The sequence below is a fragment of the Lichenostomus cassidix genome, chromosome 2, assembly GCF_008360975.1.
Source record: "Lichenostomus cassidix isolate B80296 chromosome 2, HeHo_3.0, whole genome shotgun sequence".
Lineage (NCBI taxonomy): Eukaryota > Metazoa > Chordata > Aves > Passeriformes > Meliphagidae > Lichenostomus > Lichenostomus cassidix.
In genome coordinates this window covers 77,202,899-77,274,987 of record NC_139482.1, presented here as the reverse complement: position 1 = coordinate 77,274,987, position 72,089 = coordinate 77,202,899, and the positions used below count along the sequence as shown (strand labels likewise).

Sequence of the window (72,089 nt, the reverse complement as noted above, 5' to 3'; positions counted from 1 at the left end):
TTGAAAGACAGGTGTCTGCCAAGAGAGGTTGAACCCTCCCTTAGAACAGAGAATGTGATTTTTTTTCCTTCCCTCCGAATTATTTAATTTCGTAAATCAAGGGCTTTCAGGCAAAGGTATGGGAAAAAGGAATATCAGTTCTTTACTAGTATCTATAAACAAACAATAACAATAATAGCAACCACAACTAGAACCAGAAAACCAATAGCAGATGACTTGTGAGCTGCCAAGCCTTTTCCCGTGTGGTGCAATCACGGTTGCAAGCAGGAGGGGCGCTGTTGAGCTCCCGGCCGGGCAGGGCAGGGTAGGTGCGATGACTCCCGAGCGGCTGCAGGTGGCGCTGTGGCGCAGGGTCAGGTCAGCGTCGGGGAGCTGCAAGGGCGGACAGGCTGAGAAACACGCAGGGCAGTGAAACAGCTCGGAGCAGTGAGAAAGCAGGGCAGCAGGGGCAGGCGCCAGCTCTCTCTCTCTCTCCCCGGCCAGCGAGGTAGCGAGGATTTCTGCAGTCACAGCAGACGCTGCGGTCTCGTGCAGTAGAGGGCAGGGGCAGGCAGCAGAGGCAGCCGGACTCTCCCGGCAGCAGCCGTGAGGAAACGCAGCCCGGGGGAAAACGTGCCCTTCCCCGTGGGGAGAAAGGTTGAATCAAAGCTCACCCAGCCAGGAGAAGAGAAAAAAACAGGGCACAGTTGGATTCCCTCTGGTCCCAGGTGAAGAGCAGAAAAGAGCAGCCTCTCCTCTCAGCGTCCGAACCAGGAGAGAGAGTTCCAAGGGCTGGCTCCACCCTTACCCTGCCCTGCCCAAGCCCAGCTTTTGTCTTTTACAAAAGACTTGATCACTCTAAACATCTAACTATTTGTTGCTTAGTAACAGGAATGGGAAAAAATTCTCAACCCCCGACATATGGTTACTGCTGACTTTAGGAAAAAAGGGAGAATTGTATCATTGAATTTGATTGACTCTGCGTTGGGCCTTCTGATCTTGAGGGGAAGATGTCTTAAAAATAATATTAGTTCCAGCTTAAATTACTCTTCTTAGAACAAATACCAATATGTATGCCCCAAGTTCCAAGTAGCTGGATCTTACTCTCACACATGGAATTACCAGGGCTTGTTAGCAGATTAAAAAATAATTTTCTTTAATGATTTTCATACATGAAATTGAAAAATGCTCCAAATCCTGCATGTGGGATTGTAGGAGGGAGTAAAGGCAAAGGCAGGTGCTGAGCACATGCCTCTCTGCAGACACTGTGCTCTTGTGGTTTCTTTCTCTGCCTCCTGACACAACATTGGCCACAATACTGGTACCCCCAGGCTGCAGAACAGATTTGTACCATCAGACTTAGGAGAACAGAGTAGATTTACTTTTTAATCCAATACAGGATCATATGATAATTCAGGCAGGGAGGATCTTGGGAGATCTGTATTTCCATCTTCGGTTACAAGCAGAGTCATCTGTGAGATCAGACCAAATTGTAAAGTCTTTATTCAGTGTGGTCCTGAAATTCTCCAGGGATGGAGAGAGACAGTATAGCCTCTCTGGGCAATCTGTTTCAGCTCTAGACAGTCCTTGAGAGACAGACCTTTGCCAGGTAGTGTCCTTGCCCCGTCTTCCCTTCAGACACTTTGTTTGGATGAACAAAGTTCAGTTGGAACAGAAGGCAGTGTGTTGCTTTGGGTTTCCCCTTTTAGCACAGTGGTAAACTTCCATCAAGCAGAGAGGAAACCTAAGTTATGCTGCTGTCAGCACAGACAGCACAGATGGAATGAAGCCCTTGTCTTGTGTGTCCACATGCACTTATGGGTAAAATGTCAGCGTGTGGCTGTAGAACTGGGGAAAAGTAGGAGATACGAGGCTGGATTGGGAAGCTGCTGCTGTACACAGGGTAACAAAATTTCCCATTCTAAACTTCCCCTTCTGAAAATATTTGAGAAATTTTCTTCAGTGACTTCTACAAATTATTAAAAAATAAAGGCTCTAAATTTTCACTCTGTTTATTTATATTTGGTCAGAGCAATTTGCAGTGGATTTTCACACTTGGATCACTCAAAAATGGCTCAACAGATTTTACTCAGATGTCCAACGTAATCATTTTTGGGCTGAAGTTGAGTGTGGAAAATTGAAGCCAAAAGGAATTTGAATTATGAGCAATGGGAAAAGGGTTAGGGAGGCAGGAGAGCAGCTGGATTTCGAACTACATCACAAAGAGCCTCACAGCTACAACTGCTTTCCTATTCTAATTCCACATGAATGGACACCACATATTTGTATAGTTAACATAAGAAGGCGTTTTCAAAGTTGCAAGTGAAAGCAGTCTGCAAACATCAAAATATCAGACAGTGTTTTGCTTGTGTGCAACCAATCACTGAGGAGGAGGGAAAGGGAAAATAAAATCTTCTGACCTGGTTGACTTAACAAGTGGATGTAGAAAGTTTATATTCTGAAAGTTTATATGATTAATGAGCTGGAGCAAGTGGTATCCTCTAGATAGCTGTATTTACCAAGGTCTGCTGAGAAACAACAGGGGCTGAGGGCTGAGGATGTGGTATGGCATGGATTACTTCAGTCCATGGAGCAGTGACATGGATGATACCACACTGAAATGAAAACTTACCCTACAAAATGCCAGATTGACTTTTGAGAAGGAATTACTAAGCGGGAAGGAAAGCAAACTTGTCTCTGAGTATTTCAGTGTAGGCTGAAGCATGCTACTTCAAAATAATCAGGATTCCCTGTGTGAAGAAAGATGGCTTGAACAGAGGTAACTGTGCCTAGTGACAGCAAAGCAAGCACTAATGTGCCTCTGTAAAAGCCACTGCTCCCTGTGCCTGTGGTGGTTTGTCTCTCTGCACCTAGCAGGCAAAACCTGGTCACATTCAAATTATATCTGATGACTAAAACCAGCTGCCTTCCCCTTCTGTCTCAGCAAATCTCAGACCTGCCATTGCTTAAAAAAGCTTCTTGGCAGCTGTTTGGATGAATTTGAAGGACAGCTTGGAAAGCTGAATTTGAGCATTTTCTGGAACAGCACTGACAGGCAGCCTCAGACAGCACCTCCGCTAAGTGTGATATGCTCAGTTTTGTGTTTGGGTCCCAGAGACAGGACAGACTGTATATTCCCACTGAACAAAGCAGGAGCCTGATCAATTCCACAGGAGTCTTTGGGAAGTTCATCTTTTCCACTAACACAGACCAAAACCCTCAACACTTTTATGCAGTGACACAAATGAAAACGATGTTAAAAATAAAAGCACAAGAACCTACTGACTTAATCCAGTGAGAGTGCTGAAGGAAGGTGCCATGTGCTAGCATTCAGTTAAACCCAGAGGGCTGCTTTTAGCAACAGGAGGGCAAGAACTTCAGTTTATTCAAGTACTACCTCCAAGGGGAGCAGTGAAAGCAGCACAAAAACCCAGGTCGGGAAAAAAGTCATGAAGTAAAAGATGTTGTTCTGTCCAAGCTCAGTGAAGTATGATCTAGTGCAGTGGTTCAGTCTTGAAGTGTGCTTATTCAAAAGTATGGATGACTAATTTAAAATGTGATCCAGGTAAAATTCAGATTTCCTGTAGACTAGACATTTAAATATATTTCTAAAGCAATGCAGTGAATTTTAATTAGCAACATTTTATGTAAGTTTTTCAATATAAATACACAGTAATGAAATGCATATGCACATAAACATAAAAAAATTAAACATCCTCTCTTCCAATAAAAGGCAAGTTTTCAAGCTCTAACAACCTGAAACATCTATTTCTGTTATGAAAAGAACATTTTATATTAAAAAAAAAAGGACAAAACCAACAGAGAGGAAGAAAATAAAACTATTCAACATTTTTCAGAGAAAATATATTTTCAAAAGTGCAGACAGGAATCAATGTCTATGAATGTCATGACTAATTTCTACTTCTGTGCACTTTGGGGCATTATTAAGAAAACAATGTGCCACATATAGAGAAAAAAAAGTAGAATTTGTCATGTTGAAACCAAGATGGTCCTAAAAAAGTGTCATTTCCAAAATTAGTTACACCTGCACCTTCTGAGGCTGCATTACGGATAGGGAAATCAGAGAAAAAGGTTGGACCTACTGGGTCTGCTCTGGTCCAAGCCAGCTGAATACTCAAGTGCCTGTCAATTTGGAATGGCCATGGCCCAGAAGCAGCTCTAATGCAACACAGCCAGAGAAGCTGTGTGGTCCTCTGCTCCCTCATTCCATAAGACTTGAGAAAATTCTCAGTGTATCAATGATAGTGTGTGTGAAAGCAATTAATGCTGCATTATTTACATAATTTTATTGTCTAGGCTGCCAGATTCCACTGTCAGATTACCAAATTTTAGCACAACACAAAGGTTATAATTTCTCCTCTTGTAATCTTCTTCTCTTGTTGAAAAGAGCTGAAGAACAACTTGACTGAAGGCCTAGCATGTTTTCAGTCATTGGGCTTGTGAAAGGTTTGAAGATATTATGTCAATCTCCCTGAAATGAGCATGGCTTACTACCTTTTGGATTAAGATTTCATGAATGCCAAGCTCCTTACAGCATATTTTTTCCATTGGAAGGAATTCAGGGTTCTAAAATGTCACCACCCATCTACAAATAGATCATACAGGACCTGCATTCACTTGTTACATTTCATCTTTATTCATTATTTCACATGAAATCATACTCTCCAAAGTAAATTTATCACTTCTTTGCTATCAAGGACAGTTCTTGAATATGTTTTACATACAAAAATCCAACACTTTTCCAAGAGTGAATACTTCCAAAGAAACATGGAATTTTCCCGGGTTAACAGTGACTGTCAAGGCCTGAAGCTTTGACTGATGTAAATAAGCAGAGCAGTAATAAATGAGGTTATGTCATCTACATCAGCTGAGATGTGTCTCGCCACACAGCCCTGAGAAATTTGCTGAAGACATACCCATTTTATGACCTTACTAATGGATCATGCAGTCTACTACTGATGTACTTTTTTATTCTTTCTTTTATGCATTTACTTGAAAGCTGTAGCATCTGTGGGCCACAAACAGAAGACCAAAAGACTGAAGCAGTTCTCTGTTAGCTGCTTTGTGATGATTAAAAGCCAGACCCAGAACACTTTTCAAGAAAAGTGCAATAAAATCATGAGGGTTTCTAACATGAAAAAAATGACATATTCAGGACTAAGACTCTTTCCAGAAACTGAACAGTAAGTTACAAAATAGGCTGGTTCTCAAACATTTTGGAATGACAACAGTTCAGGATTTTTGTGGTGAAACATAACCTTTGAAACTGTTATTTCACAAACAAATGGCAAGTTCTGTCCTTCTTCACACAAACAGAAGATTTGATTGCCTCTGTAAAACTGTTCCCAAAGCATTTCCTTTGGCTGGTGTGGAATGCTGACTATTCATTAAATCAGAAACAGAAAGAAAATTTTTTTGGCCCTTGTGAGCTTTTGAAGCTTTGGGGGCTAGCAGCTGCTTATCTTGTGAACAGAATTTCCTGTTAGCATCCTTCCAGCCTATTTGTTCACTAGAAGTGCAACAAATGTCAACAAAAATAACACTCTCTGTTCCAATTTTTAAATACAGTTGAGAAATCTCAGATATTTTACACTTCCCAAATAGACTTGTATACTATTAATGAATGTACTATTATGACCTTGCTCAGATCTTGTTTAGTTCTTGTGGCTTTTAGGAGGGTTGAAATTCTAAATATGTTGAGGGACTGACTATAAACACCATAGTGCTGTAACATAAAATGTACTTCCAATAGCTGTGCCAGCAATCATTTTAGGAAAGACGAATAATTTTAATTGATAAAAAATGGCCCTTTTCTTGCTCTGACAGTCTGATTCTTATTAAATCTGCTATTTCTGTAGAACTGAAGAATAAATTAAACATTCTACTCCTTCAAAAGTTCATTCAGATTGTAAATAGTTGAAATGAGTCTTTCCCCTCTGATCAAAACCAGCACTAAGAGGATTCTGCTTGATTTTTGTATTGGTAAATGTGCAGAAGCATGAAGCTTTCTCATAATTCCACTTCTGGCAATGCCTGCTGCATAGAATGGTGATGATCTACTCTCTCCAAGGGAACTTGTCACCATCATTAAATCCACTGGGTAGCTCCCCAGTTTCTAATGGAGCAGGACACACTAGTACAGCTAACAGTGTTGCTCTGCTTATTACCAGGGAGGCAGTCTGAAAGCTATGCCTGATTTTTCAAAGCAGGGACCAGACACATAACAAATATTTAATTTTGCTTTAGACACTACTGGAGAGGGTTCACACACTGCAGAAAGCCAAGAGTCTAGGAAGACCACCCACCATCCTGGACTTAGAACTACTACTTGCCTTGAACTCCTTTGACAGCAGTGGGTGATATTTGTAGCACACAAGTTTGTGGTGCTCTGTGATCCCTTCTAAAAAGCAGGAGCTGATTTAGAAGCTATGAGAATTATGCTCTACAGAGCTTCACATCATTTGAAGGAAGTGATCCTCCTGCTGGCCTTGCTAGATTTAAAGTATCAAGAGAAACAGCTTTGTGCAAGGAAACAAGGAACTCTGTGAGCAATTGAAGTTACTGTAACAAGCTGAAGTTTTCCAGATCCCTGTGGCTGATGTCCAGTGTCTACCACACACGTGTTGTGCTGCATGTGCACACTGCAACTGCAAAGCACGTGTGCAGTAAAATCAGACCATCCAACATCTGCACAGCACATCTGGTCTCGTTTATGAGATGCTGACTTGCTATGTACATGTGCCACAAGAGAAACGTTTTTAATGTGCCTTTAATAACTTTTTGCCTCCTAAGTCAATTCTCTGTCTAAAGATGTGTCCAAAGTTTTTCCTAAACCCAAGGCATTCAAGATGCTCATATCAATACCTTCTGATGTTCTTGAGATGCAAGTTGACATTTAAACCTTTCCCTAAAGTGGAGCAAAACTGGAGTCCCTCTAGAAACTAACACATGCAAGATTTTCATGTGAGATCTCTGCTGTCACTGTTGGATAAAACTGCCTGATAGATTCATAGTTGTGAAGGGGATGGGGGAAAGCAGTTTAGATTTTGCTTTTCTGTTTGCAAACATTTTATTTTCTGTACCTTTCTTCGTATAGATCATCAACAGCAGCAGCGTCAACACTGTTCTGTAACCTGGAGTCTAGAAAGCTCTTTGTCTTGTCAGCAAATAGCAAATGCAGAAAACATGAATTCACCACAATTGGTATTCACCCTAAGATTGAGACAATAAATCCAAAGTAATCAAAAATGGCTTTTCATTGACATTAGTGATTCTCAATGTTTCAGGGGGTATTGGCTTATTTACACATATATTTATACCTTCCCCATTAGGATGCTGCATTCCTTTGTCCATTGGTAAGGAAATTTGTTCAGCATCACAGATTCAAGAGACATACACAAGACACATACAGTCTTACTTACAGCTTATTACATGGACTGCAAGTATAATTTTTCTTATTTGTAGCTGAAGCATATTTTAAAATAGCTGCTTTATAAATAATCAGGCATATAATGAAATCCACAAGTACTAGAAGGCAGCTCTGGATTCTCACTCGAAAGTTCTACAGACCAAACCTCCACAGTGTTTCCCATGTGAAGGGGGACAGCCAGTGTTTCCTAAGGATGCTTTCCTTTTATTGAGCGCATGGCAGTGTTTTGGGGTATGAAGAATTGTTTCATTGTGTTCATTAGCATTTCAAAAGCATTTAGCTTGGCTGGAGCTCTATAAAAGATTGCTGTGAACTGTACTGCTGTATGTATATAGGCACTACTGAATACAATAGGAAATAGGATATATTTACATTTTTATGAGAGTTTCCTGAGTTAAAGGAATGTGCTGACTACTTTGAAGTTGAGAGCAAGTTCTCTTTCTTCTCTTCCTCAGCCTGAATGCTCTTCTGTGCAGCATAACTGTAGCATCACAGTGTAGGAAAAGTCGTTGTTATTTTAACCATTCTTGCATTTTCAAGGGTGCAAATGCAGGTGTGGGTAGGAAACTGAATCTGTGTGCTGGTGCTTGTCTGGTGACTCATTTCACACCTTGTCTGTGCTTGTGAGACATGTCACAGGGAAGAACTACGCTGCTCCCTTTCAGATCACAACTTCTACCCCTGATGGCAGAAGGGTGAGAGGGACAGGTCCTAGACTTCTATTCACTCCAAAATATGAAACATTTAACAAGTAGGTTTTACATAAATTGTGGAAGTTAACAGTAAGCTAGCTAGAAACAGGCTTCAAGGTTGGACAACTTGAATGAAGATCCTATATTTCCCCCTTGTATAGCTGGACAGTAACTGAAGGCCATGATCAGGCAGGAGTAGAAGCATGCCTTGTATGAAAGATGAGCAGGGAAAAAGAAGGGACAAACAAGGAAGAAAAGGAAGGCTTATGAAGAGTAAGACTGTCCAGTGTTCCAGGACAAAGCTGGAGGACATGCTTATTGAGCATGTCCCTCAGTGCACCAGGAGGAGGGTACACTGAGTCCATAGGAACTAACTGACCAAGAGGACATAGAAGATGAGATTTTCGACAATGACTAGTAAAGGTTTCTTGGTTTTATGCTCTCATCCTCATGTTTTTCAACCCTCTAGACACAACATGGCAATATTCCAGGAAAACCCTAAATTGCATTTGTGATAATTTCACAAAACAGAAACGTTAGAGGCTCAACCACAGGTTGAGTCCTACCAGACCTATTGCGCACAAACTGTGAAGAGCTAGTGGAAAATGCAGTCATGGTTGGCAGCTGGGGCTGCAGTAGCCACAGGATGATTGAGCTCAGGATCTGAAGGAGGGCTGGGAAGGAAAGCAGCAGGGTTAGGATTTTGTATTTCAGGAGAGCAGACTTGGGCTTATTTTTAGGGAATTGCTAGGCAGAGTGCCCTGGGAAGCAGCCATGAAGGGGAAAGATGCCCAGGAAAACTGGCTAATTTTTAAAGAAAACTTATTGAGAACTCAGGAACAAACCATCCTGTTGGACAGGAAGATTGGGAATTCTGGCAGAAGGCCTGTTTGGCTAAGTCAGGAGTTTCTCAATGAACTAAAACACACGAAAAGAAAGGAGTGTACAAGAAGTGGGAACAAAGAAAGGCAATGAAATAAAGGTGTAACAATATTACTGAGCAAAGCATTAGGACAAATGTTACAGAGACAAAATCAGGATGGTCAAAACAGAAGGTTTTGTCTGGGCAGAAAGGGCAAAATGAGATGTTACAGGAACATTATCTGGAAAAGGAAGCTCAGAGGAAAGATAAGTCAATAGATGTATGAGGAGATGGTCTAGCAACAAACACGGAAATTACTGAAAAAAAGTACTGAAGTACTGAAGTCATAAAACCCTTTTTTCTTCACAAACAAAACCTGTTCCCAGAGCCCTGTGTGTACTAGCAGATATTTGGAAAGAGGCGGTGAATAGGGAGGCACAACGCGTTGGAGGGAATATTCAGTTTGTGGGAAGAGGTGGCTGCTGACAGAGATGGCTGATGTGATTGTGGTGCCTCTGTCCATGGAAAATAATGACAACTGGGAGAGGTAGCTGAGGACTGTGTCCTCTGGACATTTCCAAACCCCCAAAGGACAAGAAGGTGAGACCTGGGGTTACAGATGTTACTTGGTGTGACAGTGGATGCCAAGCTGAACATGTGACAACTGTGTGCTCCCATCATGAATAAAGCAAATGGCTAAGGGTTACCTTAGGGGAGCATCACTAGCAGATCGAGGGAGGTTATTCCTTGATTTAAGCTGCTGCTTAGGAGGCCACAGCTGGACTAACATGCCTGGCTCTGGGACACACTTCAGGGGAGGTTAAAACCTGGAGATGGTCCTGCAGAAGGTTACCAAGATGGCCAGGGACACAGAACACATAAGCTGTGAAGTAAAGCTTGGGGAGCTGAGCTTGTTTAGTCTCATAAGGCAGAGAGTGCAGGGAGCTTGAACACCCCATGACCACACTAAGTAAAGTTATGAAGATGACAAAGTCAGACTTCTTTTTACAGTAGTACAAAACACAAAGCAGAGAAGAGTAAGGGACACATTTTTTGACTTGGGAGGTTCAAATAAGACATTAGGAAAACATTTTTCACCCAGATGGTAATACAGCACTGGAAACAACCATGAGAGATGCTGTAGAGTCTTGAACTTCATAGGTTTTCACGACTTCGCCAGAGGACACCATGACAGGCCTAATATAGCATTAATGATTGCTCTAATTTAAACAGAAAACTGAACTATATAACTCCTCAAAACAGCTCTTGTAATATGCTATAATGTGTCTTGTCTTGAAATCTGGCATTTCAAGTAGTTTAGTTTGGTCCTCTGCTGTGTATCAGGGAATGATATACAATTCAGATTGTCAGGGAAAATTTCTTGGTAAGGAAATAATTTCAGTTTATGGGCTTTTTCCCCCTTTATCTCAAAGCAGATATTTTTCAGAGTTGTTTGTTTGGAGAGGAGGAAATGTTATATTCACGCACTTTATTTTGAAATGCCTCAGTAACCACCAAAATTGGATTGGACATAAATCCAGAACTGCTAATTAAGTAATCAAATGGAACACAACCTGTATTCAAACTGCTGACATATATTTTTTTGTTTACGATATTAACTTTAGTATACTGTGGTAAAAATGGTCTGCTTCAGATTTTGTATCATAACAGTGCAGGGGCTTGCAGCATATTCTTCCCATGAATCCTTCCAGGCCAACTACCTTGTGGTGAACTCAACATTCCTGCTATTTACTGAGGTAAATCTTGCTCTGTCTTCAGAAGAAGGCTGAAAGAAGAGGAGGCTAATCTTCTGCATCTTTCATTCTTTGCTTTGTATTGGGAATAAGCTATAGCAGTTTCAAGTGCCTTTGCATGTTGTGCTGAAAGCAGATTTACAAAAGTCAGTGGTTACAGGGAACAGGAGGAGAAAACAGCCTTCTTTTAAGCTTCCTGGCTTTTTGTCTGGTTGGGGCATCTAGTGGCTCTTTTGACTAAATTGCTTCATGGCTGTAAAATAAATTGCTGGCTACAGGTTTGTTCCTCCATGAGAAAGACCTACTCTGTAATGTAATTTTTGCAAATAATTTCAAAATTTCCAGAATGCTATAGAACACACTAACAAGTATTTGCTTCTATGGATAGAAGAAAGCAGTTGAGAAAGTAATATGGGAAAGCTTATCCTTTTGTCCTCTAATATTGAATTTCATCTGTGCTCAGAGGCTTAATTAGTCAGGCCAAAATACTTTTCCTTAAAAAGTGGTTTTTAATAATAATATGCAAAAAAAGACAACAAGAGGATTTGCTTGAAGTTGTGTGACCAACTTCAGCAAACAAAAGAAACAGACATTGAGTAGAAGTGGCAGAACAAGAAAAGCAGATGTAGATTGCAGACTGAACAAGATTGGAGCTCTAGACCATGCACATGCCTATGCATTCACTACACATCACTGCAAATTCACCATGAAATCCTCAAAATTAAGCTTGCTACATCTGTTCTGGAAAACCAGTTTCATTCAGAATGTGACTGGCCCAATATGCCTTGATCAGCTTTTCTTTCTATGTGACACAGTAAGGACTTCTATTCTCAGTATTGGCAGTTTCCATGCAAAAAATTGTGTGTAGGTTAGCTTCTTCCTGAACTGCTCTGATAACCCCTCCAATACTCTCCTTCTCTTCTGCAAGGAGGAAGTGATCTGCTCTAGGTGCAGATCTGGCAACAGTATTCCCTCACTGATGCACAATTTCAGTTTTCTGGCTCTATTGGGACAAACAGCAGGAGGTGACTGAGCCAACACCACTGCTGTCAACTACCAATTCAAGAGAGGGATGCAGTCCCACTAAATCCAGCCTTGCTGTCTCTTAGGCACTCTTATTCCCCCTTCAGGGGTATAGCCCATGCTTACACTTTTTATGATCCTCACACCATAGAGCAGCCTAGTCAGCATCACAGTCTTACTGCTCTACTTGACTTGGTTAGGACCTACAGCACACTGGTGTGTATGACCATGAAAAGTGACCACACTGCAACAGGACAGACTGCCCAGATGGAAAACTGAAAAGCAAGATAATTGATTTTCCATCAATTTTGACTTGATTTTACTTACATTATGAATTCCTGTAGATCCCTAATATTCCCTTTGCATTGGGGAAAGGTTTGTTTGGGAAGGTTTGTAGGGGGAGGAAGGGGAGAGGGTGGAGAGGGAGAGTACAAAGAAGAGCTAAAATTTTTCTCAAACTCTGAATAATTCACTGTTCACTGGCCACTGCTTTGTACTCTTATTTCGCAGTTCACTCTCTCAGTTCAAGCAAATAGCTGCTTGAAAGTCCTCTTGCTAATGGAGTGGCTACCAGAATTGGAACAAAAACCTTTTAATTATTTGATTATTAACCTTTGCTTATTAACAACTCAACCTCCTGGAGCTCATGGAATCCAGGACACATTTACTAAACTGGCACTTACGTCCAGGTGTGGTATTAGCCTTGTTATCCTGACTGATGAATTAAAACACACAAGTTTGCTCAAAACAAAAGAGCAGATGGGGTCAGTACAAGCTGGCATCTGTGAACTTGACTGACCAGAAGTAAAACCATATTCCTCTTCACGAAAATCCTGTGTTGAGGACGTCTAGACTGTAAGGTCACACCGTGGTCTGCTGGTCACAGCTCTTCTGGAAGGTGCTTGGGACTTTTAATATCTGGGAAATTACGGTGTTCCAGGAAGAACACCAGGAAAGTACTTGTAGAAAGTTAAAACTTTCCATTCAAATGGGTGGCTTGTCCAGTGAGTTTTATGTCAGACCTACCAGCAGTGGGACATCTTTTAGTGATTTTGATGAGAAAAGATGATGCCCTCTTTGTCCCATTGGAAAGTTATCAGCTTTTTAACTCACTAAATAGCAGCCAGAGGTTCTGTTTGCATGGTCTGAGTGGTTGTTACTGAAATTAACTGATCTTCAGTGAAGGACAGAATGGCAGTGCGGTGGCAGCAGCAGCCACGCCTGTCACCAAAGCTGTTACCAGTCCCTAAATAAACAGGAGCTGCTGGGCAAGCAAAAGCAGCATCTGCTTCTACTACATGAAGTTGTCCAGTTGCACTAGTCAATGAACTGGGGCTGATAAAGCAGGCAATGTATGATACTTCTGTGCTGGAGTAAAGTCAGTTATCAGCTTCTGCATCCCACTGGCCTTTATCTTTTTCCTTCTGAAGTTTTTCAGTAAAATTTGAACAATTTTGTGTGTCTAAGTGCGTGCTAGATTTATATACTGTGACAACTTTGATCCTACCATATGTCAGGAATCCCCATATGTTCTTTCATTTGTAGCATCCACAAGATTCACCCAATAAAGGCAAAAGGTACAGCCTGGCTACAGACCCTCTGTCATTCAGCTACAAACAGCTGGTAGTGCACATTACAAGGCTTATTTAAAGCTCAAGTACTTTCACCCATCCTCTCCTATAACTAAACTTGGCATGTAAAACTGTGAAAATAAAAATATCAGTGTAGTGTAGCATTTCAAAGAAGCATTCAGGAAGCAGACACCCTGTCTTGCTCCAACATGGAGATTCCTGTGGCTGAATGTATGGTCCATGCTCTGAGAATGTATCCATCTCTGGTACAAAAAGAAGGTCCTCTAGGTGTGAGGTGCATGACTTACCATGTAGCTGCTCACTCTTGCTTTTGGTAGTCTGAAGCACTGGGTGCTTTGTGTGACCATCTACTAGTAACATTTTAATTTCAGATAAATCTCCACAATTGGCTCTTGACTGGAAGCAGAGGAATGTTTTTGTACCCAGGAGTGTTCTCAACAACTCTATGGACATGTTGTAAGTTGAGGAATAAAGGGTTTGAGGTGTAAGTATAATCTGACTCTTTTTCTGGGGAAGCCACTTCAATCTCAGCATTTACAAATATTTTTAGATTTAGCCTCCTCAACTACAGTTGTTTAATTTGACTCTTCATAAGTTGTTTGCAGCTTGCTCTTGGCACAAATAGCTCAGTAAAGAAACAGCTTTGAATCTGGTGCCTCCAAATTGAAGGAATAAAGGGGACTGAGAAAAGTGGCTGTATAAGACTAGAGCTGCTGTCGTTTATGCAGGTTTAAACTCTTTCCCATGCCCACTTCAATCACCATAGATCCTCAGAATACCTCATTTCAATCAGTTCCTGATTTAGAGATACCCTTCATTGTGAGAGGGTGGGAAAGGACAGGGAAGGTACACAAAACAAGTTTATAAGCAGTAGGAAGACAGTAGAAAGAAAACAAAATGATCCTATGAATTTATCTCCTACAATGAGCCCCCAGGCTTTCCCACAGTCAGCTTCCAGGATGGGAGTGGTGTCAACAGTGGCAACAACAGCTAGGTCTCAGGAATACTTGCCCCTGTCAGAAAAATTTGTCCATCTTGTCCTTTCTCTGCTTTGACTCTGGGGTAACACTGGCACAGTTAGGAGAGTTTTAATTATAACACTGTGTTTGCAAAAGTACAGATGTAGGTGATCATCAAGTGGCCCCACGTGATGCAGCTTGAATCCGAAAGCTGAGCTGTGGCACCAATGTCACAAATGCTTTCTCACCAAGGAGCAGTGTGCCAGGCAAACCAAATGGCTTAAGCTGCAGTTACCTCAAGGAATTGCACGTTGTGGTGTCTTTACACAGCTAATTGAGGTGCCAGCAAGCCGCTGTGACAAACTGGATACTGCAGAGTAGCAAGCACAGGGCTAATCCACAAGTGAGGAGGAGCCAGGACCGAGAGAGGGGCAAGATAAGGAGATCAGCCAGATCCAGGGTTCATCCAGAAGGTTCAGTCAGAAGAGCGGAAGATTGGGTCAGAGACAGGGATAGGATCAAGGACAAGAGTGGTGTAGCTGGACAAGGACTGATAGGTTGGGCTGAGCTGGAATACTGGGTCATGGGCAGGGGTGGGGGAAGTCCCAGGGGAGGCTTGGCAGGTGCAGTCAGAATTAACAGTGCCCTTGGGGCCATGGTCCTCAGGTTCGAAAATAGAAATTCTCTCTCAAGGTAGGAATCCAAAAACCTGTGTTTCAGACAGAATGAGCAGTGCAATAAATAAAGTATATAAGCATCCTTTGGTGCAGAGATCAGAACACAAAGTATTGGAGCAAACATTCTTTTCTGTGCGCTCACTTCTCCTACCTTTTAGGAGGTACATCATGGGTAGCTGTCACATCAGTTTGATCATGCAGTCAGGTGTGCATTTGATCCTGCATTACTGACATTCTTGTAGCTGAATGAGAACAGAATAAAATACTACAAGAGAGGCCAATTCTGATCACTATCAAGATATTGATATGGTTGCTCCAGCTGTTAACTGAAAGACATTTTTGTGGCTGTAGAAACCAAACACTGAATACCTTATTCAGCTGTTACTTCAGCGAAATTTGCCACTGAAAATGGAGCAAAGAGTCCCAGATCTAACCTATAGATGGTCATGGAGAAGCCTGGCATGCATAAATCATAAGGGAAGCTTATGGTAGTTGAGCACATTTGCTTCTTTTGCACATAAGTGACTCTAACTCTTTTGAGTAACTGGAGTAAGAGACAGAAATAACCCAGATAATTGTACTGTCAGAACAGCAAATATATCCATCTTTGGAAAAACTTGCATGCAGGCTTCAGTGGAGCAGGGAAGCCTTTTAAAATCGATGGCTAGTGCAGGACCTCCTGGGAGGCACATGTGCTTTGTGTTACAGATTGAGCTGAAGCCAGGAATGCTGGGGTAAAGCAGGGTTCAAAACCCACATATCTCTACCTGGCTACAGGCATGAAGCACCAGTTTTTATGGTATAAACAGAACCAGTGTAGTAAAACTAGACTCAGGTATGCCTACCAGCATATGACTTCAGGTTGTCCAGATTAAAATTGTTATTGTCTGTCTTCATGTCAGGACTTAAATTTGGATTGAGGTGTTCCAGTAGTGATTTATCAAAGTTGCTATTTTGGTATTTGAACAAAGCTCTATATTTTAAGTGCTTTTCCTGCAAATTTATGAAATAATACCTTGTGTCTGCCTACGCCATTGCAGTCAATTTTTGAAATTCAAGTAGATGGTATTTATGTAGGTGAGGAGAATGACATCCACTGCAAATAGAAAGTTTTAGATATGTCTTACACTGGCATCTTACATTTGCCCCAGAATAAATGACTCTATAAACAACAGAATCAACAGGGAATTAAACTGTAATTACAGTTTCGATGTTCCTTATAAAATTTACTTTACATGAATAATAACTTTATGAAATGCTTAAAATTTGCATTGCATGGAGAAAGAAAAAACACCATTATTACGAAAATGCTTATGGGGTAAACGGGCTTGGGAAAATCGCTACATACGGGAAACTGCGGTTATTCTCTTCGCCTGGATACGGGGAAAACCAGCTCTTGCCAATAAACTGAACAAAATGCTCCCTCTTGTGGTGTAACCTCGGGAATAGGGGAGCAGAGGGAGGCAGCTGGAGTTCGGGGGTCCCGGCTGTTCCTGCAGCTGCAGCCGGAGCTGGCAGGTTTGGGAAGCCCTGAGCTGTGAGGAGCCTGGATTTGCTTGTTGTGTTGCGATGGGAAGCGCGAGGAAAGCAGGGTTTCGTTTGCAAGGCTGAAAGAGGGGCACAGGTGAGGGTTTTAACTTGATTTATTTTCATGTTTGCTGGTCATCTCTCACTCCTTATGGAGTAAAATGGAAAGGCCCAGCATAGGTACTCCTTACTGATCCTAGCTTCTTCTGAGAAAAATGTCCAAAGAGTGATTGAACACAAAAATAGAATTGTGGGTGACAGGAATAGAGGCAGTGTGGTGGAAGGAGAGGGGAGATGTCCTTGTTAGTACTTTGGACTTCTGCTGTGGCAATGCTGGGCTAAGAGTTATGGCTTGTTGCTCTTGTCAAACCTAAAGACTTGATTATTAATCAGAAAACAAATGATAAAAATTAAAGATGAGGAAAGAGTATTTAGGATTGGATTTGTTTCCTTCTGGAGAAGATGGAAATATGACAGCAGGTGAGACCTGGAAGAGAGACAGGGCTGAAAAAGGCTGGGCCTGAAATGTTGAAGCTGAAGATATTTTATTTCCGTGTTCAACATGAAGTAAGTGGCAAGAGGTGACATGAAGAGCTGGCTAAGAAGACAGAGGTAGCTTGGGTATTTGTTAAAGCAGCGTAACAGTGTGGATTTCAGAAAAGCAGCTGTTAATTACACCTAAGGGCCTAGACACTTGCCTGTGTTTCCACAACAGACCTGGTTATTCATCTTTTTGCACGTGTTTCTGTTCTGTGCTTTTTCTTCTTCCAGATACCATTTTTTCATGTCAGAAGAAAAAGGTGAGGATACCTTACACACCCCTACTTAAGCCAAAGATAGTCAAAGTTTGCTTACAATACCCATTTGCCTAAAAGTATCACTTTTATTAAGTAAGACATTCAGGTGTATATCATACCTTGATGCAGCTGAGTAACAGAAGTGAATATTTCACAAATTTTGAATTTGGCTGCTCTGAGATACATAATTTAGCATGTAGGTGTATTTAAAAGAATACTAGCTGGTAAACTACGGTTACCATTTCAGCCCTCTAGCTGCTGAAAACGGTAAAAGGATCAAAACCCCTCACAAACTGATAGTAGCAATGACTATTTCTGTGCCATTTTTAGTTGTACAGGCTTTTCCAAGCAAATTACTCAGTATACACTCAAGAATTTTATTTTTGAGATATACTGTGAACTTGGTGTAACTTGTACTTCAGCTACAAGGTCTGATAGTGCTCAGTTTCACAGAGGTAAGCATTCCTTGCCTAAGCCCACCTTTATACACAGGCTTAAATAACAGCCTCTTGTTTCCATTCTAATATTGCTTCACACTAATTGTGTAGTGGTTGGGCAATTTTACAAGACAATCTCGACAGTCTGAATGTCGTGGCCTCATGGACACTGCCAGCCTTGATCGTCCCTGCCCAGCCCAACCTGGGGCTTCCCCTGAGCCCTACCCACGGTCCAGACTGATTTCAGCCCAGCCCAAGCCCTCAGTCCCTCACTGAGCTGTTCTGCGGACATGCTGCTGTGTTGTGCCCGCCTCTGCCTTACTCCATGGCTAAATTTTGGACCCATCTCGCCTATCACTTCTCTCCAGCCCTGCCTCACAAATGCTGCTGGCTCAGAAATAAAACTGAGGAGAGGGATTTTCTCCCTTGACCTTGCAGCAGACCACCGCCGGGCAGGCGCCGGCGTTACTGTTCCCTCTAGAGGGAAGCTCTGGGGAAAGCGGGCGCACCCCTGCTCCCCCGGGCTATGCGGAGGCAGCGCGGGGGCGGAACGCGCCTCGCCTCCCCGGGGAGCAGCTCTCCCTTTCTCCGACAGCCGAGGACGTGTCAGGGCGTGTCGCCCTCCCTTTCCTCTTTTTCCTCGATTACCCAATTTAACGCTGACTGCTGCATGCCTCACCCGTGCCTTCCGCGGGGGGAAGGGGTCCCGCCTGCCCTCCCTCCCTCCCCCAGCTGCGGCAGGGCGCAGCCAGCCCCGCACCGCGCCTCAGGAGGGAGGGATGCTGCAGCGGGGCAGGTGTGGCATGGCGAGCTCTGCGCCCCGGCGGCTGGAGAGCCAGGCCTAACCACCGGGGAAACGCGGAGATACGAAGGAGAACTAGGAAAATAAAGTCCCATAAAATAAAAATACGAGGAAAAGACTGGCTTGTGAACGCTTTCACGAAAATACGGGGAATTGTCCCTGCCCGGAGAACCCGCCGTGCCCGTGCTCGCTCCTTCTCTCTGTTCTTCCCTTTTCGCACTGGGCTTTTGTGTGAACGCGAGGGGACAACGGGGTCTCCCGACCACTGCCCGGTCGTCCCTGTGCCTCGCATCTCCTCTGGCGTCCCGGACCGGCTCCCGCCCCGGCAGCTGCGGGGTGGATGCTCGGCGCAGCTACAGGTTGCAGGGTGCGGTGTGTGAAGCACATAAACTCAAACGCATTTTATTGCCCGATAGTTTTCCTACATGGGAATTTCCGGGAAGCGTGACTCTTCGCACCGCACATCACAACGCACACCACAGCCCTCAAAAGAACACCCTGGCAGCCGCGCCCTTCGTCTCCACAAGCCCTGCTTCCTTTTCGCTCCACGTCCATCGAAAACGCAAACCGGACTTAACCTTATCACGAGCCTACTACGCGTCTCTTACTCGGTCCGTGTTCCCAGATAAATGGGAAATAGCTTCCATTGTTCCTGTTGAAAGCTGGTGCTGCTGGCTTTGGAGCCCCAGTGTAGCCGGATCGCGCCCCTTGAGCCAGAGAGCTCCCCAAGACGTGCCGCCACCGCGGTCCGCTCGCGGCGGGTCCGTTCCACCGGCCTTCCCGGGCTGCGGGGTCCCGGGGCGATCACCCGGCGGAGCCAGCGCCCAGCCGCGCCCAGCCCTGCCCAGCGCGGCCACCCCTGCCCGGCCGCCGCTCGGGGAGCAGAGGGCGCCCCAGCCCCGCGCATCGCCCGGCACCGTGCAGCGGGCGCGGAGCGACGAGCAGGGCGCACCCGGCCCCCGCCGCAGCCAGGTTTTAAAATGAGGGCGGTGGGAAAGTGCGGGCACCACCCTCGGTTATGCTGTGGCGGCCCCAGGGATGCTTTGGAACAGTGGGAGAGCTGGAGGGATACCAGTCCTGAAGCCCCAGCGACGTTCAGGCCAGCTCTTCAGCTGCAGGAGCGCCCGGGAGAGATCCGTTCTCCTGAGAAATGTGTTGCTTTCCTCTATTTTGATGCCTTTTGTGTTTAACGGGCAAACCCTCTCCTTAAGCGCGCCAAGAGCATCCACGCCCGGGATTTTTTAGTCTCTTCCGCCCGTGCCGCCCCTCTCCGCCGTGCAAGCGGCTCTCCCGCTCCCCGAGAGGGCTGCAGGTGTAGGCAGGCGGCCCGGCTTGCCCGCTCCGTCCGCCGCGCAGCATCCCAGCTCCGCCGGGGACGGACCCTCCGCCCCATGGTGCGCAGTCGCCCCCGCCGCGGTTCGGGCACGGAGGGTCGCGGAGCGCCCCGCACCTCGGCCCGCAGCCCTGCGCCGCGCCCTCTCTCCTCGGGGCAAGGAGGTTGGCCGCTCCCTTCCCTTTTTTTGAGGGGGGACAATGCTGCAAGGTGCGTTCCCGGACCCGCGATCCAGCCCCCCCGCAGCCCCCACGGCTGATATTTAAACCTGGGGTCCGTGCGCCCCCTAAGCGCGAGCGCCGCGCAGCGCATCCCCGCCCGCCAGCCCGGAAAATAAATAAATAAGTGCGTGTGGCTTTTGAACTGCCCACAGACTGTCACAGGGAAGGGGGGAGGGAGGGAAAGAGGGAGGGGGAGAGAGTGAGAAATGCAGAGGCAGCAGCCGCGGTAGCGGCGGCAGTGCTCCAGCAGGCACTAGGCACTCCAGTCCCGGCGAGCGAGCGGGCGAGAGCCACAGCGCTCCGAGCGAGGCGAGGGGGCTCTGGGCTACCTGGGACTCTCTTTGTGACACCCCAGCACACAAACGCATCGACAGGGACAGAGGAAAACCACATAAAGGTAAGACGCGGTGTGTCTCACTTATGCCAAGTACACAGCAGCCCGCGAGAGCTTTGCCATTTTTATCATTTTCCCCCTTTCCGTTTTGTCTCGATTGTGGGGAGGGGAGATGTGCGTGTGAATCGGTAAGAGCAGAGAGAGCGGAGCAGCCCGGGAGGCGCCTGCCCGGGCACATTTTAGGAATATCGCCGCGAGGAGCTCTATTCCTCGAGAGGGGACCACCTGGGAGCGGGATCGAGGCACACAACGGACCGAAGGCTATTCCGTGAGATTTAAATGCCCGGGAAGGCTCTCTTGGGGAAGGGTGGGGGTAGCGGTGGGTGTGGTGGGAATAATAGTGGTTTATGCCCAATTTCTTTTCGGTGCTTTTAGCCCGTTTCCAAAGAAAGTCTGCTTAAACACTAATAGTAATTAAAAAAAAAAAAAAAGAAAAAAAAGAAAAAAGGAAAAAACCCAAGAAGATGCCCAAAGCTCTCCATGAAAGGAAGCGCTGGGAGAAGAGCACGCACGGCGCCAGGAAGATGGCTGGGCGGGGGGCGGCGGTGCTGCAGGGGGATCGCGGGAGGCTCGGTGGGGCGGGGGGGGCGTCGGGGCGGGCGAGGCGCGGGGAAGTGGCGCGTGCCCATTGTGGCCGGCGACAACGCGATTGTCCCCGGCGAGGCGGCGCGGGAGCGGCGCTGCCTCCGCGGTCACGCGTGCGCGTGGACGCGCTGGCGGGCTTGAAGCGCTGCTCCCGGCGGGGCAGCACACGCCGGGGCTCGGGGGGCTCGCCTGCCCGAGCAGGGGCTACGGACCCGCCGTCAAACACGACAGGGACCGCCGCTGCCGCGCTACGCCCCGCGGTGCCTGTTCTATGAATATTCACCGACTGCCGCCCCCCGCTTCCCACAGGTCTCCATCAACCCTTTGCCTTGCCGTTTTCCCCCACCACAGCAAGCTACACCTCCCCTCGACCTTTTTTTGCTTTCCCCACCCGACCCGCGTCGCCGTGTCGCCTGTCCCCCACGCACACGCGTGCCTTTCAAACGCGGCTCCCGCAAGGCGCTTTCCCCGCGCCTCAGCTGGGCGTGGCGGCTCACGCGGGGGAAGGGGGGGCGGACACACGCACACCCCCGGGACACCCACACCCTCCTGCCACGCCGGGTGGGCGCCGCGCGGGGGGATGCGCAGCGGCGGGGGGATGCGGAGCGGAGGGGGGATGCGGAGGGAAAGGAGGATGTGGGGCGGAGATGCGGGGCAGCGGGGGGATGCGGAGCGGAAGGGAGATGCAGAGCGAAGGGGGGATGCAGGGCGGAGATGCGGCTCAGAAGGGGGATGCGGAGGAAAGGGGACATATGGGGCAGAGGGAGGATGCGGGGAGAAAGGGGGATGAGGGGCGAAGGGAGGATGAGGGGCGAAGGGAGGATGCGGGGAGCCCCCGCCGCCCTGCCCGCGCCTTTGTCTGTGCGCGGCGCATGCGCGGAGGCGGCGGCGCGGAGGGGCCGGCGGCGGAACAAAGGCTCCGCGCTGCGCCGCGACCCCCGGGCGCTGCCCGCACCCGCCCTCCGCCAGCCCCGGCTGCTGCAGCGGGGTGACCCTGCCGCGCCCCGGCACCCCTCCATCCCCAGGCTGCGTCCGGCTTGGCTTTGGCATCTGTTACTGTGCGCCATGGCGGAGAGGATCCGTGCCCCCCCGCCCGGGTGCCCCCCTCACCTCACCGGGACAAAATTTGTCATTTAGGAAGGGGGAAAGGCCAGCCGTGCTGGTCGCACCCTCCCGCCCGCAGCGGGTTTCGGTCGGCGGCAGGCGAGCGGCCGCGGGTGCCCCAGAGCTCCCCGCCCCGGGCTCCAGCACCCTCCCCCGCTTCTCTGAGCGGCCTTGGAGGGCAGGAGATAGGTGGGGGGCAGGAGATGGGGGACAGGGGGTCCCTCTGCAGCAGTGCGGGGTCGCTCGGGGGTCCCTTTGGGCAAAGAGGGCGCAGCGGGTGCGGCGTACGTGCCGCAGCAGGAGCCCCGCGGAGCAGGCACGCCGCAGGGACGTGCTCCTGCCGGGCTCCGGCTAGGAGACACGCGTGCTCTGCGTGCCCGGGCGCTCTGCTGGAGCATCTCCCTCTGCCGAGGGGAAGCGATCTATCAAGAGGAAGATTGTGTGCGTGCGTGTTAGTGCGACATCTTGAAATCTCTTTTGTTCGAATTGTTGCGTCTCGATGCTGGCGTTGGTGCCGGTTCCTTTTTCGCCACTCTTCTTTCCCCGCTCTTGTCCAAAATTCGGATATACATTTCTCTTTAGAAGGAACATGCTTAAGCCTGTTTGAAATGCATAATTTTGGAAGCTAATGACAGTTTTTGAACAGAGACAACTGATGTTACTCAGGCTGGAGTTAAAGCTGACAAAAGAATATTGCCAGTGGGCTCCTAAACAGGCGATGGTAGTGGATTTTATTGCTTCCCCTCGAGGGTGATGAACATTCACTAGAAAACATACACCCCAAGGCCCCTTGCATAGCAATTACTTGGTATTTCCAGTGTTTCCAATTAAGGTCTCTTCTGAAGAAGCCATCAGACCCCTAAAATCTGTCTAAATGTCCCCTCTCTGCTTGCCAGATGCTTGCCAGGCACCACCTAGACTGGTGGCTAGGCTTCAAGCACTGAGGGTTTTTTCCCTGGGTAGTTGTTCCCCATTAAGCCAGGGAGAGTGTGGGGTGGGAGTGCCATACTGAGGGAAGATGCGGCATCTGCTGCTGCTGCTCTCTCCAGGGGAGATTGTCCAACACAATCCTTTTGTATTCAGGGTGTTCTTGAGAATTTTGGGCAACCTTAAGGGGTAAGGGAAAAAGAAGAAGCACGGACATGACCACAGGTTTGTGCACTTGCTGTCTATTCATTGTCTCACAGAACTTCATATGAGGGAGAAGCTTTGTTTCATGATCTTCCTTGCCACTGGATTGTATGCAATGACTGTTTTCTTTTTGTCTGGCTGTTGCAGTTTAGCCAGGGAGCACCAACTCTGATCTGTGGACTGAATAAACACAAAACCTTGGGAAATTCTTGGTGGCTCTGTCTATTCTTGTGTGTTTCTTGTATGAAATAGCTGATTGTGTAATACAGGGAAATTGTATGTAGCTGCCAGAAAGGAATCATGCAGCGGTTTTTTTCTGTTGATTTGAACTTCTGAGTGTATCATATCCTGTTAAAATCAACATTAAAAGGGTAAAACTGGTAAAATTACTGTTCAAGTTATTGCTTGAAGCAATGATCAGGTGAAATTTTTTTCTTCCCACCCATCCCCTTCCATGTTTCTTTGCATTTGAAATGCAACACCCTCTGAAGCAACATGGTGATACAAGACTGATTTATTTCAGAAAGTGGCATACCTTTGGAGCATAGCCTTACCCTGAGACTACAGACTATGCAACCTCCGTAATTTGTGAACCGTCTCTAGAGCTGTCTGTAGTCCTTAAGTATTTGTGTTTTGATCTTTCAAAATTAACTCTGTGGAATAAATGGCATTTTCCAAGTGAAGCTGCTTCTGTTTGTGCTGTGTTCCACTGGTAGCTTTGCCCCGTGCAGTGAACCATGAAGTCCTTCAGCAGAGCCTCCTGCCTACACCACAGCTTCCATCTGAACAATGCTAAATTCCTCCCCTGTGCCACCACCCACCTATGGCCTGATGGCATGCACTGGGGGACAAAACCTGGCTGCAGGGTAGAAGCAAGCCTTCCCATGAAACCTTGGGAGAGTTCTGTGTGGCTACATTTTCAGATGCTCAGCTACCATTGAGCTGGTAATTATTTGGAAATCTGACATGGAAACCTGATCTTCCACTAATTTTGAAAACAAGATTTTTGGAAAGGTTTTTTTGTTTGTTTGTGTTTGGAGTTTTTGGGTTTTATTATTTTTTTTTTTGGTCCCATCTGTATGAAGAGTATTCTGCAGTTTTACGTACACATTTGCACATCTTGATTTAGGTATGTAGGTGTAAGTGTAGTTTCCACGGGTGCAATGTAAATTTAATGTTTACATTTTTATTGTTCAAGTGAGAAAACTGGATGCTCTTCAAATATATAATGAAGAGTGTAATAGTCGACCAATATTCAAGGCCTTACCTTCAGTCATACAAGGGCAGTAAAGGCAGGCCATTCTGAGGTGTGCTACAGAAATACAGAGACTGATTTATAACTAAAGAAAGATACTTAGGAATGGCTTGGGTTGCTGCTTCTGTGTCAATCAGGAATGAAAAGAATGAGGTAACAACCAGAGAAATCAAAGAAATTCCTGAAAGCATTATAGACTTGATAATAGAAACCATATGCAGCATAATGGGGGTTTCATGCATTAGTAGGAAATGCTTTCAAGATTAAAAAAATATGCAGGGGGAAGAAGGGGGGAAACCTCTTGCAGAATGGAAAGATCTTTAAAGTCTTCCTTACAATATCTTGTATTTTACAGTTCTCCTCCCTAAAATCGTGATGCCACCTAAGCTTCTTACTTCAAGATGGAGAAATGTGGTTGATATAAAAATGTATCTATTGATTATTTGGTATGAAAATTCATAAGTTTAAAATACAAATAGATTGATAGCAATGTGATTCCTCAAACATGAAAGATTCCTGACTTGCCAGAATCTGAAAATAAATCCTTTGACTTTCTTCAGCACACCAATAAATGCAAAGAGATACTGATTTGTAACACATGTGGAATGGTCAGGTTTTGCCTGGGAGCAAGATGTGTAGTAATTCCCTCTTAAATACAGTTAATGGAATATAACTCTGAGGAAACAGTTTTATTAATAAAACCCTTCTGTCTTAGGAAATAAGTCAGAGACTGATCTCTTTTGATGTGTTTGGTATTGTCTTTTGCAGAATAGGAATGAAGTAGCTTGACTTGTTGGGGATAGACTGCCAAGTACCCCACCAGTGTGATAGTGTTGGGAAAGCCACATGCTTTTTTGTCACATGTTGCATAGTTTAGATTTTAGCCTGGTAAGTGGTGCCACATATGATTATGATCTGCTGATCCAGGGATTTTGTGTCTTTACGAATTTGAACGTCTTTTCAGAAGATTTTATTTTATGTACACTGCCCTAGCAGTTGTTCAGAGCACCATGAGATTCATGTAAAGCACAGGACTGATAGCAGGAGCTTGATTTTGATTAGAAACCTATAGTCCTTATAAAGGATACAACACTGAATATGTAATAAGACTGGGCCTTTGCCACCTACCTCTTGCTAATTGATGGATGATGTCATGATGGGGATTGTAATACTACTGATGCCTTGGCATGAAGAAGATATGAATGCAATGTTGAAGTATAACCTTTTCCTTCAGGCAAAAGCCTGGTAGCTATAATGACAAAGTTTCCCAAGGATTAGTTTTAATGACAGAAATCTATGCCATCATGACTTCACATGACAAATGCAAATTAAATCTACAAGTAGTAAAATCAGGGGGCTGCTGGCTTCCTCTTGTCTCAATAGTCTTTAAATACTCTGTGGGATGTAGAACACAACCCCTTCAGGAAGACAGATCCTGGGTATAATTTTTGAACTTGCTTTCTTTCTGTTGTTACTGTTTTCCTTGTGTGATTGGTTGGTGATGGAGTGGCTCATATGCAAAATTACACTTTGACGTGATTAACTATTTTAGGATGAAGTCAATGGTCATAAAGCGGGATCCTGTAGGTGTGCATCTGCTAGACAAATTTAAGATGATTGCTGAACTATGGAGAAGAAATGAAGCAAAGTTAGACAAAACAAAGAATGGATCGACAGTAATAGAACTGGTGCAAGTCTCTCTTGTCTTACTACAAGCTTAGATGAACACATGCAAAACGTGCACAAATCAGGATATAGAAAACAGTGAAAACCCAATTGCAAACACATAATCACCATGGGAGAGTAACACCATGAGGAACACTTTGGTATGTGCTTGTCTGAGATAGACTGGAGCCAGAGAATTGCTACATCAGCTTCCTGTAATCATCCTTCCTCAAGGCAGTGAAGCGTCATTAGCGGGGAACGAAAACAAAAACAAAAACAAAAACAGGCTAGAGATGGTGTAAAACCAAGAGTCTGGGAAAGGACAGGGTGAAACCTGCCACCACTAGATGAGGTGTTCCGGTTATTTCTACATTTCCCTTTCCTACACAAAGTTTCCAGTACGCAAAGTTGCTGTATTTTAGCCAGTGCTGGTAAGTGCATGATTGACTTCTGCTGCTAATTGTGCCGAGCTGGTGGGAGGAGGCAAATTCAGTGAGCCCTGAGATGGTGAACACAGTTCTTCTGGGTTTCTTGCTGTCAACAGAAAAACAGAGGCAAATGGGGAAGATGCGCTAGCTGCTCTAACCAACATGTTTCCTAACCAGATGTGCTGAGAGAGTGGGGCTCATTTTCCTCCAGCAGCATCACTCAGCCCTGCAGGTGAACTCTGCACCAGTGAGTGTGTAATCCACACTGGGAATAGCTGGTGTCACTGAAGAGAGGGTGAAAGATGCGTGTTGGCCATTGCTTTTCTTTTCAGATCTACAAGCCTTGTGGAGCGAGGGAGACAGTTCTCCAGAGCATAAAATGCAAAAATCAGGCCAGATTTTCCAGGCTCTTTCATTCTACACTTTGCTTTAGATATAGGAGAGTACTGTTGGTTTGTAACTTTATTTCACTTGGAGCTTTCACTAGGAACATGTGAAGCCTTGTTGGGGTACCTGAGTGCTCACGGTAGCCCCTAAACCTGTTATTCAAATGCCTAAGTTAGCAGAACAAAGAAAATGTGGAAATGTGGAAACCCTTTCCTTGTTGCAATTCCCACATGCTCTACGTAACTCCAGCAATCATAGCTAAGAGCTTTCTGATAGCTCTAGAACGCTGCATGCAGGATGGGAGTGTTCAAGGAGAGTGAAAAGTTGTCCTTGAAGATACTATTTTCCTGAAGGATCTGGTATTACTCACAGGAAAGAGTTTTAGTAAGAGGGACTTATGCATTCTCTGCTCCTCTATGCTGTTCCCTTTTCTCTTTTCCTGCCCTTGGAGATCTTCATCTGGAAGAAAACCGTTCTACAGTGAAGAGGCATCAGCAGAAACCTTTTAAGCTGCTTGTAGCCACTTGATGTTCCACCAGTATTGTGCAATTTAATGATTTATTCAGTGCTAGTTTCCCTAGTGATATCTAGGGGAACATTCAGCTTTCTGCATAGTGGCCCTTGCTTTCCATCCAGTTGCCTTGAGCGGATGACATTACCTTAATGAATAATACTTTCAGAGCCAAGCTAAGTAAAAGCTGCCATGTGCACTGAAATATGATAGTTCACTGGAGTGTACTCTTTTCCTGTTCATGTAATAGTCAGTAGAAGCCTCAACAGAGCTCAAGGAAACTAATATTACAGTATTTTTTTATAAGCGCTAGAATGATTATTAGGTCACCAAAAGTTCAGCTGTCATCCTCTTCTGTGGATGAGTTGGTGACTGACAGATACATGAAGAAATTATTGGTGCTGCTAGCAATAAGAATGTGGTGAGACACTCCTTATGGTGTCTCCTTCCCGACTAACAACACACTGTATTGACAATCCACTAGGGCACAATGGATTGAAAGGGACCTTCAGTGCTGAGGTACCTTCTGTTACCAAGGATTTGAACTATATTGCAAGTCACCCACAGGTGTTTTTGCAAACATCTCCTGGAACGTCACTGTCACCAAGCCATTATGGAGAGGAGCAAACATATCAGTTAACAGATGACAAATGCTTGAAGCAGGGTAAATATTGTGTCTTTAAATGCTTGCCATGTCTGCTGGAGCTGATATATGGAGCATGGTGTTGAGGGAAATGAGCTGGCTTTGCGTGCTCTCCCACAGCCATTGACCCTGTGAGGAACATCCAAGTGCCTCACCATCTAAAACACCGAGGTGATAGAGAATGAAGGAAGTTCTGCACTGACAGATTTGTGGTTCAGAAAAAAGTCTGTCCAGGAGCTTTCTGTGGAACAATGGCAGTAAATTTACAGGCTGAGAATAGAAGTATTTATCTCAGCAGCTTTTATTTCCTTTCTACTTAAAAAACAAGTTCATTGGCACATTTTCTCTTGGCTGAAGAAGCTTTTTTAAATGCTTCTTGTTAGAAGAAGACTTTAAATGCTTTCTTGTTAGAAACTTTATACTAACCTGTTGGGATGTACCATATTTTCTCTGTCCATATTTGTTAACGTGTCCCATTAAAAAAAGTTTTGTTGTCTTCAAATGATCTTTTATGTAGCTTTGGCTCTGTACCCTTCCTTGCCATGTTCCTGTAGATCACTTATCTGTATTTAAAATGAATTATCATAGTGGCTGTGTTTCCATTTCTCTTGCTTAACCTTTCTAGAAGTCCATATTTTCAGCCATGAACTAACTCAGCCTATTTAATGGAACACCTTGATAATCCCACAGTAACATGCAATGTGTGCATTAGCAGACATACCCAACACAGGAAGATCTATGTCATCAGCTTAATTGTGTGCTGTCATTCATATGTAATGAGCAGAGGTATGAGTACAGAACCACTTAATGTAAAACTTTAATTTTAAACTCTGTAACTAGTGCTAGTAGACCCCAATGGTTTGCATGCATATGGCTCCCAAATCTAGATGTTCACTGAAGTGAGATCATATCAACATGAGAACCTGGTCTTAAACAAAGTTTCATGCAAATCCTGTAACAATATGGAGAATTTGGAGCTCTGCCAGCTGAAAGCATTCAACAGTTTTAAACTTCTTACCACTTGAAGAAATATTAATGTGATTTCCTCTGATGACTGAAGGGGGGGGGGGAAATTTTTCCTTTTTACACGTTGTGTTAGTTTTAAGCAAAAGTGGCTCTTGACTAAATGAAAAAAATCCACCAGCAAACCCAAACCTCCTGTGATAGTTTGAATTGTCAGTCTTATTTTCAAGAAGAGCTAGATTTGTTTTATTCCTGTAGAAAATTAAATTGCTGCAAGCTCATAATTAAACTGCATTATTGAGTTGAAAAACCTTCCAGAACACAGTTTTAGGGGAAACATTTGCTATTATAGAAGACAAAGCTTGTCTGTCAAGCTGAGGCTGTGCTGGGTTGCATATTGCATAAAGGCCAGTAGCTGTCACAGTCATACTGGCCTTAGTTTCATTTAAAGAAAACCCTTCTTTGGATCCACTTCTAATTGCTCTAGATTTTAATTGTGTCTAAATAAAGCATAACATCTATAAATGATGGAGACATCAATGTGATTGCCATGGACATTCGCTATGATGCCATCAAGGTGAGGAATATGTTCAGGCCAAGTGAGTTCCCAATGATCAATATATATGCCTTTTATTCTGAAGGACAAGTTTGTAGCTACAGAGTGAAGAAACAAAATAGCTTTTGGTTGCTGTGGAGGGTCCCAAAGTAGGGGGCTAGGGAACTGAAGGGTATTGATTTAGATCATCTGCTGTACATTGTGATCCCAAAAAAAAACCCCTCAAAGGACATTGTTTTCATTAGAATTACAGCTAGTTAATTGACTCCTTACACAGAGAAAACTTGCAGTGTTGATAGAGCCAAAATAATAGATAAAGTTTATTCACAGTCTGATCTCTGCCCTTTCAAGTTTTGAATACTAATATTTGTTTCAACTACGCAGAAGTTTTGTGCATTGGAACAAAAACCCACAGACCTCCCTAGTCCTGAACTTCCTTTTCAACACCCATGGAATTTGACTGTGGGTCTGCTACCTGATCCTCAACATTTTAAGGATTTTTTTTTTTTTTTAAGATTCATGTTCCTGGCTTGAATCTCTTGCCTGTCTCACCCTTCTGTCTCTGGAAACCTCACCTCTGGGCTGCCTTAGGGTTTCCTCCTGGGAAGGAGCTCCTCTGCTCCTCTTAAAGCAAACAAATAAAATCAGGCTGTCCAAGAGAGCCTTCTGGGCTGTCTTGCAAACAGAATGGCTTTGGTGAGACTGCATCTGTGGTTGGAAGTGCCAGTCATTGGCTGCTGCACTAATGATGTTTGTTGACTCCCTGCTCTGGAAAGAAGACCAAATAACTAACATAATTATTACAAATGCCCTGTTTTATCTTAATTAATCTAGCCATATGATCCTGGTCCCCTGATCTAATTAGCTAGGGAGATAGTTAAATATAACTTCATGTATCTAGGCACATTTAGCTATTTGTGGTTAAATCTGCTCATGGTTTCTAAGAGACTGAATTTCAAAGTTACAGAGCCATAGCCAGGAATACCTTCATCTGAAATAAAAAATAGAGAGAGCTCATCTTAACTAAAATGGTGGAATATTTTTTTATGTTAGCAATACACCTCACAGCTTACAGTCACATTAAAGCCTTTCATGGAAACAAGGAGTCATTTTTCTGTATTCTGTCACTAAAGACAAGCGAGTAACTCAGTTGCACACAAGAGATGGGATTTCCACTGCTCAGGTAGATAACTTTGGACTGTATGAGGAAAATAGTTGCTCTTTGCTCTGTAACAGATGACAGATGGTCAGTAACCAGAGTTAAAATAATTTGAATAGTTTTTAATGAATAAATAATAGTAAAAATTCCTTCTCTGTGGAATAATTTCTAAGAGAGTATGTGGTAGTTGTAGGGAATATGTGATCAGAATTACCATTAAGAAGATTTTGTTGACAAGAAAGGAAAAACAAGGATAACAGGGGTCCATTCCCTAGTTGTGTTAAGTGTTTAGAACCAGAATAGAATAAATTGGCTTTTAACTACCCTAAAATGGACATTGAAGAATTTCCTTTCATATATCGTGCTTTGAACATTTAAAAATATTACTTGCATGGGTCATATGCCACATAAAAGAGAGCTCCTGTTCAAGTGGATGCACATGTAAACAATAAGAGTGATCAAACAGGACCTATGAAAGGGAAGAATGAACACATTGGTTCTGTGCAGTGTAAAGAAGAGAATGATTATTTTAAGACTAAGTAAGAAATAACCATTGAGAGATCACTTAAATGTGACTCATCCTGCCTTGGGGCAAGAAGAGGAAATATCTCGACTTCTCTTGAGGTATCTTTCAGTCCTGTGGTTTGTGTGATCAGGCACATGGGGAGCCTTTGGAGTGAGTTAGTTCTTGAGTGCAGAGAAATAAGTTCAGTTGAAACAAAATCCTTCCCAAGTGTACTGATTTATTGGCAGTGTGTCTGAGCTCTGTTAATATTGAGATCCAAAGAGGAACCCTCTATTAAGATGCTTTATGGTCATGGTATATGCTAGAAAGAAATACACAAATGGGGCTTTTCTGGAGCTGGCAAGAGGCTATTTAATTTATTGATGCTGAACAGCATAGGCTGTTAAGTGGAGATTTCTATAGTACTTTTGACAGAATTCTTTAAATGGGCTATAAGTTTGAGGCTGCTCTTCAAATTGGGGCTGATGTGCAAGAAGGGGAGTAAAGCTTACAGAAATGATTGAGGCTTTTTAGTTCCTAAGTTTTATTTCAAGATAGTGATAAGTAATCATGTGTGTATGTTTGAAAACGTTACTCTTCAAGCCCAGAATGAAATTTTGTGACTGCATCTGGGGACAGTTGCGTACTTCTGATTGATATGACACTAGGATGTGTTTCGTTACTTGATCCATAGTCTGCAGAAACGTTTGCTGGGTTGCTCCACAGATGAGTGGAGAAGCCTATACGCACGTTTTCAACACATGGTTGCTGAAACTTAATGGTATAATAACAATATCTTAGAATGTGATATAAATTAAGCTCATTTCTAAAGAAATCCGTGGTGTATTCATAAACGGTTTTGAATAAATGTAATGTTTCACTGAACAGACATCTTTGTGCAATCTGTCTTTTATATGTACAGGTGGGCAGCTGCCATTGAAGTTCCTGGTTCAATACCAGGGGCTGTCCATGCTACTTTGGACTATGTGTTTGAAAACAGTCAATCAATCAATCAATCAATTAATCAATCTTTTCCTACCTGAGGGCAACCTAAGAGGTATTTAGTTTCCGTATGTGCCTACTGGAAATAGTGTTGTGGTCTCAAGAAGCACTTGCAGATTTTGCCTGTGTTTTTCTGTTTAATGTACCAGATTCTTGGCTAGCTGCCCGTATCTTGGTATTATTAGAGACGAGGGAATGCTCACCTTCATTTAGCTGCTAATTGTTAGGTTATTTAGCAATGTATGGATGTCAAGTTGTGCACAGCAGTGTGTTGGCACTTTTTGAAGTGAGCCTTTCCAAGAGGGAGCAGTGTTTAGGAGCAGAACTAGAGTGGTGGGCTTGATTCTGGTATTGTGCATGTTGTTGATCAGTATCAGATTTGAATCTAATTGAGTTGCACTAATAAAGTCAGAACTGTGAGCCACTGGAATTTCACTGTAATTTGGATGGTTGAGTGGGCAGCACTGATTGGGATTGATGTTCAGATATAAATATAAAAGTATATAAAACACTGCTTGTGTTTGCAATTGTAGTACAAAAGCATTTACGAGAGCATTACATCCCAGTGTTCTGTCATCTGTTTGCTTTTCTGCATGTCTTTCTCCTTGCTTCCTTTGAGAAACCAGTGGTAGGTTAATTTGAATAGTATCGGTGTTGAAGGCGAGTTTTCTACTGCCTGAAGAGGAAGAGGCATTATCTTTTTAATCTGTGTAAGGTAAGTGTGTGCAGCAGTGCAGTTTTAACATTGAGAGGATAGGTCAGAAAACAATATGCCTTAGGTTGGTATTGTTTTAGTTGGAAACAAAATCCCTGGCATTAGGTCATATTAATATTAATAAGCTCACATAAACTGTCACAAAATACTGCAAAATGGAATGGTTTTTTTCAGCATATGGATCTGTACATGAGAAAGAACAGACCTAGTAATTGTGGCAGTGAGGAAAAGGAGTGTGCCCTTCATCCACTGGGTTATGCATTCGTGTAGTACTGTGCAGTAGCGTGTCCCAGGGTAGGTAGGGAGTGTGTAGCAGTGTATTCACAGGCAGTGCCCTCTTCCCTGCGGTACATCTCTGCGTGGGAGCTGTTGAATGAAGGTTGTGGGTTAGAGTGGTTGTGGGGATTTCACTGCTTGTCCTAGGCTTGAGTCAGCATCCTGCAGCAGAGCTGCCTTCAGCTGTGTTTTGGTGGTTAATCTGGTTTTAGTAAAAACTGTCCACAAGTAACCCGACCAAGCCTGTTTCATCATCCTCCTTTTGGAGCTCTGCAGTGCAAGCAACAGGTAAGCAAGATGAAGGGCTAAAAATTATATGTTGGAACTTCATTTACAGGCTGATAAATCCTAGAAAACAGTTTTTGTCTTTAGGTATAATGTGCGTGCTGACGTTCAAACTCAGAGCTGGTCTGATTTGTCGTAGAGAAGTATCTCACAGTTATCAGACAGATATGGCTGACATAATTAGTCTCTTCTACAGAAACCTTCTCTAACAAACAGACAGGCCAAGAAAAATAAACATGAATTTTAAAATCAACACTCAGGTTTGTATTTCAGGATTGGAGTATGTTTTTGAGACTACTAGCTGCAACATCCTCTTCTAGGAGGACAAGTTGAGACAATTGGGGTTGCTCAGCCTGGAGAAGAGAAAGCTACAGGGAGACCTTAGAGCAGCCTTGCAGTACCTGAAGGGACCTACAATAAAGCAGGAGAGGGGTTTTTACAAGGGCATGTGGGATAGGACAGGGGGAATGGCTTTAAATTAAAAGGGTAGATTTAGATTAGATATTAGGAAGAAGTTCTTTGGTGTGAGGGTGGTGAGGCACAGGTGGTTGCCCAGAGAAGTTGTAGATGCCCCATCCCTGTAAGTGTTTGAGGATGGGTTAGATGAGGCTTTGAGCAATTTAGTCTAGTGGAAGGTGTCCTTGCCCATGACAGACAGTTTGGAACTAGATGACCCTTAAGGTCTCTTCCAACTCCAAACATTATATGATAATAAAATAACTTCCATTTTCTACTGTAAGGTAACTAATCACTTAATGAAGAGTACAATTTATAAGAGTATCTAGGTTTAAGACCTAAAGCATGCAATATTACACAAAGCCTATGGACTAATTAGCGTTAATTAAAGAAAGACATATATAACATGGACAGTCAGGATGCAAACCTTTGCTCTTACTGACTCCAGCTGGGGTATTAGTCTTGTCTCCAACAAGACATATTCAGCAGACTATTGTCTTGTTTCGGGGTCAGGCTCAGCGTCTACTGAGGGTGCTGGCTACTCCGTGCTATACAAACTACCAACTGGCAAGAGAACATCTCTGGTCTGAGCCCCACTGAGGTGTTGAAAGCTCAGGTTCAAGCCTAAAGTGGGCAGGGGAGAATTGAAACATGATCTTTTATAGAAAAAGTGACTCTCTTTAAGCAAAGGCAGCTAATTTGTTGCCTGTTCAACTGTGAAAGCTTACATAAAAGTGCCATAAACACCATTCTTTTGGGGGACTGTACAGATTTTTACCATGTAGTTCTAGTGTAAAGAAAATGTCTTTGTTTGAATTCATAATTAAATATGTACTCCTTATGCTGTATTGCGGTATTTTGTTTGTAGGAGTTACTGGGAAGATGTTCAAGTCCCCAACTGCCAAATAAATGCCTGGCATGAATCTTCCCCACAGAGCTGGTCCCACTACTTTACATTAGAGACAAAAATCATAGTGTGAAAATTCAAAATTTACATTACAATGTGTGTGATTTTTTTTCTTATCTGAGAACTAATCCCATCTATGGTGTTAGATATGTCCATCTCGAGGGCGCAGGTATGACAGCTGAGCTGAATCAGCAGCTTCATAGGGTGGGCTGGCTTCATGCTCTCCCCTGTTTGTTTTGGTTTTTTTCTGGCTGGGCTCCTTTCCTCACAGCTCAGTGAGCTGAATCACCTCCCACAAGGCTCAGCTAAGAGCCAGACCAGCTGCAAGGGAAGAGGAGCAGGCAGTGGGTCTGTCCCACTTGACACAGCAAGCTATTTCATTTGGCTTAGCTGTATCACCTAAATACACCTTCATTCCAAGATTTTAAAGATTTTTAATGTTATTCATCTGAGCATGTTTTTCATCTAAACCCACATTTGTAAAATGATTCATCTTATGACTAGAACATGGAAACACCACATTATGAAATAAAAAAAATAATTGCACTTAAAACACAATTGTGAAGTCTTCCAATAAAATGCATTTGTTTTGAAATATAGTAAGTGAATTACTTCAGTCATGAAGGGCTAAACATGCCCAAAGACCACTGTATGTGTAGCAAGGGAGTGCCAGTGTGGGAAATCAGAACTGAGTTAACTCAGGCTGTGACCTTTAATGACCGTCTGCATCTCTTACATCCACATCCATTTTGTGTAAATGAAGACTGACTCAAATCTTGAGCTTGCTTTTTTTCAGTCTCTTAAAGTAGTTTCCTGTTAAAGTAAGGAATAACCCTTATGGTTTATCATGCAGTCCTTTGGTTTACATCTGAGTGAAGATTGATGTGTAAAACTCAGGTGTGAGGAGACTGCTATGGTGAGTAAAGGGATGCCTCTGACCATCCGACACTACAGTATCTTGGCCAGGATCCAGACCTTTCAAGGAATTTTGGGATCCTGGCATTACAGAAGAGTGACAGAAGGCTCACTGAATTCTTATTTTATACTGACTTTTGATTTGAATAATTAAATTAGTGAGTAGGTTGTTATTATAAAACTATTATGTTGAACTGGAAACTTGGGTTCATACTTTCAAGTTTCTAAGTATTTGCTTAATGCTGGTTGGAGGGAATTGGGGATTTCCATCAGTTTTAATCAAGGGGCCTGTAATTTAATTACTAATACATATTCATGACCTCTTCAAAGGAGTTGCTGGGTTCTTGCTTTTTGATTTATTATTTTTTTTAATCTCAAAGTCACTCATAGTTTTATTCAAAAGATAAAGGGTATTTTAACTTGACTGTTTCATCTGTAATTCTTGATTCCCACTACAAAACAGATCGTCAAGACTTCAGGCTGTACTCCTTGATAGAATTAGTTCAGTAAAGCACCAATCAAAACATGTTGCACATAACAAATTGCTACACTGGCTTAAGAAATCCTTTTTGTCGTAAACAGGAACTTAACACTTTTTCTGAAATGTCTCATACGGTGGAAAGCTGCTCAGCATAATTTATGATTTCTCACTTGGCGTATTTATGAAACGGCTGTAAATCTGAGCTTCATTTTGTACGGGGGTTTTGTATTTATGTCTACTGTGGCAGCCATTTGGCTGCAGGAAAGCAGTACTGCTTGCTCAAGGGAGGGGAAGTTAGCACTGTTAGCCAAAAATGAGACAGTTTGTCAGGACAGCGAGGTAAGTGTGCTATTCTTGTGTAAAGCTGTGTTTTATGAGGTGAGCCCAGCAATCATATTGTCTTTTCATGCAGTAACTCATTGGATACTTCCTGCCTACTGAAACTCCCGGAGAAGTCTTTTCTACCATGTCCTGAGGCAATGCAGTAAAAAGAAAGGCCTATTGATGGGATTTTTGAGAAACCAACTGCAAGTAAATGTATTTTCTGATTTTATCTGGAAGTGGAGAATAGCTGGACGAGCCTCATCCATCAGATCTGCAGCTTTCTGCTTGTTTATATTGCAGCCATAAAAGTGGGAGTCTGTCCATCATGCATTTGGTAGCTTTAGATGTGCAGGAGTTGGCTCTGTTCACAGCAGCAGCACAGCCACATTCATGAGGAAGCTCTGAGGGATCTAATTTTAACCTTCTGAGAATTTTAACCACCTCCAGTAGAATTTCACATGTATTTTGCCCTACTGCTTCCACTAAGGTGGACACTGGTATGTTATACTGCTCTGTGCCCCATAGTTCTACCTTCCAACTGCATGTTTCACTACTAGTCTCAGTATTGCTTTGCCTGGAGTAGGTGTCCTTTTCAATTGAATTAAATTGAACAAAAATAACATTTAAAAAATCAGTGGTCATTATACCAGCTTTATCTTTTATTATAAAGCTTTTTTTTTGCATACACAGCTTTTCAAAAATGCTTGTAAAATCTAACAGACCCTCTTAACTTCAGTCTTAAGAAGCTGAGTAACTACTAAAAGGCAACATGAGGGATGGCAGTAATGATGGAGATCCTGCTGCCTTACATTTGCACATTTCTACAAATCTACACTACACAATGGCACTTCAGAGACTGAATCCATCCCTACAAGTGTTAATGGGTACAGTATCGTTCCTTCAGCACAGATAGCCAGCATAAATCCAGGTTAAAGCAAACCAGTGTTTTCTCTGTTAAAGGGAGCAGGATGCTGACCGCTGTTTTCTAGTGGTTTTGCTTGGTAAGGCAAACTTATGTTGAGGAAACTCATGAAGGAATGAAGCTTCTAAAAAATGTGATGTAACTTAGATAACAAGTATATATATAACAAGCCTAGCATATCATCCCTGATATAAATACTAAAAGCCATCAAGGATGATGCCACGTGGCTTCTTGGTGATGAAGTTTCCCAGCACTGGGGGTGTGAGGAGCTGTGCTTGAGAGCTTGCCCCCTGCTGCTGTGGGGCAAGCTGCACAACTGTGCTGCTGCACCAAACCCTGCTTCCTTCTCCTTCTGCCTGTGAATTTAATTGCATATCTACCCTGCTGTGATGGTTCTGCGATGCACCAGTAGTTTTGAGTTAGCTCAAGGTACATGCTAGACCTGCGTGGCGGCACAGAGCTCAGCAATCTGCAGAAACCATGCAAGCAGCACTGTGAAAGCACAAAAGATTAGCCCACGCCATGCTTTGGGAAGCCACATGACTACCACCACCTGGTGTAGCTGGTGTTAAAACCAGGCAAGGCATCGGTGCTGCAGGCAGTCTTGTAGGAACCTGTGCCTGATGAGGTGCTGGAATGCTTCAGCTTCTTACCTGCATTAGCACGTCTGAGTGAAAATCTGCTTGTTAAAAAGACTCCAGTAGGTATAAAAGCTGCTGCCTCTGAGAGGAAGAAAGGTGACTCCTTGAGAAGAACTTCTTGAGACAAGGAAGAAACTATATGAATTTTGAGCTGAAACTCGAGTGCTGATAATACATAATCACTGCAGAAGTCTAATCTGAATATTAGGAGTTCCCTCTGCTCTTTTGCAAGGACAAACATTTCTTTCTAAATCTCAACAAAGCAAGCTTCTAATGTGGGCCAAATGGAAATCCTGTTTATTAAAAAGCTGCTAAAGACAACTAGATTTTTAATTTCAATGGAAGAGGCTTCTCTGTGACCCTTAAAGGCATGCCAGTGGACTCTTCCAGCACATGCCTCAGTAAACAACAAATGAATCACTGAGGTGCTCTAACAAGGATTGATGTGTCCACCCAATTAGAGGGATATAAAGAGCGCTCCCTTGAAGTTCTGGGTTCATTTGGGTTGCTCTGCTATTTCCGCAGTCTAGCGCTGAAGCATTGCTCCAGGGGTATTGTTGGCCTCAACAACTGGCTTGTGTGCGTTGTCCTAGCTAACAAGTACAATTTTTGTACAGAAATTTTTCCTATGAAGTACTCCAGCAGTGAAATAAAAAAAACCCAACATTGAATGTCAAAGACAAATCACTCACTAACGTCTGTTTAAGCTAGAGCAAGATCTCCAAATTTAGCTCTGCTACAAGCATGATTGATAAGACTTGTTTAACACCTGTTTTCAGGGGCTTGCAATTTCTCAATTTTGCACGGGTTTAATTTTCTCATGCCTAAAATATGCACAGTTTTGGGAGGTGAGAAGGTGCAATGCATGTTGTATGGTGTGAGTAATGCAACTGGTCAGATGGAGCAATGCATGGAAAATTCATTTAGTATTTTGAGGCTGTTTCCTTTCTCTCTTGGAACATTGTTTCTATTTTCCATTTCAACTGTACATGTAACTTGTACTGCTTCAGAAATAATTTCCTCATGTCATCTTAAAAGAAAATTAAAAATGAAAACATTTTTTTCACTCTATGGAGTATTTCTATTTCAGACAAATAGCCCAATTTTTTTGCACAGAACAACACATAAAGCAGCCTGAAGAAGGATATCATGCACATCAAGCATAAAGCAAAACTCAGAGTATATTTAACTTTTCAACCAGCTACTACCTCAACAATCGTGGAGCACTTCAGGACTGCACAGGGTATCTCGCAGGTATTATTTAAGGATTCCCTCTGACAAAGTGTGGTGCAATTTACAATTCCCTTACCGTGCTTCCAGGAAACCTGTATCATGTTATTACGTCTTAAGATAGCTACACATTGACATCTGAAATTTCATTTCCTAGACCACAAATGAAACCTTGACTTCTTTGTTGAATTGCCTAGGCTGAGCAATAAATCATTACAAACCAATCTGATTAAGATACTCAACTAACTGTTACAGAAGATGCTTTAACTCCTACTATTTTGTTGCTTCTTTTTATCTCTTCAGTGTGGCCTGGGTCTTAGTAGGGGATTGTAGCTTAGCTGTGGTTACCAGCTATTTGAGTTCATTTACAGTTACCTGCTAGTGTTAGATGGTGTTTTGAAGTCTTGGTTCATTGTCTGTGAAGGTCCTTACACCAAAGACCTAGCAGTGCTCTGAAACACATCATGGTTACATAAAAGATTTTGCTCTGTTCAGCTGGTTTTACAAAAATTGAAAATGTAGTGTTGTACTTCTTTCCAAGTAGCTTATGAAGCAAACTTAAAAGCCTAAATGAAAAAGCCTTGACATCTACCATTGATGGAGAAAGTCACGTTCCTCAGTGCTCCTAATTACCCACTGAAGATAACTAGCTGACCGTTCTTGGACATGTTTATCATAAGTCAGATAGGACAGCAGTGAAAATGATCTGAGGATTTCTTTGAAGCAAAGTAAAGATGAGAAGTGTGAGTTAGAAAAAAGTTCTCAAAGTTACTGCCTTTCCTCTTTGTATGGTCAGAATCCTAAATATCAGGTGTTCAGTGAGGCTGAGCATATTTCAAAAAAGTTGTAGATAATGAAAGTTGATTTAAGCCAACTTTACTGGAGCCAGTAACATCAAATTTGGGTTTGTGCTGTCTTTTAAGCCCGGAACTTTCCTAGATTATGCATTGCCAGTTCCTGATTTCTCATACACAACAAGACTTTTATTAATAGATTGGCTGTGTTGGGAATTGTTTGATCTCTTCTTTTCACTATTTATGTAATCAAGTCAGTGACCCACTGTGAAAACTCAGTAGCAGGCAGTTGTGATACAGAGTGTATGTGCCTTATGTCACTGGCCTTTGTGTCCATAAACCCAAAAGCTGCTGCCTGGCCATTCCTCTGCTTGAAAAATCTGCCTGTTTGCCAAGTCCTTGAGGACATAAAAGAATTGACATGTTTGCTTAAAACTGAGGTATTTGTGTGTGTGTGTGGCTTTCACATTAGAGTGGAAAAACAGCAAAAAAGCAGCACAGTGAAAATATTCTGGAATTACTTCAAAAAATATCGCAGTACAGTAGTGAGTGAGAGCCCTGTATTTAAAATAACCTTAATAGAATTAAATATTTGAGTGAATGGAAAAACAGATGAACCCTGTGCTTGTATTTAATCCATTGCTGTCTGCCAATATGTGTGTTTTTTGCAGTAGTGGAAATTGTTTCACCTCTGTTCCTCTTGGGCAACTGCTTTGGGGCTGGACCAACATAATGGACAATTCTTCATTAGCTCAGATAATGGGAATGAAAAAAACACAGATGAAAAAGGCTTGGCAGAGAGAAGTTTGATTGTACAAAACTCTGTGGTTTTAGCTCCTGTTCAGTACCAGACCCAATCTGGCTGTTTCCAGGACCTCCTGAATCTTTTCAAGGGAGCAAGTAGGCACAAGTACTTGAGCTTGTTCTCTAAAGTGTTTGGAATACAGACCAAAATTTGTTTGCATGAATGAAGAATTGCCTTGCTACCTTGAACATTTTATTTCCTCCTTTATCTTCTTTCCCCTTGAGCCGTTTCACCTCCCAGTTTCCAAACCAAAACACAGTAGGTAAGATTGTTCTCACCCAGGGCTCTCAGGCCAGAACTTCATCTCTTCCCATTCCTAAAAGGGTGATTTTCCCCTGTCTGGGCCTTCTGTGTTTCTGCTCTGTGGACATTGCCCTTACAGTTTGTCACAGTTGTCCTATTCCTTATCGCAGCAACAGCTTCTTTTAAATATGTTGATTTATTGTGCTGAACCCTCACTAGTTAACTCTTGGCATAGCCATCTCTGCCGTTAGGAATCCCTCTTATGCCATTTCCTCATCTTTGTCCCAAATACTTCATAAAATTTTGGATGTCTTTGGATCTCATGGCTTTTCTTGCAGTCAGTTCCCATCCTAATTCTATTTCTTGTCCTCCCACATGCTGCAAGGTAGTCCCAGACCTCTGACTGACCACAGGCTTCCCTTTGGGCTCATCTGTTCTCCTTCATCCCCTCTCCCTGTGTTCACTCCTGCCTTGATGCAGATTAGGTGAGAGACTGCCTGGTGCTGCCAAGGCTCACGGGAAATATACTTCCAACAGATATTGCAAAGCTTGCCAGAACCTTGCGCCAGGGCACAGGATAGTTTATTCTGGCAGCCTACACGGTCACCAGCTTGCCAGCTGGCAGTGATTCTTTTGTGTACTTGCAGCATCTCAAAATGCTGGCCCTTCCTTGCTTTGGGTTTATTTTAAATCCTCTCTTACATGTCTTGAATTTTATGGCATCAGCTTTTCCATTGCAGGCTCTAGGAATGAGTGGAGCCCAGCAGGCACCCACTGAGTGCACAAGTGCAGCACATCTGTGAGCAAGGAGCTCTTTTTGTTCCTTGACCATCAGCCACAACTTCAGTTGCACTGAGTTGAAATCCTCTCATGGGTTAAGAAATTCTCTGTGGTAGTTTACACCCCCTCAACCTCCCCCAGCAAGTGGGAGGTGCAAATGAGTACCTCAAAGCAGAAGTCTCTATCTCAGGATTACTTCCTTTGCTGGAGAAAATAATTAATTTTAGCTGGCAACTACATTCATTTGGGTACAGAGAAAATTTCCTGTGTGCTTGGTATGTTGGAAGTAGTGAATAATTGAGGTATGTACAATGGAAAGAACTTACATAACAGAGTTTCACAGACCTGTGGGGAGACCTGAATTTGCTCAGCCCTGCTCTGCTCCATGAAGCTCTCCAGTTTTTACCTTGCAAATACAGATTAAGCATAGAAAATATATCAGACCAGCCATCTCTTGACAGCTTCTAGATCTATTATGAACCTTTTCCCGCTGTCATCTCTTAAGATGTTTTTCACTCTATAATGAACAATTTCAGCTATCACTTTTGCATCTTGCCTTTGGAATACATTCTTATACATGAATGACTTCACCCTTATCAGCAAATCCCAATTCTTTTCCTTCCCATTCCTGAAACACCTCATGGCTACCACTGTCAACACTGAGTAATAATGAGTTTTCCTGCAGTCAATTTAGACCACTCACTGTAAACAGTTTCTATTTACATCCATTTGACTCTTTAAAGACTTTCTATTCTAATCTGTTGGTGCACACAGAAAAAAGAATATATAAAATGGGGATGTCTGAATAAAGATCTCTTTTTGTCACGACAACATGGCTGATTCCTTAAAAAATAATACTGAATAAATATTGTCCACATCACTGCTGTACTTAAAAATTTTACATTTCTTTATTGAAGACTCAGGAAGGCTAAATCACTTAAAATGGTGAACTTTTTTAGAACTACGTCACAGCTACTGAGGTGGTCTCTGGAATGATCCTCCATACTGCCTCTCTCACTTGCAGATTCCTCACCAGAATACTGATTAACACTCTTGCTAGTTTTACTGGATGGGTGCAGATCACCTGCTGTTTATACTTGAATCTTCGTTTCCATTTATGTAAGCTTAATTTTTGACACACTGATCAGAGGATGAAAGTTGCTTGCTTAAGAAGCTTTTAAAATATTTATCAAATAATGCTGAGGCACTGACATTCTTGTGTGTAAAACACCTTTCTCCTACCACAGGTGGGGTAGAATAAGTTACTGTATTTCTTAAAATAAATGCAGGATGGAAGTCATAGGGTTGACTGTGTCTGTGATGTGTTACTTTCTTTTTCATTCAGATCATTGTTCTGAGCCTCTGTTGCTGCAATAAAAGTCCATTGCACTCCTGTGAGAAAGCCCTGCTTAATGCTGAACACACCAGAATGTGTAATTCATATAGGCAGGACGCCTTCAAATCATGCCAGGAATCAGTATGTAAAATTTAAGGAAAAAATTCAATGAAGAACAGAAGAAATCTAATCCTGGATCTGGCATTTTTATTGTGTACAGTGGAGTAAACACCACAGCTGCTTTTAATAATGACTGGTGTCATGAGAGCGTGCCACTTTAAGTTCTCTTGAATTTGGAGGATTTATTTTTCTATATTCGTTTTATATTACACAAAACTCTATCTTGGAAGTGTGGATGCTGACAGTTTACAATTCATTCCTTACTAGTTAGTCTCCATACCAACATTCTGACATTGAAATCCAATTTATTGATGTTATTTCCATGTGTCCTTCAGAAAGAAGTGGTACTCCTTGCTTTTAGCATGTCCAGCACAATCCCACAGCAAATAATTTTGCAGATTTGCACTTCACTTTTACTGGGTTTGTCACTGTATTGAAAAGATTCTATTCATTTGGAGTTCCCGTCTATCCCTTTGTGGTGGCCAGTGTGCAGGAAGGAAACTTAACTTTCTCTGGAACTGTGGCTTTGTTTCTGTCATACGGGGATTTTTGTGTCAAATTCTTTTGAAGGCAATAAAGCAAGCCAAATCCCAGTGAGGTAAACCCAGTTCCTTAAAATGTGTAGTTGTTTTCATAGAATAGATGCAGCTTGAAGAAGTCCTGATCTTCTAGATCATTCATTCTTAGAGAATCTGATGTTAAAATTGAGGTGAAAACTTGTTTGTGTTTAGGTCTGGAAGCAGCAGAATGCCCTCTGAATCCTTGTTTCTCCTTGCTTAGACTTGTACCAGACACATTTCACACTACCCTGGTATGCAGGTAGAATCTCCAGTGTTGAAAGAAAATGCTGATGATCTCCTACTCTTTTGGCTTCAGAACTGTTACTTTTAGGGTGGTGGCAAACATTTCTGTGCAGCCTTTAGGAAGCCTTTCCTGGTTCTGATTGGAATTCCAATCATGCCTGAATGCCTGCTTGTATGCAGAGCTTGTATGGAGCAGCCTATCTCCTGCTCTGCTGTTAATTAGTTCAGAGCCTACAATCATCCTAAATTTGTAGATGTTGAGGACTCTACCAGTGCAACCTGATAGCTAGCCTTAGATGTTTAAATGAGTTTTGCTGCAGTGCTTCAAAGGTATTACAACACCAGGGTTAGTGATGACCTGGTGACCTACAAGGTTCTCATTTTGTTAGGTTGCTCAAAGCTCATACAGTTTGTTAGGAAAGGGGAAAAAAAAGAAGAAAAAAAAAAGAAAGCAAAAAAAGAGAATTTATTTGTAAAATTACTTTGCAAAATGTAATACACCTGGAATATCAGCTAGTTTGACTACCTGTAAAATGATTTAAAACCCCACAAATTCTTTGGTCCGAGTTTTTCTGTCTCTCATTGCATTGCATTGCATTGCATGAGCCCTATCAACTACTTTGCTGTTCTTCCAGCTAGATTGTATCTATATTCAGCTGTATATTAGAAAACTTGTGAATTTACGATAGTTTCACTTCCTGCACCATTTCTGCCGTCCCAGGCTGGTGTGTGGTATGTGCACCCCCGCTTTGCCGGCGCCTGTTGTGAAACTTTCCTCTTTCAGAAGCTGTGCCCCAGGCTGTGGGAAAGATATGTTGTAATGCTGGGGAGGAGGGAAAAAGCACACCAGCCTCATCTACAAAGTGGTAATTTCTCAGAGCCTGAGTGGTCACCTTCTCCCCTGAAGATGCTGAAACTTGGGCTGTGTTTGTACTATTTTTTTACTTTCTTCTTAAATGGAAAACTGTTGACCAATAACACTTGCTGAAGGAATAACTTTGCATGTGTGCTACCTGTGCTGTACCTTTTCAGACAGAAAAAAGTTATTCTGACATTAACTGAATGACTCTGCAAGGCTTAGCAATTCTGTCCTGACAGAAAGACAGGGTATGGAAAAAAAATTCTCTGCAGTATTTACTTGAGCTTTCTTTCTGTCCATACTAACCAAAATTAGCAACGTCAACATAGATGTTGGGTAGTTATGCCACACATGGATTTATGAGCTTGCCTAAACATCTTGTTATTAAAAGTTTAAATATTTACACTGAGAGTCTGCTGCCTTATGAACTCTTGTGTGATTATTTCTGAGCAGTGAGGATGTTTGTTTTTTTTTATTGAGAATATTTTAAGGTTGACTCTAACATAAAACTGCTTTCGTGCTTTTCTAATCTACAGTTACAGATTAATTTATGCTATATGAGGGTTTAAGGGTTGTTTAATCCGTTTAGAGTTCTAGCAAAGACTGACCACTTGGCCAAGATTATGTGGCTTAGAAAAAAAAGAGTTTTAAATAGGACATTGAAGCAAAGTTAAGTAGAGCTCAAGGTGCTGGCTTTTCCTGGTATTTTCACATTGGCATTTTGCAATGATAAGTCATATTTCTGTGTGGGGCCCTTAGGAAATAAAGGCTTATGCTGTCTATTCCTCTTCAGGACCCAATATAAATCCCCCTAGGCTCTTTGTTTTTGGCTTGGAGTGTTAAAGCAGAAATCATTATATTGAGTTAAACTTTAAACTATTTTCTGTTTAGTTGTACATACTTATAAAATAATATGCCCTTGGCTCACCAAACATTATCCAGTTGGCAATCACATGGCAAACAACATGGAATATTAAAAAAATGTTCTTTAAACAACACTTTCTGTGCTTGATGTAATATTTCACTTTTTATTATGTTGGGAACTAGCACTGTTAAATGGAGGCAAATAATTGCTGTGAAAAAGTCCAGATTTTCTGAGTAGAAGAATATCTTCAAAATCGTAGTGGGTGGTTGGAGATAAGAAAAAATCAAATATACCCGATGGAAGGATTGGCTTATACATGACTGTGTGCTGCACTTGAATATAGTGGGACCTGCAGGAGCTGCAGACTGCCAAGCATCACCCATTGAGGAAGGCAGAGACAGCTCTTTCAGCAAAACAGCAATGGTCTTCAGTCGGTGTGGGAGGGGAATTATGGGATGAGGCCACTTGTATCAGGGAAGCATTTTATGGCTCCAGTTGTCTGCTGTGGGTCGTTTAATTCTAATATTTTTAGCAAAGTTTTAATTCATTCAAAGAACAAGATAATCCTATTTTTTTCCTCTTTTAGAAGTTTGCAGGGAGGTAAAAGAAGGATTAAGTAACAACTTAGGAATTTTACAGTGAACATGGATGTTGGCTCTCTGTTGCTGTAGCTACATCATCCATCTCAACATACAGTAGCTATGGGAACAGAGCTACCGGACCTTGCAAAAGGAATGCAAACACTTCATTGCTGCTTTGCCATTTGTCAGAGTACTTTTCTCAGAAGTCTTAACACAATTTCCATTCCAGTCTTAGCTCATTCAGGCCTAAAATTCTAACCATGGCATCTCCCTCCTACAGAGTCAGTCTCAATACAAACAGGTCTTTTTTTTCTGTTTTCTTACAAGTCTTTCTATCAAATTCTGCTTTGTTGACTGAGCAAGGACACTGAGTAAAATATAGCTGTAGACAACAGGGGAAACCAAATGGGCATAGAATAGCATCACAAATAGCTTCACTGCTCAGGACACACCTGCAGCTGGACTGTTTAGACTCAGAATCCCATGGGTATTGCGAATCCACATGTTCTGGTTGTGTTGCATCTCAGGGAGCATGGTGGTGGTGAGCAATTCAAAAATGCTTGATAGTCAAGCTTGTTAAAATAAACAGTAACAATGAACTTAATGTGTTTCAGAAAATGTAGCAATCAGTTGCAGGGAGTAATAACACGGTAATTTAAATAGAGATACAAATAAAAGTTGTAACTGTTTAGTGCTTTTTTTCCTTTTTTTTCTTTTTTTTTTTTTCCTACACAACATCCTGACATATCCAGCAAAATTCCTGCTCTTTCCAGGATGAAGAATTTACAAAATTAGGGATATGTGTATTAAGCTACTTTATCTGAGCACTCTTAAATGTTGGTGGCCTTGGGAAGGAACAGAAGCACCATAAATATTGCTCTGTCAGAAAGGTACAGGAAAAGAAACAGCGCAGTTAAAGTAAGATACTTATGTTGATGTAATTAATGTTCACAGCATGACTGTCAAAACTTGGCTCAGAACATTATAAGCAATTTACCAAAAAGAACTGGTATATTCAAGATAAAGACAGCCAGAGTGTCCTGGTTTTTGAGAGCAGAATATGGTTGAGTTTAAACCTCAGGAACTTGATCCAGGCTTACGATTTTTGGCTTCAAATCAAACCAGTAACATTCTACTTCCTAGGAGATGAACTGAAATAAATCATCCGTGAAGCCTGATTCTGTTTCTTGCTTCTATCTATTCTACTGCAAGTAAGATTTCTTATTAAAATCACCATGGATACATGATCCTTATAATCCTGTGAGTCTTTTTCTGATTGTCTGCTTAGCTGCAGAAAGTTAACTAATGCTGTGCCTAAAAGAAAAGAGCTGCTGCCCCTCTCCCAAAATCCTAAAATCCAAGCTGCTCACTTTCAAATCAGCTGTGGACATATTGACCTGGTTTCACCGTGGCAGATGCATTTGACAGTGCTTCACATCCATCCAAGTGGGATTTGGGCTGTGTGCTCTGTACTGCCTGGCCTTTTGCAGTAACAGAGAAATAAAATGTGTGGGAAGTTGCTTAGGCATCTTTGGGAAGAGTGGAGTAGCAGTTCAGTAGCAATTGCCCTGGCACAGAGCTCTTTCACAGAGGTATGTGAATACTGCAGACAACAAACTACCTTTATTCAACAACCAGTACAATTGCTATGGACCAGTTGGTTATTACTGGTAAACAGTAAAATCAGTATTCTGATTTGTGTGTCCCTACTGTGAAAATATAAATGTGCAGTCTCTGATCTTCTCTCCTATTGCTTATAAGCAAGTCCCTTAAACTTGGTGACATGCAGTGCATTGAGCAACCTGGTGGTTGTTGAAAGCATCTCCTGGCTGCTGGACAGGCAATGAGCAGAAAGGGAGGGCAAGGATTGAAGGTCCTGATTGCAGTAACTGCAGCAATATTTTGTACATAACCATTCTGCTGTCATCACCTTCTACTGCTATGGGCTTTAAGTAAAAGGTAACACAAGTGACTTACACTGTGCTTGTTATTTCTGGGTTCCTCCTTAGCAGCAGTGATGTGGTGTCATTATGTGCTTCTCAGAGAAAGAGGCTGAATTAAAAACGACTTCTGTTGCTGTTTAATGTACTGCAGCAAATGCTCTGTAGATCTGTAAATCAAGACATTTGTTCTTCATTTTTAGCAATGCCCTTTCCCTGAACTCATTTAATGAGACAGTTGTAAGATGTTTGTATGTTCTCCAGCTGGACTGAGTGCACAATTCTTGAACTCTGTCTCTTACTACATTCTCATTTTAAAGTGTCCTGTGTCAATAGATATTGGCAGCTATACTCTTAAGGCAGCTTTGTTCCACAGAATACCCCTGTGATGTTGTAAGCAGTGTAATAGACAGGAAGATGATGGAGAGTGAGAGAATTTGGGAATTTTGTTTGTTACTGAAGACCCTGACAGCTGTATTTTATAAGAGTGAAGGGGCACTGTAAGTAAAGGGGAAGGGTAATTTATGAAAGGTACTCTACAGACCAAAATGTGGCATATAGCATAAGTGAGAGTGAAGGACAGAAAACTGTTGTTTATGATCCCTGCTTGTCATAGAAAACATGCATAGAAATCACTCCCAGCATATAAATGAAGTTTATGCAACTGTAGCAATATGAACAATTATAAATGTAGTCTTAGAGATGTAGATTATTGCCTCCAATTTCAGCTATCTCTTAAAATAAAAACACAAAAAATTATGTTGCTAAGTAACTGAACTATTTTCTATCTGTTCTAGATTAAACTGGAAGTGTGGATTTTGTCAACCCGTTTAAGAATTTTCTTAAATATTCTTGCTCTTTTTGAATATATGAAGGATAGATTTCTTATATATCCATTTGTCCAGCTTTCTATTCTCTCTTTTGTCCCTCTCCTCCCTTCCCTCACAGTGTAAAAGTGTGTTTACTTCTGTCAATTTCAGCTTCTTTCACGGGGTCTGCCAGTGCAGGGGAAGCAGGAAGATTGTGCTAAATGGCACCGGGAAAAGGAAAATGGGGCACATCCTATGCTGAACAGGCATAGGACAGCTTGGAGCTGAAGTCCTCTGTGATGGTAATAGAGAAAACTATAAACCATACTGACCCTGTATACAAGCTGGTTTGGGTTTTTGGTTAGAACAAAAGATGTCTTGCTTTCTCTGTGTGATGGTCCACACTACCTTGCATGATAGAATAATTTGCTGGATATTTTTTGCAGTGAGGAACATGGTAAAAAACCAGAGGAAGGACAGTAAGAGGGAGGTGACCTGCCATTTTCCAAAATCCACTTAAAAGCAGATAAAGACAGCCTTTCTTCAGAAATGTTCTGAGGGGAAAGGGTCGCCCTTTTGTCCTCACTCCTCCTTTTGCAAACTCTGTTGCATGTAAAAGCAGTTTCACTCTTTAACATTTACACAGACTGACCTCAGAAATAATCAGTGGCATCCTAAAATGCCTGTTAATCCTGGAGGTTGCAGAGATGTCTGCCATTTGTCAAATACACAACATTTGAATTATCAGAAAACCATAAGGACCACTTTAATAACCTTTTCCTGGCATTGTTGGCTAAACATTTTCTATTAGACTGTGCTCAGTGTGGGAAATAGCATCGATTAACTTAGTTTTAATAATGAGTAATAACTCACACTTATGTACCTTATGTTCTGGCTAGTAGTCCTACATTAAATCTGTGGTTTAACTTTCCTCTCTACCTTTAATGTGCAGATTCTGCATAAGAGCTTTTCTTGGCAACTATGCTTGTAATGTCCAGATTAGTGCCCTAATACCTTAATAATTTTGATCAAAAACACTGCTGTAGAAAAGAGTTAAAGCATAGCCTGGAAGAAGAGGCTATGTCCCATTTGCATGGGATGCATTAGCCAAGTATAGGTTGTTCAGGCTTCTAGGCCTTCTATGACCCCATGATACCAAATACAGATGAGATGCAAATAGTGTATATTTTATTTTATTTTTACATTTAAAGTAGAGTTGAAATTTTAGGAGGATTTAGGTGGACAGGAGCATTAACCTCCATGAACCTTTAATACCAAATTTATGCTAATATCTGAAAGAAATGTGTCAGTGCTATAGAAACCTCCCAGGAAGATCTTGCTCCAAGAACAAAAGTATGGCTTGCAATTATTCATAGAATAATTCTTTGGAAGTGTCTTCATGTAGATACCATGGTTTCAGGCTGTGATTGGTTATTCAGTCAGCCCATGGTGCTATAAATCTGCACAGTGCCCTGGAGTGCTCATGGCCTCTCAGACCTTAGCAAGATCAGCAGTGGGCATGGACCCTTTGAGAGCTGCAAGATTTCCATGTGAGGTGTTAAAGGGAAAATAAACATTTCAGTGATGCATTTCCATTTTCCGTTGGTAACCATTGATTCAAAATAAGTGCAGAATGACAGGTTCAATGAAGTCCTCACATCTGAATGGGAATGGAGAGTGGTACCAATTACTCTTTTTTCCCTTTATTTTTTTCCCTGTACCTTTCCAGTACCAAGGGAAGGGGAAAGAACACCCTTTTCTTAGATCTTAGTACCTCTTTACAAACTCCAGACTTTGTTTCCTGGTAAATTTAATTGCAATGATGGTCTAATGTCTCTCTTTTTTAACACAAAATGGGTATGTGCACAAAGTTGTTCTCCTGTTGCTCTCTTCTTCTGTCTTATTATTAGCAGAGCCCTAAAGTGCTTGATCATGTCCCATGAGGGAAGACAGGGCTTTATATTGTTTTAGACGTAAGTCCAAGGTAGAGTTACAGAGGGCTAATGGAAACTCAGGCTTTTAATTTCATCCTTCTGTAGTTAAATATTTAATTAATTGCTGAATGTTTTTGCAGCTGAGCTTTAAGTCTTTTGTTCCACATGCTTAATCCCATGTGCTGAACCTTCAGAGGCTCAGTGGTGCATTCTGCTCCTCAGCATTGTGCTGAGGTGCTAGTCAAGGGGAGGCTGGAAATCTCCACAATTTACAGTGGAGACATGGTGTTGTACCTTGCAAATGTAAAAACATCTGCTTCCACTAACTGTCCAAATGCTGTTTGACAGTCATTACAGCGATCTGAGGAGGGTGTCACTCAGTTGAGAGTTAATTGCTTTCAATCTGTATAGGCAGGTGGCCATGTGTAGCTGCAATATTTCTTTTCTCTGGCTATTAGCTCGCAGATACTGATATCCACCCAGGTTTACCATTGAGACTAATGTTTTCCAGCTGCTGCTTGCTAGTATGAGCATATTTCTGGCAACTGAGCACTGCCTTTGAGTAACTTTAGATGTTATATAATTGGGCTGCATATGAAACACTTGATTTTTGAAAAAAATGGTTGAATGTGAGGTTCAACAAAGCCAACTGGCTTTGGAGCCTCTAGTTCAGTATTCTTTGCTCCAGCATCTAACTTCGTTCACAGGACAAGCAAACAGTGCTGGAGTCTTTCTGTCTCTTTTTTATTGTTATTTTTACTGAAAAAGAATTGTACTGGTAAATGATGGAGATGTGATCAAATCTAAATTCCACCTTCCTAAATAAAGAACTTAGTTTTTTAATACTAATTTGAGTACTGAATTACAGAAAGTCATTGCAGATTACTTTTGTTTAGAATTTCCAAGCATTATTTTATATTTGGGTCAAACTGTAAAATTATTCTTAGTGATGATGACATTTTGCAAGGACTGAGTTCCTGCTTTGCACTGTTATCTATAGTTATCTTTGAGGAAAAGACCATAAAGAAAACTCTCAAGAACACTCAACTGAATTTTGAAAATGTAACTCATGAAAATAAAATCTGGAACTCAAAAAGAAGTGAGGAAACCCCCATCTCTTTAGCAATACTGAAATTGCACTCTGCTTTGTATCTGAATTTCCACATTACTCTGAACAAGTTTTAGAACTGTTCTTTTGATCTTGTGTGATAGCAAATAGTTATTTACCAGTTCCTGAAAATAGGAATGAGATACAGAAAAAGATGGTCAAAAATATCCAGGCAAAACAGCTGAAATGGCCTAATAGGCAGCCAGTTAAAAATTCCCATGTTTTCATTTATGGATTAATTGAATTCTATAAATAACATAAATAAAATCCAGTGATTGTTATAGTGCTCCAGCTGGAAAACCACTCAAGAGCACCAAAAATAAAAATATCAGTTATGTGCAAATGAGCAAAGGAACTTATGTCAGAACACTCAGTAGATGAAGAGTCAATGGCATAGATTGTCTTACAGTGATGCACTAGCTTGTAGATGACAAAATTTTTCTGGACTTGATAAAGTTAATTTAATTTTTTTAGCACAATGTTGGATTTTATGTGTAGGTTTGAAATGGGAAAAAAAGTTGGAGGTGCCTCCATTCTCTACTTGTGCTGACTTTGACAGACTCCCATCTCTGTACTCCAGACATGCTATTTACCAGAGACTCAGTTCTCTACTTTCCATCCAGAGTTCTTCTGTCTTCCCTGTGGCCTTGTTATAGAGTCCTTTATTAAGTTTATTTCAAATGGTGCTACATATCTTGGCTCCTGAATATGTATGGTTAACTTATCAGAACAAAACATGCTAAGAACACTCACACAAATTTAAAAATAAATTTAAAGGACTCTTGTGTTTCTTGAACTTATCTGAATACCAGACTAACAGGTATAAATGATTGAAATAAATTGACACCCATTTTTAAAATGAATGTTTCACATACCTTTTGTCTCCTTGCAAGCATGCAGTATACCCAGTCATAAACATTTAAAATGAGGATGTAAGAAATCATGATACAAAATTTGCCTTCTGGTTTAGAACTCTTTCAGGACTTTTCTTGCTTAATCAAAGTTTAGAAATGAAATACAGATTATTTTTGTAATAAGTACTAGAGCTGATGCTTTAAAAAAATCCAAATGCTTTGAGTTTATAATAAAATTATGAGTTGGCAACTTACAAAAGTTCATAGAAACTACGTAAATTTGAAGCTGAGTGTCATATGGTTATGATCCCATATTATTTACTTACTTTAATCTCTTTGTTTTCTCAGGCTAGAATCTCTAATGTTTTTTGACACACAAATTTTTTCTTGACTAGCCTCTGACAAATATGACAATGAAAGTAATTTTCTTTTAGTTTTAAAGAAAAAAAGTCTCTTAATCTTTTATTTCTTCCTCTGTAGCTTTAGAACTTTTAACATGCAAAGTATGTTTTCTAAAACCTTGTGTTTATGTAATGTAAATATTCTGACATAACCTGCAGAAACATAGAATCATAGAAACATTTAGGCTGGAAAAGACCTCTAAGATCATTGAGTCCAGCCCTTAACCCAGCACTGCAAAGTTCAGCACTAAACCATGTCCCTCAGTGCCACATCATCTACTCGTAATGAGAAAAAACAATTAAATAAACATGTACAAAGTTAGATATTCACAAATTCAGCCCGTGGCTCTGAGCCTGCAGTCCTTTGTAGCTGTTTGTCCCATGGTGCAGGAACTAAGCACTGAGAGCTGTGCGACTGTTCTTCACTCCCCTGATATTGACCTGGTCAGATTTGTACTGCTGATCTTAATCTACTTACCAAGGCTTCTGAAATTCCAGCATAGAAACTAGTTTGAGTAGACGGTTTGCAAATGCCATGACTGAGGGGAATGTACCTAAATTTGTCACCCTTCAAACCCCTAATTCCTGCCATTCCTTGCAGATGATCCTTTCGTATCCTGCTCTGTTGAGTATCATCTCCAGCAGTGCCATGTTGCTATGTCTACTTGATACTTAATCACACTTTAAAGGAAGACACTTCCGATTTTCATGACTTTCTGTGACTGTAATAACGTAATCGCTACAGCTCAGATCTGTAGGTAGGAAAGGAAGCTTCTGCAGAATGTGACAAATATAACTCAGAATTTTCAAACTTGTGTAAGCTTTAAAAAGGTCTTGGAAAGTTAGTGAACCAGTTCAGAACTTCCTCTTGTACCTGTTCAAATTTGAACAATCACTCCTAAAAGGGATGTCATTTTAACAGAGACATGCATCTAATTGACAAACATAGAATAACTATAGCAGTGACCAGAATGTATCCAACACCCAGAAACCTAATGAAAGCAGGTTAAAAAGGGCTTATGATTGTTTCTCAAGCATTCAAATTATTATGTTTAAGAAAAATTGCTTTGTTTTCTTACATCTGTCTTCAATGAAGCACTAAGATGGCTGCCAAGCAGTAGCTTCATCTTCATCCAGCTGGATACACCTGAGCTTTCTTAGCTTGAGAAAAAATCCTTCCCAGCAAGTCAAGCTGAGCGAAATGTGAATATTTGGAACTATAAATCAAAACGTCCATGTACAGATGTTCTCAGCCTAGAGGCATAAATGCAAAGGAACTTGGTTCCAGAAGGATTTTACAGCAGTACCTGAAATTGTTCAGAGATGCTTTACAACTGCCTTTTGCAGTATTGACACAGTACTGTAAAATCACCATGAGTGACTTGCTAGTTATGCTGTTTTCATAAGTGGTGCACAGTGGGAAGCTTTGGAGAGAGCAATTCAGTACATTGCCAATACACAGAAAGCTTCTCTAACAGAGAATTGGGGTCAAGGAGTCATATGGAATGGGCTTACTTTTTAAAACAAGGAGAAATATCTCTAAGCACTTATAGCACCTGTTGGCATCAGGCAGAGCTTTTCTGAGGATGAAAAGTGATATTATCCCATTTTGCAAATGGGGAAGTTGGGCTGCAAATTAGATGTCCTTCCACGCAAGAGCAACCGGAAAAGATTGAGTATGTTTTGGGCTCTTGCCTCCTCTGACCCAGGCTGCTGTGGATCATTGAAAATAGAAAGAGAGAGAGCTAGTCTCATGATTTTGTAATGTGTTGCAGTTTTCATGCTGTGATATGTGTCTGCTTTGAAAGGGAAGATCTCATTTGTCCTTTTTACCATGGTACTCTTTTGTACGATGACAACTCCCAGAGGCTTAAAGCAAAGATTGTTCTCCCACTGCTCTATGATGGCTATTTCACCTTGAGAAGATGCCTCCTACTCCAAATGGGCATGTTGTGATTTTAGGGAAAATGTGATGGTGTGGTTGTTTGTGTAGCTTTGCATTATTTATCTAAGTTATCCTGAGTAAGGAGTATAATTCCTTCTGTATCTGATTTCTATTTTGGAATGAAGTGGCTCATGACAGATTGTGTGAGAAGTGTGTGACATGAACAAGGTTTGCAGTCTTTGGCAAACAACAGAAAAGAACTCCACTTTTTAGCCTCACATATTCACATAGAATAGAATTTGCAAAAAAGAACCAACTCTTTTTTCTTTTAATCACTACGTTGCAAAAGCTAATAAATACTTAAATAGAAGATTTGTCCACTTATAGTGAAGAATTGCCGAGCTGAAAGTGGACAGGGAAATCATTTCTGGAAAAAAAGATTTTATTTTGGTTTATGTGTAAATCATATAATAAGCTTGCCTGTGGTATTGCTTACCAGTTACCTGTGATTAAAAATAAAAGAAATACAGGAAGTAAGAGATTGTGGTAGGTAAGAGACTTAAATGAATATATTTGGGGTTGCAAATATTCTTAAAATAGTTAGCTGCTTCTTGTGATGTATTTCATGAAACTGGCTCACTTAGCATTTTCTGAGATAGCATGAAACCTTTGAAAGTAATATTTCCAAATATGGATATGAGAGTTTTATGCACTTGAATCATATTTCAACCCAGCCCCCTTGTTTGGAATGTGTGAATTTAGTGCTCAGCTTGTGCATATGGGGGGGATTACCCAGAAAACTGCAGTGAGCAGAACTGTGAACATGATTTCTGCAGAGCTAAATGCCTCTTGGCTCCTGACAGCCAAAATCTTAAAGTTTATGAAGTGCAGCTCCCTCTCCCCAGCGCCCAAGCAAATGAATTGCCAAGCCCTGGGAGCCAGAGCTGAGGCAGCAGGGAAGAGGTACTCAGTTCACATTTCTTGATGAGATCTCACAGGGGAATGCAGGGGCTCTGTCCCACCAGCTGATCTGCTACAGCAGAAAGGGAAAAAGCCCAAACTGAAGTGCTGGCTAGTCTGACCATTGCTACCTCACCAGCCAGGAGAATTGATTACAAAAAAAGCCTCTGGAAAAGCCAGTTACTGTTGAGAATCATAGCAGCTGTGTTCTGTTAATGGAATTAAAATGAATTTATATCCTCTTACTCCTACAACATGGGCTTCCTGGGGCACAGATGGGTTCCCTGTATGTGCTAGTATGGGGGACAGTGAAATGGAACAATAGTGCTGGTTTGAAACATGGGCTACTGCTAGAATATAGTAGTGCTGAAAGAGCTAGCAGAACCTTTCTAGTGGTATTTTTCTTTTTATTTATGGCTCTGTCTTGAGAAATGAAAACTGATTTTCCATATTTCTCAAGTCTCCATTGCTTTGACAGACTTCTCTCATTTAAGTCCTGCAATAGCTCAGTTATACTTTATAGTGGTTTCTGCTTGCCTTCTTTGGTTAGAATAAATAATTTTTCACATAGCCATGGGCTGAAAGCTTCTTAAACTGAAGGACTGACTGTAAGAGTTCTCTCTAAATAGCATGTGGGCATTGGAAAGTAAGCTTTTTTCTGTTACATGGTATGAGGTGACCGAAATTGCAAACTGGCATGCATACAGCCTTGATGGAGATCTGTCTAAGAGCTGCGTCATCAAAGACAATTGGTATGGATTCTGAACTGCTAAAATTGAATTGTGGCCATATTAGGTATTAAATAAATTCTTTGACATAAAATGAATGCAAGTTAGTTCTCAGGTGAGGGGGTGGAAAAGGGACCACATCCAACTCCATAGCTTGCAAACTTATTACTTATTATTATATTGCATAACTGTGAAATTATTTTTCTTTTGCTTTCATTTAGTGAGTTTAAATGTGATAGCTCTTATGGACAGATTTCCTACTGGTACTTAAATAGAAAAGTAAACCAACCTATTTTTTTTTAGAGGAGATATGCATCTGATCATCTTTTGTGATTTCTAGTTTTCATTTCTGCTGCAATGTTTGTTCATCTCCTTTTTGGGTAGCTGCTAGCTTGGAATGGTTCTGGCTGAGTAATTATTAAATTGGATTTCTGCCTCTTCTGGTTTGAACATAAATCTCTTAGTGCAATTCATGGATTGCACTAGCTGCTCACTTCATATCTTGCCAAATGGACTTGTTAGCCTCCAGTCTTACGTAACCTTCCCTCTAGCAGAGCTGATCAGACATCCCAATATATCCTGAACCAAAACAAGCAAAAAGAAAAGAGAAAGTGTAGTCAGGGAAGATTTCAGAAAGAAATGTAGGCAATCAGTCTAGGCCTGGGAGTCTTGAATCCAAACTGACATCTAATGGCTTAAAATGTGACATGGTAGAGCTTACTGCCTGTCATAGCTTTTTGGGATGATTAGAAACACTTCATGTTTTCAAAGTGAATTTTTTAAAGCTGACCATTATCCTGCTGGGACAGGAGATGAAACTCTGACAGAGGTTGGTTTTATTCTGCAGTTCCCAGTGTCGGCTTGCACCACTGAAATAAAAAAGCAAACTGTGGTGTTTTCCTCTCAACCTTCTGGCACATTCAGAACATGCACCACCTTCTTACCATCATGTGGCACTGAAGGAGTGTAAAAGGCTCCAGTGACAGCACTTATTGATGCATGCTATGTTTCTCCATCTGCACCAGGAAATACAGCTCTCATTTCTCAAGTTTTGGAGAACACTGCAAGTCTTAATAAAAGATTGCCTAAGATGTTTTGGTATTTTGAACAGCCATTAGCGGAGTATAAGTGAGTAGTGGTGGAAAAGATGGAGAGAGATAAGACACAAATAAAAATTGGCTGGTTAATGCTCTTTGTTTTCAGTGACTCTTGAGTACCACTTCCATGTTATTTTGATAAACCTCCCCCACTGACTAAAATGAAACTGGTAAGTGTTTTGTTTAAAAAAGGAGGGGGGAAAGGAAAGAATCAAAATGCAGTATTAAACATGCATTCTAAATAAGATCAAAAAAGAAAGTCTTGAAAATGGGATTTTCTTTTGTGTTAATGTATGCTGGTTTAAAAAAACCCACATATTGTGCTGGTGTGAGAACCAGGAAGTGAGAAAGACTGAAGTGAAAAGCTTAATATAATAGACTATAAGCTACACTCCAGTAGAAAATGTATAGGGCACAAATGACTGCTCAGGAACACAAGCATAGAAAGTTTTCCAAAGTGTTGAACATTCAATATTCCATTTCCCTGACTTCTTTTGAGCACATCTTTACTAGAAGAGGTTATTACAACAGAGCTGTGAGAAGCTGAGAGCTGATAAGCTGCTGACACTGATACTGCTATCACGAGGAGGAATTTTTTCTTAGCAACATGAGAAATACTTGTAATTCAGCCCAAAGTCTCACAGGTTTAATTATAGGTAATTTTGATGTTATGCAAGGCATGACTGGACTTGAATATGTTGACTTCAGTACAACATTTTTGTTTGAAATGAAACTTTGTACACAGAACTGAAAGTCAGAAATTGTTATTCCAAAGAGAAATGCAGCACCACTTTGGGGAGTTAGTGTAAAATACCCTCTAAGTGCTGCTGAGGTGGTGAGTAGGCTTTGTGCTGGTTGCTTGCAGGAGGTTAAATTCCACCAGAGCATGATGTGTAACACTATCCTAAGGACGTGAGCATGCTCAACTTTCTAATCCCATGTTAGACGCACAGGTATTTTTGGAATAATGTTTCAATTACTAATTTAACTGTCATTAGCAATTGTGTATTAACTGGAGGATGAAATTGGTTTTATCCTGTGACTCCTGCATATGCCTTAATTTGTGAGGAATGCTGTTGCTGTGTTCAGGGCTGTGGTTATTGGGAGGATGGGCACATCACCACTGACTAAAGTAGATGCATGTTCTTTGAGAGAAAAGAGCTGTCAGTGTTCTTTTATAATCAGCCAACCTCTTCTCATGTCTAAACCCAAAAATGTGGTACATCCAGGAGCATCAAGTGGATGTGCAGTCATTTCCTTTTGAGGAAAAACAGAGAAAAGCTATTCCTGCAGCTTAAAATGGTAGAAGCAGATAGAGAGTGTGTTAACTAGATACTAAATCTTAAAATACGTAACTAGTTATGTTACAAACTAAAAGAAACAATAAATAATCCATATAAGTTCTTTTTTTTTTGGTTGTTGTTTTTCTGGGTAAAACTAAATACTGTATTTTGGAAGGAAGAGCTTGCACTACTCTCGTGAAAACTATGATATGCACAGCAGCAACAAGTGCTGTGTTAAGTCAATGGTGGCTGGTCTTGGTTCCCTGTTTTCCTTCTTTCAGTGGTGCAATTGTGGAGTTGTGTGCTGCAGTCAGAAATGGCATGTTGCAGTCCATGTGTATTTGAAAATGAAAAACAGAATTGAGAACTGGATTTGGTTTATAATTGTAAATGGGGTTTCATTCCTTGTGGTGAGGGTGTCATGCAAACAGAAAAAGGAAATTACAGATTTTCATGACCAATCCTAGGTCCGTTCTGTTCCTAGGTATAGCATAATTTCTTACAGCCAGGGTGTAAAAACAATTTTTAGAGCCAATGCTTTTTTCAGCGAGCAGCACCATTAGAAGGAAAAGAAAAAAAAGGAAGAATTTAGCAATGACTTGGAGAGCCCATTTTCAAAGCAAAACTGGTAGTTCCTAGATTTCAAAATTAATGCATCTATTTCTTATAGCATACTATAATTTATAGTCTAAGGACTCTTTCAAGTTTGATTAAAACTAGTTTGACCATTTAAAAGGGCATTAAAGTAATAGAGGTGTTTTTGAATGTGGAATGTTAGACAGAGAAAATGTAAATGTCGACCTGCATAAATAACTGTCTCCAGTGACAGTTCCCTAGTTAAATACCCAGAGGCCTTGTTCGAAGTGTGAATGTGACTCTCCATGCCTATTTTAAGAAATGGCAGGTAAGTTTACTATTTATACAAACTAACCAAAACCTTTTGCTATTGAAGTAAACAGGTAAATGAAGATATATGAAAATTTCCTTTTTTAGTGTAGAAAGCATGGGTTTCAACTCTCTTCATGTGCTAGGGGAAACTTAAGCTATAGGTGTTAAGCTTGGTTCCTTTTTCCAGTGTGCCCTCCCTCCAGGAATGAGGTCTTCCCACCACTGCTCTTCAGCAGGACTTGTAGTGTGGAGGAGGATAATGTGTTCATTGCTTACTAGCATCTGACTGCTACATTTTTGATGAAGCCTTTGGAGGCACCCAAAGGAGGAACTGTTCATGGGTCTAGAAGCCAAGCATATTTGTGGTGTTGAACTCCATTGTAGGGATTGCACTGGAGGGACAGAATTCAAGCAAAATATTATTTAAAAGGAAATAATCCCATTGTCTAGACTTTTATCACCTTGTGTGTTTTTGTAATTAGACATGGTGGTGGAGTCTTGAGTATTTGAGGGAGACAAAAAGTGACTGGCCGTAACTGGAATAAAATGTGTGGAATCTCACCTCTCCCTCAGTGGTGCATGTCCTGGGACCTAAACAGCTTGAAAGATGCGGGTAATAACCACCTCTGAAATTTGCATAATTTCCTACATAGGAACTTAATTCTAGGGTACAGGTTAGAAAACTCTGGCTACTATAAAATATTTATTAAACTGGTTGTTGAGGAGACATGCACAAACCCCCAGATGATGTGGCAATTTAGCAAGAAGAAGGAGAAGGCATATGCTTCTATGTTTTGCCTTGGTCTTTCAGGTTATTTAAAGCCTGCAAGCTGTTTCTACAAGAGGTGCTCTTGTAAGGTTAATCTCAGTCTCTGCAAAGCAGGTGTTTACAGCAGAGTTTCCTCTTCCAACCGTGTGCCTAACAATAGTGTGATTAAGATCTCACTCTGGGGCAAGCTGACTTTTGGCTGCATGTGTGTGCCTGCATGAGCATGTCTGCAAGCTGCTTTTACTATTCAACAAAAAGAACATTTGCAGTTAATCTGAATATAGGAGAAATGCTTTGAATGTGAGCTGGGTCTGGAGTCTGTAAGAAGACTGGTAAACAAAATGGAGCAGATGAGGCAAATAAATAGAAATTGATGGCAGAATTTTGAATGCAAGCAATCAGAGCATAAGATGAACTGAATGCAAAGCTGAGCAATACATACACTGCACTGTAAAAATAATATATTTTATGCTGCTTCTGTTTTGCTCGGTTTTTGATATGACTTGTTTTTGTTATACACAATGCAAAATAGCCTTGGATTTGCTGCCAGGGATGAAACTGAACATGCTGGCAGTTGTATCTGCACTGCCGGGCAAGGTAGTACTGTGGGGTGAAAAAGCCCCACATGCGGCAAAACACTGCAATTCTGATTTGAAACCAGCAATAGGAAAGTAACAAAGGAAGCTAACACAAAAATGTGTCAGCTGTAGACAATTGTCCAAGGAGAATAGGGGTGCTGTTATCTCTATCCCTACTAGGTGGTCTAATAAAAGATCTTATCTCTGCCTACAAAGCACAGCCTTGCCTGGGGTGAGTAGGGAGTTTGCACACAGCAGAGCAGTTCTTCCATGCTGCTCATTGACTCAGGAAGGGAAGAAAGGCCAATGTTCAGCTTAGGTTTTCTGCAGGATGGCTCTGTAGCTGGAGAGGCTCCTTGTGTGTTGTAGCAATGAGGTGTGTTATATTTGGGAACATACTCCTCCAGAGTGACTCTGCAGCACACAGGTCAGTACTTCACTCAAGTAGCTCTCACATGGAGTGACACACAGACTGCATAGGGCAGTGCTGTGATGTGCTTGTTCCCACAGACCCTCCTGCAGCACAGGTAGTGCTGGTGTCTGCCCACAGCCAGGCTGAGCAGTGGATTTTCATTCACTGTGGTACGTCCAGGTTCTTTGTCTGTAGCGTCCTCCAAGTGAGGAGGATGAAAGTCCAGAGTCTCCAACAGTTGTTTTCAATGTAACCCGTAAAATTGGCATCACTCTTTGATCAAATAACGGACAAATTTTACTTTTTTTCAGGAATTCTGCCTAGCGATCTACCTTTTTTACACGCAGGATGCAAAGATGGATTACACATGTGAAGTACTTGTAGTTTCAGGGTGATACTATACGAATTGATACTTCTGGCAAAAATCTTTAGCCGTTATGAATCTGCCAATCATCACCCCTCATCTGTTCTTGGAAATTTTGGTTCCTAATTGATTCATTAATACACACCTCTGAGCACAAGTATTTCATGTAAATCTTACCAATATCTCAGGAACAACTTTTTAATTTGCTCTCAGAAAAATGTCATGTGATTGTTAACTTTTCTAATAGCTTGCTGTGTTACTAGCAGTCGTGCTTCTCAAATGAAGCAGCTATTCATGCACAAGTTCTTAAATAGATGGAGATAATTTTGTATCAGCCTGCAGTGTGCTTAAATTATTGTAACTGTAGACTAATTGAAGTCTAATATCAATGATAATAATTTAGACATATTAATAAAAAAGGCTCATATTAAAGAGCCTGCTTCCCATTTTTGTGTGGTGTACATGTTCCTGAGAAATTGAAAAGTAATATAAAAACTGAAGTTCCCTTTTTTTAAAGAAATTTGCATTAATGTATTCTGTTTCTCACCAGAGAAATATAGAACTGAAATCTGGCAATATTCCTAGAATTCCTTTTCGTCTTCATTTTAAAAGAAAACCGGTAGGTCCCAAAATTTAAATCGGCTTCTTTTGAATATCAAGGTTAGGAAATCAAGTGAGCACAATTTCTGTGTTTTAACCATTCACTGCTCTTGTACTCTATACCCCTTTCATAAATCTTGAGACTCACAAGGCTTTGGAAGAAGGAAAGGAGGGACAGTAGTTACAGGGCTGTGCGCATGCTGAGGGAGAGATTAAAAATTATCTGTGTTCCATGAAGAAAACAGAGCTAGTGCCAAGCTGAGATGTTCCCAGTTTGTTACTGTGTGTCTCACAGCACTAAACACACAAAATTGTACAGAGCTAAGGAACAACCAGGTCATATTTTTTTGTGTGCATCTCATGTCCGAGCACTTTGCTGCTCTGGGATCCATGCAGGTGTGCAGGTGATGCTCACAGCCCTGCAGGTGCAGATTTGCTTGATGTGCAGAGCTTTGTGCCAACCCAGCATCTCCTCAGAAGGGAGAGCTGGCTGAGGGTGTGTTTCCTAGCATTTCTGTTCTGTTAGTTCCAAGTAAAATCAGAGGAGAAGGAAGATGTGTGAGGATAATGGAGAAATAACAGAAAAACATGGCCTTTTTCCTATAAGACAAGGCTAGCAAGTGTAGTTCTTCCTAAGGGTATGCTAACAGACATTTTCTGACATTAACCTGGAAAACTGATCGACGTGGCCTGGTGAGATAGGAACATCTCTGAGTGTGTGTGTGTGTGTGTGTATGTGTAAAGGGGAGCATAAAATTCTATTGCATATTTCAAGAAGTAAGTTTTGTGTGTTTTTCTTTCATAAAAAATTTCATAAAAATCTATCAAAACCTGTGTTTGCATACCCCTTGCTTCTTTCAGTACCCATATGTGTCCCTTAATTAAAACCTTTTGCCTTTTTTTTTTTTAAATGAGGGTATAGGGTGAATCGATGAGGCACAGAGATGTAATGGTTTCTTCAAAAGATCTTTCTATTCCTTTTCAGCACCTGGGGGGTAGGCCAGTTTCTGGGATTGGTATTTCATTTGATTTGGAGTGTTGAAACCCTGCCTTGTGAGGGATGTGCATTTTACAGCACTTGTCTGCAGGCAATATGAGATAACTCATGCCTGGGAACAGGCTTGTGCAAGGGCTACTTTGGCCTGAGCCACTGCACGTGCCTGCACTGTGCTGGAGGCAGTGGAATTTCAGAAGGTACCTATTGTCTGCCTGAACTGGTTTTTCTGGAGATGGACTGAACTCCTCACGCTTCGCATGCAGTTGAACAGGAGCTTTGGAAGCTTAGCTTTGGCATCTGACTGAAGCAACATCCAGGTGCTACCTGTGTGTTTGTCCTTTCCTGTTGCCCTGCTTGCAGCTCTGTGAGGGAGGGTGGTAGCAAGTCCATTCTTGTAATAGATTCTTTAATGGCATGTGAAAACCTATGTTAAAATAAATGTTTAGAGGTTTATAAGCAAATAAGAAAAGTAACTGGGCACACAAATCTTTACTGACAAAAGAGATAGTAAGGGTCTAATTCTGGGTACTTTTTCAATGTAGAAGTACAATTTGCAGTATAAAACTTCCGAATTATTTCCACAAATTGTACAAATGTATGCTGCCCATGTTCCAGGCACTCATGTCTATGAATCTTCAGATGGAAAATTTGAAATATTCTGTGAGTTCTTCTTCCTCTTGCATTGTGGTGTCATGGACAGTGAATCTTTGAGTTCATCACAGCTATGCAAATTTCAAAGTGCTTAACATTCTCCAGGTACCCATGTACCCATGATATTTTTTAATCTAAATAATCCACTGCAGAGATTATTTCTACTATACAATAAGAAAGATAACTATGCAAGCTCTCTGGTTCTGTTTCTGAAAACTTAAGGATGAGCAAAACATACAACTGCTTCTAGAAACTGAAGAAATCCTTGTTCCTGTTTCAAGGAGTAGCTCTTCTACAGTCAGGCACAGTGATTTTTGGATCTGGTTCTTTTTTCCTCATGAAGAACAGTGCAAAAAGTACTGAACAGCCTGGAAAAAAGATAAAGTCTATTGTAGCTTCCAAGTGTAATATTTTACCTTGCTTTTCTGAAGCACTGGTCTGCAAAGTTGTTCACCAAAGTTCCCTGAAAATTGCTGATATATATTTGCTTCTTATTCTGGACTGTCTCTCTCTAGACCCTTTTCTTTCCAGCAGTAAGAAGGCATAGCCATCAAATGCTGTGCTGTTTTATAGGAATGGTGCTCAGCACCAAAATTTTCTAGGATCTTCCTTTGGTACATGCTTGCTACAAAGATAATTATGCTCAGTTGGCAGCTGCTCAAGCTAGTTAAAAACCTGTACTTGTCAATGGAAGTGCAGATAGATGAAGACATACTGGGGTTTAGCCTGTAAATTGTGGTTAATAGTTGTAGGCAAATTTTTGTCCTGTGTCCTTTATTCATAAGATTGAATGCAATGATTATGGGGCTAGGGAGAGGCAGGGGTAGTGGAAGAGCTGACCGATGAAGCCAAGACCCTTGGTCTCACTGGGACAGAGGGATGCATCCCTTTTTCCTTTCTCCATCATTTAGTCCTTTGATGGGGGTTGGAAAAGAGGTCTGTACTCTTTCAAGTGTTAACATGTATGTAGTAACACAGAGTAGACTTAACACTGTATGAATTCACATCTCAAGGACTTTTTGCACTTTGCTTCGCTTGGGAGACATTTCACTGACACTCACTTTCATTTAGCACCAGGCAGAATTATCCTTGCAGCAATATCCAGCACGGTCACAGAGATGTTTAGGTGTTGTGGTCCACATGCTGGTTTTCTCACACGTATAGCTGCTTGTTATTTTAAAATAGTTTTTAAGGCCTGCTTTGTGTCTGCCACCCTGGGACTCTCTCTGCTTTGGATGGTTCAGAGCTGTGCTTCACGCTGGGATAGGGATGAGATCAGCATCTGTTTGAGGCATTGGAGCATATGGGGGCTGTTTCTGGAAAAGGTGACAGGGGAGGCCAGATGTGTTATCAGAAGTCTGGGTAGAGGAGGAATGTTTCTAAATCAGATATAGGGGGAAAGGGACATTATAACTTTGCTATCTGGGCGATGACCCCAATGATTGCTCTGCTTTTGCATCATAGCCTGGCACAGCTGTTATCACAATGATCTAGGCCTCTTTTTAACAGAGACATATGAGATTTAGTGTCACAAAGAGTGAATTTATTTCGTTATAAAGCAGTTGAAACTGTGCTGGAAGATGGCAGTTCATTTGTAAGTGTAAATATTTGCTAACAGACCATAATGGTAGTCTCTGAACCTCTTCCCCATCTTCTGCTCCAGTATCTTGAGCCAGCTGGCTGTGATGCAAATTGAGACACAGAGATTTCACAGTGTACCTCCAAGCAAATACAGTGCATGTTTCTTTTCTTAATTTGGGAGCATTTTTATCATATATGTGCATCTCCACTTATTAAAGGTCCTTTGGCATAGACATTCTGCATCCAACTGTATCTGAGATCAAAAGATTATTGTGGAAGGAAATATAAATTGTGGTGAGTTACTACTGTTCATGAAACAGCAAAATCATGAAAAACACAGAAGATGCAACAAATGAAATTAGGCTCACAGTACCTGGACTTTGCTGGAAAACAAATAAAGGCCTTATTAGGGATTACAAACTGGGGTGCACACATGGCTTCAATATAAATCTCCAATCCTGCTGATTTGCAAAAGCCTTTTCAAAGTATATGGTTTTAACTGCACATAAACAATAAACAGGGCAATATTTATGGAGTAATCAAGAAGACTATACATTTGTCAGATAAGAAAACTAATATCCATAGCCTGCCCTAAATACCTAAAAACCTGATAACTCTGTCATGAAGGTAGAGATTAGATTGCTCAGCTGTGACTCTGTGGAAGTTAATCTCTTTATTGCTGTTCCCATAAAATTTCAGACAACAAAGTAGTGTTTCAGTAACCTCACGTTACCATTTTGCAGGGCTGTGTGATAACGTTTAGTATTTGCAAATTGTTACTCTTTTTGAAAGCTGAAGTCAGAGAGATCTCTGCTGACCATAATAGCTCATTTTTGCCCAAGACGTGTGGATATTTGGCTATTAGGTTCTTCCTGGGCTTGTATCTGTGATAGCAGAAAATCTACTGAGAGGCAGCTAGTTCTTAGCTGTATATAATATTACTTTATATTCGGCCTGTTATGAGCAATCCTATGAATTTTTACTGATTTGTATTCACAGTTTTAGCAAGTGTGTGAAAAATATACACCCTACAATTATATCTACCTGTGCAAAACAGAAAATTAGAATGATTCATCTCCCTTGGAGAAGTTCTTAACATTAAACATTTGTTTGACAGTTCTTTGAAAAAAGTCACCTTCTCATATTTTCAAATAGTAGGAAACACAGACATATTTTTTTTAACCTTTCATTAAGCATGAATTAAATATTTGCTTTAATACTAGAAATGGAACTTTTTTCCCTCCATTCATAAAGGTTTTTGTTTTCACGATTGACCCAATATATCTATCTTTCCTTCTATTTTTGTAGACAAAGTTTGCTTTGAAGTACTGTGAAGGATTTTGTACATTCTTAGTTAAGATTCCCACATAAAGGCTATATAAACACTGATTGGTGACACACGTGCTCAACTTCTTTTAAATAAGTGAACAGTGTACCTAATTGCTTATCATGCTTGAAAACTGGGAGCAGAGGCTACAAATATGTCTCCTTATTCTCCCATTTTTTATTGCATCGTGTCACATGCCACATGTAGGCTTGTGGTCAGAAGTGCCTGTATTTGTTTCTTTAGTCTTGTGGACTGGTCACAGTCTTGCTGTGTATCAGGAAGCTCCAGCAGTTTCCCATCCTGCAGGGTGCTGGAATGCAGGGCTTCAGGCAGGTGATCCCTGTGGAAGCTGCAAAGCTGGATGGGACTTTGTGCATGGGAGATGCTCCTGCTGCTGGGGCAGCTGGATCTGGGTGCCCACATCCCTCTGGGTGAGGGAAACACATGCTCCTGGCCTCTGGGGACCATCAGCCCTCTGCAAAGGCTGTGCATGCAAGAGAAAGTGGCTCTCAGGGTAACAGGCAGTGAGCTGCAGGGAGTAGATGGAGTCTTCTACATTAGCTTTCTCCCTGACTCTAGGCTTCCTTTGATTTTTCCAAACCTTAAAGAAAAGATGGTTCCTAGCCTTTGCTGAAGTGAAAGTGGACTTTGTGTTAACCAGGTGTGGGTGCCAAGATTGACAGTCAAATTCAGTTCATTCCCTACCTGACTATAAATATGTTTTTTTTTCTACTTCCACTCAGGCCAATAAAGACTGTGATTGTGTGTTAGTCCTCCATCATCTTGCTACTTCTTGCTACTCCATTCCCTTCCTCCCCCATGCACTATAAGCAGGGCTAGAGGTGTTCAGAGGATTGTTCATAAGGGGATGTGGCAGAAGGGGTATTGCTGCCTGACATTCTGCAGGGCTGAGCAGGATGTAAGCTCAGTGGCAGTGGTGCTCTGCAGCATTAGTACTTTCAGCTGACAACATCTTACCAAACCTCATGTGGTCTCCTTTCCAGGAGCCAGAATCAATTTTTCCTTTGCACCTCAGTTGATCTGAATTTTATTCTCTCAGTGATGAATTCTGGGCTTTGGGTAATCAACTCTTTCTCTTTTCTGTTACAGAGCTCCAACATGGGAGGAAAACTGAGCAAGAAGAAGAAGGGATACAGTGTCAATGATGAAAAAGCTAAAGACAAAGACAAGAAGGCTGAAGGAGCTGCAACTGAGGAAGAGGAGACTCCAAAGGAGGCTGCAGATGCCCAGAAAACCACAGAGACCACAGAAGTGAAGGAGAACAACAAGGAGGAGAAGGGAGAAAAGGATACTCAGGTCGCTGCCAATAAGACGGAAGAAAAAGAAGGGGAGAAGGAGAAAACAGTGACCCAGGAAGAAACCCAGAAAACAGAACCTGAGAAGTCGGAGGCTGTTGTCGATGCAAAAGTAGAGCCACAGAAGAACACCGAACAGGCACCCAAGCAAGAGGAGCCAACTGCTGCCTCTGCTCCCGCTGCCAGTAGCGAAGCACCCAAACCCTCTGAGCCTAGCACCGATGCAAAAGCTTCCCAGCCTTCAGAAGCCACGGCTCCCAGTAAAGCAGATGACAAGAGCAAAGAGGAAGGGGAAGCCAAAAAGACTGAGGCTCCCGCAACGCCTGCAGCCCAAGAAACTAAAAGTGAAGTGGCCCCAGCTTCAGACTCAAAACCTAGCAGCAACGAGGCTGCGCCTTCTTCCAAGGAGCCCGCGGCAACAGCAGCACCTAGTTCGACTGCTAAGGCCTCGGACCCTGCAGCCCCTGCAGAGGAAGCGAAACCTTCTGAAGTTCCAGCGACTAATTCGGATCAAACCATAGCAGTGCAAGAATAAATTGGACAGCCTGTTGAAACAACCACTTAAAACAACCTGTGTCTTTTTTTTATTTTTTCAGCTATACTAACTCGTTTCAGATCTGAAATAGTGAATATGTATTGCCCAGAAAAGAAGGAGAAAAAAAAAAAAGAGAAAAATGAAAAGGATGTCCCATCAAGTTGGGAGGGAGGGAGGGGGGAGAATCCAAATAGTATTTTTGTGGGGAAATATCTAATATACTTTCTGCCAACTTGACACAAGTCCTGGATAAAAAAAAATTAAATAAATGGATGTCTGAAAGTACAGCACATCTTTTGTATCTGAACTGCTGTAAATGCACTCCACCAGTTTATCAAAATCTTCTTTTTGTTCCGTAATGGGGTTTGGGAGTGATGCGTTTGATTCTGCCCACTAGGTTTGTGCCAAGGCAATCAGATCTTTATGAAAGCAGTATTTTCTGTGTTTTTTTTTTATTTACAGCCTTTCTTATTTTGATATTTTTTTTTATGCAGTGGATGAATGCCAACTTTCAGACAAAACCCACTTAGCTGTCCACATATTTCTCAATGCCAATCCTCCAATTCTTCCTCTCCAAATATTTTTTGGGAGTAAAAAGCATTCTCATCCTACTTAGCCTACCTAGATTTCTCATGACGAGTTAATGCATGTCCGTGGTTGGGTGCACCTGTAGTTCTGTTTATTGGTCAGTGGAAATGAAAAAGTCTGCGTTCATTGCAGTTCCAGTTTCTCTTCCATTCTGTGTCACAGACACCAACACACACTCATTGGAAAACAAATGAAAAAACAAAATGTACAATGGATGCATTGAAATTATATGTAATTGTATAAATGGTGCAACAGTAATAAAAGTTAAATAATTTAAAAAATATATAAGTGTAAAGACTGATTAAATCTTCACTTTTACCCCTTGAGAGGTTGAGTTTCTTACACTTAGAGAAGAAGTATTACATCTGGAGCTGTTTAATTTCCTATAAATAGTCACTCTCCAACAGCTACAAGTGTTCCCAGGTGAGGTTGGAAGAAGTGACCAATGAGCAGCTCATCTCATATATGTTTTATCCCAGGCAGAGAAGAAGTGGCTTTTGCCTGCCTTAACATGAAAAAAAATGTTCTCTAGCTATTTTGAAGAGCCACAGGTATGCTTGACTGCGTTTTAACTGGGATTAAGACAGTGGATTTGATAAACTGATCTTTTAAATTGAGGCAATTAAAATTTAATCCTATTTCAATTAAAATATTTCTAGCACTGATACACTTCATTCTTTTCCCCATTGCTATTGTGTAGGACATGAACCACAGCTGCCACAAAAAGCCAGTTCTGTGTATTTCAAATATGGATAACCTTGTGTAGCTGAGCTAAGAGTTTAGCCCAGCATAAACATTTTTCACTACTTTTGCCTATTTGCCTCATTATTATTCAACAGAACTGCTGAGTAATTGCAGTTTCTGCTGAGTGCTGTCATTGCTGGATATGGACAATGATTTCAGTGCAGAGCCCAGGATTCACAAAACTGGTTAAAGCAGCATATTTGGCTTGCCCATTAGTAAACTTTTAGGCAGAGCAGAAGTTCTGAAAGAAGTGGGCAGTGGTAAATACAAACACAGCTGGTACACATACCAAAGGGATGAGCAGGCTTGTATTTAGTAAATTCAGGAAAATGGTGTTTTAAAATGGTATAAATTATTTCACATACTTTCTGTCCATGCAGTGAGGATGATTCACTGTACAGGCTTCCATAATACTAATCCTAATTTTTTTCAGAAATACAAGCTGCCTATACCATGCTGGCAATACTGTTATGCAGCTGTACACCTGGGAGAAGCTTACTGCAACAGGCAGGAGTAGTTCTGCTGGGTTTAGATCAGGTCATTCACCTCCATGAATCTTGAGCCACCATCTAGCTTTTGCATCCTTAATATGACAGAGTCAATTTCATGCATAACATGTTAAAATGAAGAGGATTCTGTTGCACAGAGAAAAGTCAGCTAAATACTCTGGCTGAAAAAAAAGGCAGGATTTTTAATATTATATAGCTGAAGCACTATGAGGGGTTAGGCAGATAACAATTTTGCAGTAATTTACCAAGCTTTTTGCATCAGTAGCTGTGACATTCTACAGCATCCTTGTGCAGCCAAGTTTGCAGCTTTCCTGTGTACCTGCAATAGCTCTCTGCCCTCGTTTCCCAGTGTCGATGTGTCCTGGAAAAGGAGAACCTCTGTCCACAACTACAGTGTGAATTTGCATGAGATGAGTCCGGGATGGAGAGGAGGAGTGCAGGGATCCTGTGGCACTTTGTGGTCATGTAGCACTGAATCAACCTGAAGCTGATGGAACTAA

At 41.7% G+C, this 72,089-nt stretch overlaps 1 protein-coding gene across 4 annotated transcripts; it reads left to right on the top strand.

Moving 5' to 3' along the window:
- Positions 1 to 20,290: 20,290 nt before the first annotated feature.
- Positions 20,291 to 70,624, top strand: BASP1 (brain abundant membrane attached signal protein 1). Of its 4 annotated transcripts, none has more exons than XM_085052110.1 (2): positions 20,291 to 20,502; positions 69,008 to 70,624. In XM_085052110.1, the coding sequence occupies exon 2, from the start codon at positions 69,017 to 69,019 to the stop codon at positions 69,746 to 69,748; it is 732 nt and encodes a 243-aa protein (XP_084908236.1). In that variant the 5' UTR covers positions 20,291 to 20,502; positions 69,008 to 69,016; the 3' UTR covers positions 69,749 to 70,624. The 4 variants fall into 4 exon arrangements, with proteins under 4 accessions (XP_084908236.1, XP_084908238.1, XP_084908235.1 ...); XM_085052112.1 differs by lacking the exon at positions 20,291 to 20,502 and adding an exon at positions 20,564 to 20,767; XM_085052109.1 differs by lacking the exon at positions 20,291 to 20,502 and adding an exon at positions 36,938 to 36,959.
- Positions 70,625 to 72,089: the final 1,465 nt, after the last annotated feature.

Excerpts from the sequence above, each read along its gene's own strand:
- BASP1 (XM_085052110.1), top strand. The coding sequence starts at position 69,017 with ATGGGAGGAAAACTGAGCAAGAAGAAGAAGGGATACAGTGTCAATGAT.